This window comes from Pleurodeles waltl, chromosome 1_2 (genome assembly GCF_031143425.1).
Source record: "Pleurodeles waltl isolate 20211129_DDA chromosome 1_2, aPleWal1.hap1.20221129, whole genome shotgun sequence".
NCBI classification, from domain to species: domain Eukaryota; kingdom Metazoa; phylum Chordata; class Amphibia; order Caudata; family Salamandridae; genus Pleurodeles; species Pleurodeles waltl.
In genome coordinates this window covers 105,165,922-105,238,010 of record NC_090437.1, presented here as the reverse complement: position 1 = coordinate 105,238,010, position 72,089 = coordinate 105,165,922, and positions in this window count along the sequence as shown.

The window sequence follows — 72,089 nt, the reverse complement described above, 5'->3', positions numbered from 1 at the left end:
TAGAAGGCAGATAGTCACAAAATTGCTCGTGGATATGATGTGTACAATAGGAAATGTCGTCACCTTACCTTCGCTTCTTCTCCAATTCGGCAGATTCTCTGTATACACTGAAAAAAAAAAAAAAAAGCATTACTTCACCTTACCACATACCCATCATCACAGCCTTCAGCGCTGGTGGCACCCAGTGCGACAGTCATTTTTGGTGCTCTGCCTCCCATTACCTCCTCTTCTAATTCCCTCAGTACCACCCAGCAAAAGTGCCACTCATATCTCCATAGTCCCCCTGGCATAACATTTGTTTTAAAGCGCAGGTAATGCTTGTCTTTACTAATCCACTCAGCTAAATACATATAAATGTATATCCTTTGCAGCAGGACAATAAACCATCTGAGCTACTTTATGGCAACTGCCACTAGAGAAAAGACATACATGCATGCATATATATATATATTTTGTGAACAAGAATCTCACCGCACTCCACGAGGTTCAAATTGACATGTTTTATTGCAAGCAACAGCCACCTACGCGTTTCGACTCGCAAGGAGTCTTGATCACGGTAAACGAGTCCCTCTTTTCTTTCATTTTTTATACTTGCAATAAAACATGACAATTTGAACCTCGTGGAGTGCAGTGAGATTCTTGTTCCCAAAATATTTTTGAGGTTGGTCTCCTCCGTCACCGAGCACCGGCAGTGGAGTGAGCAATGCAACAATCTTTTGACCAATCTGGTGGGCCAATTGTGGCTCCCGGAAAACAACACACAAAAGAAAAAAATAAATATATATATATATATATATATATACATACATATATATATATAGAGAGAGAGAAAGCAAGACACTAAGGGCCAGATGTAGCAAAGGTTTTTACCCATTCTGTGTCTATGGGAAAAAGTGTTTGTACATATGGCCCTAACTGCCTACATAACTTTATTTTTTTATACATGTGTGCTTTCCCTTGGCGAAGCACCCATGTATAAAAAAAAATGGCCCCATAGAGGGTCACCCTAAAGGCTGACCCCCAACATTTTCTATTTAAAAAAATATATAATCTAGTTTTCCCTGGGGGGGCGATCGCCCCCCGAGAAAACTTGATTCTTTTTTTAACTAAGATTAGGGGCGTTGAATCAATAAAATACATATTTATTCTAGCAATATATGTACCACAGTGGTGGTAAGGAGAAAGGCAGAAACATGCATAAGAGTACTTGGTTGGTGTGAAGGTTTTACATTATACATTTTAAAACGTTTTTCATTCAACAAAAAACCTCTTACCCTGATAATTGAAAGCAGTCAATAGGAATACTGCTTGCCATTTTAGAAGTCAATGAGCTCATCACTTTAGATAGAGGATGAAAGGGGCATGATAGATCAAAGTTTAAAATTTGAAAAGAGATATTTAAAGGAAACCTGAAGTTGTTTTGCCCTACCATTTTTTAGTATTGATAAATTTGGTTTATGCAGGGGAGACCTTCATCCATTTAACTGTGCCTCTCATTATGAAGGGTTGGTTATAAGGATCATCCAACAGTGTAATGACTTTCATCACAGAAGTTGATGGGTACACAATTCTCCATAGAAATTAGAGGTGAGATCGTAGGGCTACCACTTATTTTAGCCCAAAGATTTGCTGAACTGGTGATTGAGTATCCTTATTTTTTCTGCAGGTTGTTATAGCCACTTAAACCCCAGGTGTCCGCCCGTGTTCGGAGGGCCAACCCCGCCATTTTGTTTAAATTTTTTTAATTTTTGTTTTATCTGGGGGCGCGATCACCCCCCAAAACAGTTATTTTTCTAAAATAGTGCCCCCACGGGGCGGGCCTTTTACAAGGCGGCGACCCCCTAAAGAAGATCCCTGGTGTCTAGGGGCGTTTCCTGGCCGTGGATAGCAGCCGCGCTGCAATCCATGGCCAGGAAATGGTGCGAGGGAGGCATAGATGGAAAGGGGAGAGTCTCCCCTTTCCATCAATGCCTCCCTGGCATCTGGGGAGGCCGTTTTGGCCTTTTTTCCCAACCGGAGTAGAACGCTTACTTGCTCTGCTTATGATCCGGTGGGGAAAAATGTGACGTTAGCGCACCTCGCGGCACACAGCCGTCACAAAGGGGCAGGAGGGGGGCGGGTAGAGACGCAGTAGTTGTTCCGCGTCTCCAACGGAAAAAAATATATAATAATAATCCTCTGGTGCATTGCACCAGAGGATTTTTAACCCCCTCCCTGGTGTCGGTCACTGGTTGTGACCCACACCAGGGACGTAGTGTGGGTGTCGGCCAGTGGCTGACGCCCGCTCTTATGGTTAAAAAGGTTCTTACAGAGGAGTATCAAAATAAACAACATGCTAATGGAAGCAAAATAATAACAATACAAAAATCATGTCGGCCATTTTGAAGTTCCAAAAAAACATACAATGCATATAAGATACAAACCAAACGTAAATAAATCACATTGTATCTGTAATTCCCCAATTCCATATTTAGAAATCTAAAAATCTGAAATCACCTGTTTATACACTGTTCTATGAAACTTTATTGGTAGATCTTACAATTTTGCATCTGATGTTAAGGTTGCACCCAAAATACCAAGTATAAAGACTTATAATTGCTGCGTAAGAGTTTTAAGTACCATGTAAATTAGCGAAGCGCAAATCTTGCAGTTCCACTAACCCACAGATAGTCCAACAATCTAGCCCAAGTGGGCAAAAATGTAAGAAAACATCAAATACCCAGAATAACCAAACTAATCAAAACACTTGTCATGAAGTAAAATGAAATCTTCTCAGCTCCACAGCCAGAAATAATGGCCTGCTGATTAATGTCCTTGCCCCCTGTCCTGAACCTAAACATTTTAAAATAAAAACATGAATGAAACTAACACCCCATTAAAACCAGAGGTTAATCAAAGTTAAAAACATCTCTGGAATTAGAGACACCAATTATAAACATCATTGGCAAACTTCAAAAAGTCTCACATGTCATAACATTTCACCTTCATGCCAGGATATCCTCCTACTCATGGCCTACCCCCTCACATCTATCAACCCACACCAAACTTGTTCACCCAAAAATATGGAAAGACCTTCTTCCATATTCAACCCATTTGGGCTTTTGGCATCTAGCTCCACAATGTACCTGGATTTCAAATGTCGCAATTTCTGTGTACGATTGCCCACCCCCCAAAAGACATCTGAACTAATCCTCAACAAAGCTGAATTACTTTTATTAAACCTGGCAAGATGGTGTGCCACTGGATACTGTTTATCAAGGTTTTTGATGGCCCTCATATGTTCCAAAACACGTTTCTTCACCCGATGAATTGTGCTACCAAGATATACCTACTCACATGGACAAATAAGGGCATATACACGGTAATCAGACTGATAGTTAAAAAACTTGTCAATAGATCTTTCTATCCCCTAAACAGGGGAAATATATTTTTGACATTCTGACTGTATTTACAAGCCTCACAGTTAGAGCACGTAAAAAATAATTTTCACATCTCTTTCCTGCTGGCATCCATGGTCACTGCCTCATTCCTGCTCAGTCTGTCTCTGGACGTGCCCCCCCCCCAAATGTTATTTTGGGGTGACCACCCTGAATATTTGACAGAGTGCCTTCAATAGACAAAATATCAAAAATGTTCTTAAAATATTCTTGACAGCTCCAGCTTTGTGGTCAAACGTAGTTATAAATCTTAGCTGATTAGCCTTCAAATTAGAAGGGTCACCCCTTACACTCTTATTGCCCAACAGTACGCTATCTCTAAAGATTCCCCGAGCCTCAGTAAGGGCAGACTTTATGGTTTTCCAAGAATATCCTCTCTCTCTGAACCTGTTAGGCATGGATCTACACTCTGACATGAAGGACTCTTCTTTAGAACAGTTTCTATGTGCCCTGAGGAATTCCCCACAGGGTATGCTGGTAATCAAATTACTCAGGTGGTAATGCTGGGCATGTAATAAAGTATTACCTGCTGCAGACTTTCTGAACAGACTGGATACCAGTTTACCATCCTCCACCTCAATTCTCATATCATCAAAATCCACTGCTGCTTTACTTGTAAAACCCTCCAACTTCAAGTTCACTTCATTATCATTCAATTTTGAAATGAACAATGCTGCCTGTTCAGCACTGCCTTTCCAGATCAGGAATAAGTCATCAAAATATTTTGTCCAGAGGATGACCTGTGTATTAAATTCTTCAACAGTAGACAACACCTGTTGCTCCCACCACCCCATGAAGAGATTGGCATAACTGGGGGGAAAAAAGGTACCCATGGCCATACCTTGTACCTGCCTGTACAACTTGTTATTAAACCAAAAATAATTATTCTCCAAGCAAAACAAAATCATGGTCAAAATCTTTTCCGTGTGGTAAAAATATGACATAGACTTGGCTCTTAAAAAAATGTCTGCAGGCTGCTAGGCCATTCTCATGCTTGATGCTGGTGTACAAGCTGTTAACATCTATCGTGGTCAGAACATATTCCTCTTCCCAGGGAATATCATAAATTCTTATGAGAAAATCTTTGTTGTCTTGCACTTAAGAAGGAAGAGTACCTACAAAAGGGTGTAAAAATGATCAATATACCGTGATGTATTCTCTAATAAAGAATCCTTGAACTATACAATAGGTCTCCAGGTAGATTCACTGAGTCGTTATGAGTCTTAGGCAATAAGTACAAGACCAGCATTTTGGGAAATTTGTTATTCAGAAAAAGATATTCTTCCCTATCAATTGAGCCCCTATCTCTCCAATCACTCAACGTATCAAAACATCTGAGGTTGAATTCATTCACCTCATCATGTGATACTTCTACATAGGACTCTTTGTTCTTCAACTGTCTCAACCTTTCTTTGAGGTAGGAAGATGTGGATTGAACCACAACATTGCCACCTTTAACTGACGTATGACAATGCTGTGGTCCTCACTCAAGTCTCTAATGGCTAACCTTTCTTCCTTAGTCAAGTTATCCTGTCTCCAGCATCAACGTTTGGCCAAAACTTTCAAATTATGAGTCACCAGTTCCTCAAAAATTTCTACAGCACTAAGTGGTAAACTGGGGTTAAAAACTCATTTTGGTTTAAACAAGCTAGGTTCGTTCCAATACAGATCAACTCCCAAAGCATCCCACTTATCCATTGCACCCTCATTCTCACAATTACCTAATTCCAACTCCGATAAAACATACAACATGTCCATATCACCAATACTCAAATCACATGGGCTTGTCTTCTCTGTTAGTGTTTCCGGAGGATTATTCCTCTTTAAGGAGACCCACTTATGCAATTTAAGTTTCCTAGTAAACTGAAACTTGTCATTTCTACTTTGCGCATAGTTAAATTTATTGACTGGACAAAAAAAGCCCAATTTCAAAACCTTAATTTCAACAGAGTTAAGAGATCTATCTGAAAGATTTACCACATCATTGGATACTCCCATCATTGTCTCTTCTTCTGTCCCCTTGTCTTCACTCCCATGAGGACTATTCCAGTTTTGCTGCTATCCTCCTTTCCTTGTCCTACTGAACATCTGTATTTCCCTCAGTCTTTGCTCCAACTCTGTAACTTATTTTCTTGTTGAAGCATCCGGAGCGCCTCCCAAAATTTTGCCACCCTTTTAGGATGCATCCCCGGTTGTTCAATCACATTGCTCTATGAAATGTTGTTTTCATTCCTGTCACTATCTGACTCTACCGTCTCCACCTGGTTGTCATTGTCCAGAAAAATTACATTCTGAGTAGCCTGCCTATCCTTCTTAACTTAATGAAATCTGCAGCTAAACGTGAGGATTCCATCCTGATAATCCTGTTGATCCAGTACAAATTTTCTCAGTTTTTTTCATCTGTTCCTCTTCCTGATGTTTGCTCACTTTCTTAATGATTTCTTCTAATTTATCCTCAAACTCCTGTATTGAATCCTTATTAACCAATTCCAGTTTCATAACTGGGTGTGCGAATTAAAGTTACCTTAGAGCACGAGTTATAGTTACTGGTGAATTTCTATGGTTTTGTACGTTTAAAATATGAGCCTAACTAAAATGTTACTGTAACCGTTGCTTTTTTAAGTGAATATATATATACATATATATATATATATATATATATATATATATATATATACACATATCACAGTTCATGGAGTGTTTGGTTGCTAGATTCCTACCTTCCAGAACACCTGAGGTGCAACGCTCCGGGCACCTCCGCTAAATGCACCAAAAATCTTCAAAGGCTCTGAAACAGAGTGTCTGCCTAGATGTGAAACTGCATACATCAGTGTTTTAGCAGGTGCGTCAGTATGTGCGTGGGTCTGTGAGTGGGTGCATCATGGTGTCAGTGGGTGTGTGACGTCTGAGTGGGTGTGTGAGTGGATGCTATTTTTCTGGGGATGGGCACCCCAGGACACAGCAGGAGCCGCCCCTGGGGGGGTGGCGGTCCCCAGAGACATCAGAGGCTCAATGAGGGGAGCTGTGCGGACTTCCTCCAACAAGAATATCCCTGGGGGTGGTGATCCCCGGGGCATGGGGGGGGTCACAGGCCCCCTGCATGTATTTCATTAGAAGCTCCTGGCTGGTGGTCCGTGGGGGGGGGGCCTGGGCCTCTCCACATATACTTTCATTAACCCCTTCTGTGCCGAGGACGTAGTGGTTACGTCCTTCGGCACAGTGCTGCTGTGCCGAGGACGTAACCACTACGTCCTCCGCAACCTGCCCAGAGGGAGCGCTCTCGCTCCCTCTGTGTGCTTCCCCCCACCCCCCCAAGTCAGGGATGGAAGGGGAAGCCCTTCCCCTTCCACCCCCGACCCCCCAACCCCCCTGTGACGTCAGCGCGCGAGCGCGTGCTGATTTGTCACAGGGTCTCCCCCATCTTCCAGCGCGATTGAAAGAGAAATGCTCAGCATTTCTCTTTCAATCACGTGGGGGAGGCCCGGAGAGGCTTCAAAGGGAAGGAAATTTATTTCCTTCCCTTTGAAGTCTCTCCCAGGGTTTCAAAAGCCGGATTGCTTGCAATCCGGCTTTTGAAACCCCACTAGACACCAGGGATTTTTTTTTTCTTTGGAAATTGACATAAAGGAATGACCCCTTGGGCAAGGGTCGCTCCCAGGGGGGGCATTTTTTTGGGAAGGCCTTTTCTGCCCCCCCAGGGATCATTTTTTTGGTTCTTTTTTAGGTGGGGAGCGACCCCTTAGGCAAGGGTCGTTCCCCTAGGGGGCAAATTATATTTAGGCCATTTCTGCCCCCCTTGGGGGCAGATTGGCCTATTTTATGAGGCCAATCTGCCCCCAAGGGGGACAGAAACCACTAGACACCGGGGAGTTTTTTTTTATGTGAATTTCACGCAAGGGGAGCGACCCCTTAGGCAAGGGTCGCTCCCTGGGGGGGGGGATTATTTTAGGCCATTTCTGCCCCCCTGGGGGGGTAGATCAGCCTATTTTGATTAGGCTGATCTGCCCCCAAGAGGGTCAGAAACCACTAGGCACCAGGGATTTTTTATTTTTTTTGTTTTACAGATGGGGAGCGACTCCTTGGACAAGGGTCGCTCCCCTGGAGGGGAAAATTGTATTTAGGACATTTCTGCCCCCTTCAGATCGGATGATTTTTGCTATGGCAATCTGCCCCCAAGGGGGGCAGAAACCACTAGGCACCGGGGATTTTTTTTTGGGCGCCAATGTCACGCTAGGGGAGCGACCCCGTAGGCAACGGTCCCTCCGGGGGGGGTAGGGGGCAAATTTATTTTAGGCCATTTCTGCCTATTGCTATTAGGCCGATCGGCCCCGGGGGGCAGAAACCTCTAGGCGCCAGGGCAATTTTTTTTTTTTTTTTTTTTTTTTTTTGTTTTTTCAGAGATGGGGAGCGACCCATTAGGCAAGGATCGCTCCCCTGGGGGGCAAATTGTATTTAGACCATTTGGCCGATTTTAGGTCAATCTGCCCCCAAGGGGGCAGAAACCACTAGGCACCGGGGATTTTTTTTTGGCTCCAATGTCACGCAGGGGGAGTGACCCCGTAGGCAAGGGTCGCTCCCGGGGGGGCGATTGGGGGGGTGGGGGGGCAAATTTATTTTAGGCCATTTCTGCCCCCCCTGGGGGCAGATCGGCCTATTATTATTAGGCCGATCTGCCACTGGGGGGGCAGAAACATCTAAGCGCCAGGGCAAATTATATATATATTTTTTTTTGTTTGTTTGTTTGTTTTTTCAGAGATGGGGAGCGACTCATTAGGCAAGGGTCGCTCCCCTATGGGGCAAATTGTATTTAGACCATTTCTGCCCCCCTTGGGGGCAGATTGGCTGATTTTATGTCAATCTGCCCCCAAGGTGGCAGAAACCACTAGGCACCGGGGATTTATTTTTTGGCGCCAATGTCACGCAGGGGGAGCGACCCCGTAGGCAAGGGTCGCCCCCGGGGGGGTTGGGGGGTAAATTTTATTTTAGGCCATTTCTGCCCCCAGGGGGGGCAGAAACCTCTAGGCGCCAGGGCAAATTTTTTTTTTTGTGTTTTTTTTTTTGTTTGTTTGTTTTTTCAGAGATGGGGAGCGATCCATTAGGCAAGGGTCGCTCCCCTGGGGGGCAAATTGTATTTAGACCATTTCGGCCGATTTTAGGTCAATCTGCCCCCAAGGGGCTGAAACCACTAGGCACCGGGGATTTTTTTTTTTGCGCCAATGTCACGCAGGGGGAGCGACCCAGTAGGCAAGGGTCGCTCCCGGGGGAGAGGTTGGGGGGGTGGGGGACAAATTTATTTGAGGCCATTTCTGCCCCCCCTGGGGCCGGCTGAGCTAGAGGCCAAAATCCACAGGTAGGCACTGTTTTCTATGAAAAACTGTGATGTGTCCACGTTGTGTTTTGGGCCATTTCCTGTCGCGGGCGCTAGGCCTACCCACACAAGTGAGGTATCATTTTTATCGGGAGACTTGGGGGAACGCTGGGTGGAAGGAAATTTGTGGCTCCTCTCTGATTCCAGAACTTTCTGTCACCGAAATGTGAGGAAAATGTGTTTTTTTAGCCAAAGTTTGAGGTTTGCAAAGGATTCTGGGTAACAGAACCTGGTCAGAGCCCCACAAGTCACCCCATCTTGGATTCTCCTAGGTGTCTAGATTTCACAAATGCACAGGTTAGGTTGGTTTCCCTAGGTGCCGGCTGAGCTAGAGGCCAAAATCTACAGGTAGGCACTTTGAAAAAACACCTCTGTTTTCTTTAAAAAAATGTGATGTGTCCACGTTGCGTTTTGGGGCATTTCCTGTCGCGGGCGGTAGGTCTACCCACACAAGTGAGGTATCATTTTTATCGGGAGACTTGGGGAAACATAGATTAGCAAAACAAGTGTTATTGCCCCTTGTCTTTCTCTATATTTTTTCCTTCCAAATATAAGAGAGTGTGTAAAAAAGACATCTATTTGAGAAATGCCCTGTAATTCACATGCTAGTATGGTCACCCCGGAATTCAGAGATGTGCAAATAACCACTGATCCTCAACACCTTATCTTGTGCCCTTTTTGGAAATACAAAGGTTTTCTTGATAGCTATTTTTCACTCTTTATATTTCAGCAAATGAATTGCTGTATACCCGGTATAGAGTGAAAACGCACTGCAGGGTGTAGCTCATTTATTGGCTCTGGGTACCTAGGGTTCTTGATGAACCTACAAGCCCTATATATCCCCACAACCAGAGGAGTCCAGCAGACGTAACTGTATATTGCTTTCGAAAATCTGACATTGCAGGAAAAAGTTACAGAGTAAAACGTAGAGAAAAAGTTATGTTTTTTTCACCTCAATTTCAATATTTTTCTTTTTCAGTTGTTATTTTCTATAGGAAACCCTTTTAGGATCTACACAAGTGACCCCTTGCTGAATTTAGAATTTTGTCTACTTTTCAGAAATGTTTAGGTTTCTGGGATCCAGAATTGGTTTCATGCCCATTTCTGTCACTGACTGGAAGGAGGCTGAACGCACAAAAAATTGTAAAAATGGGGTATGTCCCAGTAAAATGCCAAATTTGTGTTGCAAAATTGGGTTTTCTGATTCAAGTTTGCCTGTTCCTGAAATCTGAGAAGCTGGTGATTTTAGCACCGCAAACCCTTTGTTGATGCCATTTTCAGGGAAAAACCACAAGCCTTCTTCTGCAGCCACTTTTTCCCATTTAAAAAAAACAACAAACTTTTCACTGTATTTTGGCTAATTTCTTGGCCTCCTTCAAGGGAACCCACAAAGTCTAGGTACCTCTAGAATCCCTAGGATGTTGGAAAAAAAGGACGTAAATTTGGCTTGGCTAGCTTATGTGGACAAAAAGTTATGAGGGCCTAAGAGCAAACTGCCCCAAATAGCCAAAAAAAGGCTCGGCACAGGAGGGGGAAAAGGCCTGGCAGCGAAGGGGTTAATGCCCAGTGGGGTGGTGATCCCTGGGGCATGGGGGGGCCATGGGGCCCTTGCATACATTTAACTAGAAGCCCTGGAGGGGATGGTGGTCCGCAGGGCAGCGGGGGTCTCATAGGGATCCCTTCACTTTTCTAAATCTTTGCCTGGTGGGTAGTCCCCGGGACGCTGGGTGCGGGCCCTCCATATATATTTAAACCAAAGCCCCATGGTCTGTGGTTGTCCCTTCAGTGCGGGGGTCCCGGGGCACCCTGCATACACTTAACTGGAAGCCCTAGGGAGGTGGCAGTCCCCTGGGCAGCAGGGGGGTCACAGGCCCCCCACACATATTTAAAGCAAAGCCCCAGGGGATGGTAGTCCCTAGGGTGCCTGGGGGTCCGCGGTTCCCCCAGCATATATGTGATTGGAAGCCCTAGGGAGATGAAAGACCCATGGGCAGCGGGTGATTCTTGTTGCACATGGGAAGTTTCAGGTTGATCTGTCAAGCAGGGGCTGAGAAAAAGGGGGCTAAAAAAACATTGGGTTTCCCTTTTTAATGCCCATAGGACCTGCCACGTCTGCAGCCCAAATCAGTGGACGGAATTACACTAAATTTGGCATAAAGCTAGCTGCCAGTACGCAGATTGTGCTTTTTGTTTTTTGGTGTAAATCTGTTCAGGGTGAAGGTACCCTGACCCCAGGGGTGTGGCATAGGTGTGTTTTAGGGGCAAATTATAGCTTTAATATAATTTTAGGTCACAGTGAATTATTCACAAAATATTTGCAACTATGGAAAGATTTGAAAGAAAAATCACAGACTCATTTATACACTAATTTATTCACTCATACATGCAGTCAGAGGCTCGGGTGTCCACTCATACACCCACTCAGACATTCATGCACTTACTCGGATCCACTCGTAGACTCACACAGCCAATTTCAGACCCACTCAGACACTCACGCACCCACTCACACTTCCACTGACATAGTGGCCAACAAGTGCTGTGCAAGGCCAAATGCCATGCGTGTTGCAGGGTTAGGTGGTTATAAAGGCTTGGCTGAGGGCTTGGCTGCAAGATAAGGCCTTGCAACTGGCTCTGGCTCTGCGCCACAGGGTTGGAATAAAGTATAGTGATTAAAATTATTTTATGTTAAAAAACCTCCGAACTTCACTTAAAAAACAAAGGTTATAGCGAGGTTATATTTAGGTTCAGAATTTACATGCACAAATCATAGAAATTCAGCTGTTATAGCTAAAGTTATTGGAAGTAACTATATCTTGCACCCTCGCCATGCTAACTACCCCGCATATTACATCATTCATGATATCCTCTATGACATCATTAATATTATCACTGCAACATTTGCAATAAAATTATTGATGAGAAACGTTTGCAATAAAATTATTGTTGAGAAAAATGTGCATGGCAGGGGCCCAAGTTATAGTTATCTTTATGCATGAGTTATATTTACTTGAAAAACCTATAGCTATAACAGCTGACATTCTATGGTTTGTGCATTTTTTGCGCATGTAAGTTCTGAACCCAACTATAATATAATATAATATGATATAATATAATATAATATATACATGTATGTGTATGCCTCTCTCTCTCTCTTGCTCTCTCTCTCTCTCTCTCTCTCTCTATATATATATATATATATATATATGCAGGCTTGCTGCCTGAACGTCAGGGGTGCTGCTTGATTCAGCGCCTCCTCAGTCACAGTACCATATACATATATCTCGCTATACCAGCTGAAATTCTATGGTTTGTGCAGTTTTTTTTGCAAGTAAATTCTGAACCCAACTATAATATAACAGAATAGAATATATGTATGTGTGTGTGTATATATTTATATATATATATATATATATATATATATATATATATATGTATATATCTATATATATATATATATGCTTCCTGGGTAAGGATGTAGACGTGCTGCCTGAACGTCAGGGGTGTCGCTTGATTCAGCGCCTTCGCAGTCGAACTACCATATACACATGTCTCACCTCCCAATGAGAACATGAAAGCGGCACTCCAGGCTGAGATTTCAAGTTTATTTATTTATGTATTCATTTTATTTATAGGCACAAGCCTAATGAACTGATCTCTTGAAAGCTCAGCCTGGAGTGCCGCTTTCGTGTTCATATTGGGAGACGAGACGTGTGTATATATATATATATATATATAAATATATATATTTATATATGTATATATTCTGATCTGGTCTATTTCAGGAATCGCAGCAGCAATTCAAAGATCATGAACTCTGAATTACAGAGAGTAATGCAACAACATGGAAGACACATTTCGGCTACTGCCTTCTGTACGTTTCAACTTCCTCCACCCAACCTATAGAGTGCCCCCTCCCCTTTAAATATATGTCAGCCACTGGGGTTGGGAACTCCCTGGGGCCAGTAGAGGCAGAAGAGACGGCTGCATGCCATCCTCCCCTTTAAATATATATGTCTGCCCTGGGGGATGGGGTCCTGGCCTTTCAATGCTCAGGGAGGAGCGCCGCGCTCCCCCTTTCAGTATGTATGTCAGTCCCAGGGATGGGGTCCCTTGGGCAGAACACGGCTCAGGAAAGGGGGCTGCGCTCTCCCTCCCCTTTCGTATTACAGTGGGCCCTAGTGGATTTGGCTCCTGAGGCAGAAAGTGGCTCAGGGAAGGGGGCCCCAATCATGCCACCCACCGCAAACAAATACATACATTTTTACCTGTGTGCCGAGGCCCACCCCGGTGTCATTTTAATGAAACAATGGTAGATGCAAATGTTTTGGCCCCATGTGGGTCCCTTTCCACACAAGAGCTAGAGAGGCAGGGTTTTCCTACACTTCTCCTTCTATAGTTGCTTTTTAAACTATTTTCAGGATGGAGACTAAGGCCCTCATTATGAGCATGGTGGTAAACACTGCACCACCGGCGGCGGTAAAAACCGCAAACAGAGGAGCGGTCCGGACCGCCAAAGAATGGACTAACTGAAACTCAGGCATCCTGAAAACCACTCACCACCAGCAGAGGAGTGCCGACAATGATGGCAGAGCCAGCCCACAGGCCGACGGAAAGGCCCAACCCGCCCATCAAACAATGAACCACTAGACCGCCATCCGTTCTGGGGTGGGAACCACCACCACGGAAAGCCAGGTGTAAACGAACGAAATATAAGGAATCACTCACTGGAGGCTCACACAACACGCTGAAGCAGACATGGATAGAGAGCTGCAGATCATGCCAGACCTTCTCTTTGCCATATACCTCCACAACAGAGACCGCCGACGAAGTCGACAAAAGTAAGTACCGCAACCTACGAAACAAGGGAAGAAAGGGCACAGTTACATACCCACCCACCCTGCAACGCACCCACAACCCTTCACAGCAGCACAAGCCATACACCCCACAGCAAGAGGTACTTACCGGACACAAGGCAAATCCAACCTGTCCAAAGTACATACATGTGCCCCACACTCACAAAAAATGAAAGGAGAGACCAGGGATCCAGAGTGTGCCGCCAAAACACAGGCCACACATTAACTTTTATTTCAGCTCTCTGAGCAAACGAATTATAAATAAGGCCAATGGCCAGTACATAGTGCTAGAAGTCCCACGGTACTCCACCTCATAGGGGCAACAATGGGGCATCCAGGCACCTCAGGGAACAGGGGCAGGCGGTGGTGGGGGTGGGGATTTACGTCGGGTGGGGCTTGGATTTGCGTTCGGGAGGTGGAGGGGGTTTGGGTTTGGCCTTGGAAGGTGGGGGAGTGTGCTTGGACCGGGTGGAGCCAGATGGAATAGGCTCAGCCCGGGGCTTCTTCCTCTCTGGGGAAGGGGCACGGGAATGTGAAGGGTGGATAGGGGCGGGCTGTGACGTGGAAGGAGTGAAAAGGGCAAGGAGGTGTGCACGTTTAGGGATGAGACGGGGTGGTCAAGTGGGTTGGAATAGGTCAGCACGGAAGAGGAAAAGTTTCTTTGGTGCCTTTGGGTTGGGACTGGAGGAAGGCATGGGAGTGGAGGTAGAGGGTGTGGTCGTAAGTGGTGTAGGTGTGCATGTTGTGGGTGCAGGTGACTGAACAGTATGCTGAGGTGTGGTGGATGTGTGATGGGTGGGTGTTTTGGTGCGTTTGTGTGTTTTTGGAGGGGGTGGTCACAGTGGGACAAGACAGGCTGCCAGAGTGAATGCATGTTGTTTGGGTGTCTGCAAGTCTGGTGAGTGTGCTTCATGTGTCAACTAAAGTAGTTGTGGTGAGTGCAGTTGTGGTGTCTGGGGTGCATGTATGGATGTGTGCTATTGCGGTGACTGCAGGAATAGTGTCAGCAACAGTGCATGAAGGTGCAGTGCCTGGGGGTGTGTATGTAGAGGGGACAGACAGGGAGGCGGAAGAGGTGGGCACACTGGGGGAAGTGGATGTTGCTGTGTGTGCATATGTATGTTGGCTGTGTGAATGCTTGTGGTGGGAGGTGTGGTGCTTGTGTTTGGAAGTGTGCTTCTTGTGTGTTGAGGTGTGTGCCTGCGTGTCAGAATGTGTGTTTTGAGCGGGTCAAGGGAGTGGGGTGCTGGAAGGGGTAGAGGCGGTTGGAGGGGGGAACGGAATGACCAGGGACACTGGCAGCCGTCAAAGAGGAGGCCAGAGCCTGAAAATATCTCTGTAGGCCAGAAACGGCACCGTGAATGGCATTAACAATGGTTGTCTGCCCTACAGAGATGATTCTCAGGAGGTCAATAGTCTCCTCCGTGAGGGCAGCAGAGCTGACTGGGGCAGGGGAAGAGGTGCCTGGGGCGAAGGAGATGCCCACCCTTCTGGGTGAGCGGGCACGGGCAACTTGGTGGGGAGCAAATAAGAGGGCGGTGATAGAATGTGGGGGTGGCGGAAGATGACACAGTAGGGGTGGGCCCACTAGGGTCCCCCACCACCAGGGAGCCCCCATCGGAGGAGGTATCGGAGTCACTACCTCCAGTGGTAGTTGCCTCCCCCGTGGTACTCCCCTCGCCCTCCAACCCACTGGTCCCATTGGCGTCGGATGACTCTGCCTCCGAGGATCCGCGGGCCCCTGCATCCCAACTCGCTGGTGCCTCAGCTCCCTCGCCAGATGATGCTGATGTACACAGACAACACAAGAGAACAGGGATGGGGAGACAAAAAAGCAGAGACATTTGAAAATAGCTGAATGGAGTGAACATAGTGGTTCATACATACACCCACCCAGAAGACCCTCAAACAGGCAGCACCTACCGCTATACCCATGGCGATGCCCCTGACTAGTGCCCAGAACCCTGCTCTAAAGCCATTCCCCAAACAACTTTAGGACCTGATGTGTAGGAGACCTGACCAAAACACCCCTACTCCCCACGGGGGCCCTAATGTAGATGGACATCAGTCAGAGTCCCTGCAATGAAGCAGCATAAACCCAAATGCACACACAGACATCCATCAAGGGTCAAATATATATATGTACTCACCCCATTGTGACTGCTGTGCAGCCTTCAAGCGGCCATCAAGGTCTGGGTACGCCACCGCCAGGATGCATAGCATAACGGGGGGGGTCAGTGCCCAACGGGCACCGCTTCCCCGTTGGGAGAACTTCCACAGCTGGGCCTCACAGATTGTTCGCACCCAGCGCTGCAGGTCCTCCCACCTCTTCCTGCAGTGGGTGCTCCGCCAGTTGTAGACCCCCAGGGTCCGTACCTCCTTGGCGATGGCATGCCAAAGTGCCCTCTTCTGGTGGGCGCTTACCTAAAAGGGACACACATAAATGTAACACAGAGGTCAGGCACTGGCAAAATTATACAGCTGGCTACACATCCACCATGGGACGGACAGTACAAATGGACTAACAGCACATACACACGCAGCATGTCAGGAACCCTGGCCCATCCAGGGTCAGAGGAGCACACATGTATGCTGCCAACACCAACCATTCCACACATCCATGGCCCCCTATCCTCCTACTCACCTGTACCTCTGGCCATCCGTAGAGCTTGGCGTACAGGGGCAGGACCCCGTCCACGAGCCTCTCCAATTCCTGTTGGGTGAACTGGTTGTTTCTAACTCCTCCTAGGTACAGACCCTTGTGGCAAGGAAGGGCCCCATCGGTGTACAGACCACTTGTGAATTTGCGGACCATGGTGGAGCGTAACATCATTATCAATTAGAGACTCACCCGTGCAACTATTCTTGAACTTTGGGCATTAATAGATCGTGCACTGACTCCGGCAAATCGTGATCAGCATGCCATCCCTACTGAAGTGCAAGTGCTTTCTGCACTCCATATCCTGGCTACGGGCTCATTTCAAGTGACAGTGGGCATGGGTGCTGGTTTTTCACAGTCTATGTTTAGCATTATACTGACAAGATTCCTGAATGCATTTGTACGACTCCTGCAGTCCTAAGTGAGGTTTCCCCAAAGTGCTGACCTCTCAGCCATAAAGTCGGACTTCTATTGCTTTGCCAACATAGCCCATGTGATAGATGCCATAGACGGCACCCACATACCTAGAATCACCCCAAGAGTAAGTGAACAGGTGTACAGAAACCAAAAGAACTTTCACTCCATGATCATTCAATTGGTGTGTACTGCAGACCAGTACATCACACGTGAATGCCATGTTCCCTGGTTCAGTCCATGATTCATTTGTGCTGAGGAACAGTAGTGTGTCACAGAACAAATACAAGAGGACAGAGGGTGGATCATAGGCAGGTGTTTCTGTCACTTATTGCTACCTTGCAGACACCCAGTCTGTATGCCTCTGAGGCTTGTCATTTTAAGTTGTTTTGTTAATCTTTTTCTAAGTGATTCTGGGTATTCCAACTTGCGTTGGCTCCTGACACCAGTGAGGAATCCTGGGACAGATGCAGAGAGGAATTACAATGAGGCCCGTGGACGTACTAGGAGGGTGAAAGAGCGAACAATAGATCTCCTGAAGAATAGATTTCATTGTTTACATATCTCTGGCGGGTCCCTGGCCTATGGGCCTGAAAAGGTGTGTAGAATAGTGGTGGCCTGCTGCATGCTGCACAGCGTGGCTGCGAGAAATTCTATCCCCCTCTTGGAGGAGGAGGTTGCTGTATATCCAGACCAGCTTCCTCAGAGAGGGGACGAGAGTGGTGGTGATGATGAGGAAGGGGAAGATGTAAATTCCAGGACACAACCAATACAACTCTACTTCCAGTAACTATGTGGGACAATTGGATGAGATTTGTGTCTGTTTGTTATACTGTCAGTGTGCCTTGTCATGTGGGGGGGGGGTTGGAATATACTAATTACCAGTGTGTCCAGGTCTGCATAGGACAGAATACAATTTAGTGTATTTTTTCTAAACATATTTAGGCACAACAACATGTAAGGCAAGTGGTGCATTTCATGCTACGCAGGTACCAATAAAGGAGTTATCAACCAGTTGCATCCATACTTCACTTCATTCACACATAATGACAGGGGACATTGTAACAGGTGTGATATGTGTTTTATTTGGTGCAGAATAAAATCCTGCCAATTACAGTGATTGTAGTGGGTCAATGGTGGTTATCCAAAATGGCAACAGGGTGGCAGCATTGTTGTCAGTATTGGTAGGTCCATTCATGCTTACATGATTATTGGTAGCACTGTTTGGTGGTTGATTGAGTGCGATCGTTGGTGGACAGTTTTTTTGCAAAGTCACTTCTTAGAGGGGTCCTTGTTCTTGGCAGGTGTTCCTGTACCAAATCTTGGCCTGAAGGTCTGTTTGGGTGCCTGTTGTTGGCCTGTAGGGGATGAGATGGATGTCCCCTGTGTTTCCTCAGAGGGTAGAACATGTGAAGTTGCTGTCAGGTGCTAGCCGGCGCCTACAGGGCCGATCGGGAGATTGTAGTCATTAAGGACTACACTTCCCATGAAGCCCAGCGCGGTAGAGATCGCGTAAAAGTCGGCGCACCCTGGAAAGGGTGTGCGTTATTTGTGCTAATGAGGCAGGTCGGAGCCTCAACGAAGTAGGAGCGGACGGCGTTCCCCAAGGGGGAATTCATCGGCGGCCTGAAAGGAGGAATGAGATTCAGCATGGCCCCCTCCTGGAAACTGACCTTTTACCGGCAGAAAGAGTTCCGAGCTGCTCCTCTTTTCGAATTCCGAGTACTAAGAAGGTGGTAAGCGGCAAGCTTGCTACTTGCCGGAGGCTATCGCCTTTCTTTATTTCTGCATTCCTTACGGCCAGGTTGGGGGTGACTGTCATAAATTGGAGCACTTTACTTTTGAGGTACCATAATAAAGGAACGGCGATCTTATGAGACATAATCTTTTGGCTTTTTGTTGGGGGCGATTCAAAATGAGAATTACTGTTTGCAGGATTCCAAACAGCCGGGACAAATAATTCTTGTCAACATTCACTGAGATATGAACGAAGTACTTCTTCAAATATACGTGACATTAACGAAAGGCTTAGTGGGTTAACTGAATCATAGGAAGAAGTACAAAATAGATTTTCTTCACCTTATTCTTTCTCCTCATGTTCGTTTCGTTATACGTTCTGTAGTATTGTTTAGGAGGAAGGGCGGTGAGACCCTTAGGTGATTATTAGTGGCCGTAGGAGGCTTGGGGCATCCATTGGTGATGCTGATGGAACATAGTCAGGCTTTGGACTAGTTCTGCCCTTATGAGTTATGGGCAGTCCAGGTCGTTTTGGTTTTAGTGAGACCTTATGAGAATAGACAGACAATGTGATAATTAACACTGTGTATTTTTCTTTACAGTTATCCCGTCCCTGCTGATCCTTCCCCTTCCTTCCCTCGCTTGATTACTCCAATGCACTGTGGTTTTTTATCAGTGACTTGGTGGTGTCAGGAGGTGGACCTTGTTTGCATCACACCGAGTCTGAGGAGTACCTACACCGTGACAGAATAACGCACCCACGAATAATACTCCTCCTGCTCGGTGTAATGCAAAGATGGCATCCATGGATGATGTCTTACAGGCGTTAGTGTTAGTGCAGCAAGAGTTGGCAGATTCGAGGGTGGAGGCAGCGGCACTAAGGGACAAGGTAGAAAGGCTTACTAGGAATCCCTTCGATGCCTCAGCATCTACACCGCAGATAACCGTGAACGTCTCCCCTCCAATTCCTTTGGCCAGTCCGGAACGGTTTTCAGGGGACCCCAGGAAAGTTCAGGCTTTTTTAACGCAGTTGTCTCTCCAATTCTCATGTAGACCGGCGTCTTTTCCCTCTAACCTTTCCAGGGTAATGTTCGCTATTTCTTATCTCTCGGGAGATGCAGCCAATTGGGCAGTGCCGTTAGTTAGAAACGATGACCCATTATTATCGGATTGGAATGCCTTTCGGTCGGCCTTTGAGAAGGTGTTTGATCACAGAACAACCACCTTTAGTGCTGATAGAGAACTGCTGGAACTGAGACAGGGGAGGTCTGACCTGGTTACTTATCTTACCTCCTTCAATAGACTGGTAGCGGAATCAGAGTGGCCAGAGGAGAAGAGAATGTCTCTCTATTATCAAGGATTAAGAGACGACATGAAGGATATCCTAGCCCAAATAGATCCACAGCCTTCCACGTGTACTGAACTTGTGAATCTTACCTTGAGATTGAATCATCGGCTAGCAGAGAGAAGGGGAGAGCGTAGAGCGGGTGATAGGCGGCCGGTCATTCCAGAAAGAGAGGGGCGACCAGTTCCTAATTCCCCTGATTTATGCGGGGAACCTATGGAAGTGGGAGCCGTTAGGGCACCTCTGTCAAAGGCCGAAAAAGAGAGTAGGAGGGTACAGGGGTTGTGCATGTATTGCGGCAGGAAGGGTCATTATGTGAGAGAATGTCCCCAAAAACCAAGAAAAAGGTTCTCCTACTCCCCCACTCAAAAGGCCGCGGTGACGTCAGGGAAGATATCAGAGAAAGAGGATTTGCCCTTTATAGAACCCCTATCAGGGTTCCGGTTGACTTCTTTAACCCTCTTGCCACCAGAAGAAAAGGCGTCACACCTGTTGTTATCCGTAGAGCTGGTGTCCCAAGATCGAAACCATCCTGTATGGGCAATGATAGACTCAGGAGCCACGGGAAATTTCATAGATGAAGGGGTGGTTAAGAGACTGGGACTTCTGAGAATTCCAAGAAAGAACCCCGAAATTGTGTTGGCAGTTGACGGTACACCACGGAAGTCTGGACCCCTTACTGAACAAACTGAGGATGTGGGGTTGGTTTTCAGTGGAGTATCTCCGGCACGCAGAGAAATAATCAGGCTAGATATAATAGAGGCTCCTCAGTATGAAATAATTTTGGGAATGCCCTGGCTAAGAAAGAGCAATCCTGTTATCGATTGGCAAGCCAAGACGGTTAGTTTTCAGTCCGTGAGGAGTGAGAAAGTCGGTTCCTTATATGATAACCCCCCCGCGTTAGCGTTGGCTCAAGGGTTACAGTTGGCCACAGTGGTGGAGAAAGCGGTGATATTGCCCTCTGTTTACGCCAAGTTCAAGGATTTGTTCGACGAAGGTCAGGCGGAGACATTGCCACCCCATCGTATATACGATTGCAAGATAGATTTGATTCCGGGAGCACTCCTTCCTTCTTGTAGGGTATATGCTCTATCAGACCCAGAAACCAAACATTTGCGAAGATATCTGGACCGTTTCCTGGAAATCGGGTTCATTAGACCATCTTGTTCTCCGGCAGCTTCTCCACTCTTTTTCATAGCTAAAGCGAATAAAGAGTTGAGAACCTGCATCGATTATAGAATGCTGAACAAGAACACGATAAGGAATAGATACCCTCTTCCCCTCATTCCTGTGTTATTGGAACAGGTGAAAGAGGCAACTATCTATACAAGGTTAGATCTGAAGGGGGCTTACCATCTGGTCAGAATCCGTGAAGGGGATGAATGGAAGACGGCGTTTAAGACCCGTTATGGCCTGTTTGAATACTTGGTAATGCCGTTCGGGTTGTGTAACGCCCCGGCGGCTTTCCAATACTTTCTGAACGATGTTCTCAAAGAATACGTAGACCACTTTGTGATCGTTTATATAGATGACATATTGGTGTATTCTACCTCCTTAGAGCGGCACATGGAACATGTTTCCCTAGTACTCCAAGCATTGCAACAGCACCATCTTTATTGCAAACTGAGCAAATGCGAGTTCCATGTACAGAAGGTTGAGTTCTTGGGGGTGGATTTAAGCCCGGAAGGGTTCTGCATGTCGACAAGAAAAATACAGGCGGTTCAAGAGTGGCCAGTGCCCACTAGTGTGAGAGACGTGCAATGCTTCCTGGGGTTTTCTAATTACTATAGAAGATTCATCTGTCATTTTTCCCACATTGTGTCACCTATAACAAGGTTGCTAAGAAAGGGAGTGTCTTTTGTTTGGTCAGAGGAGGCAGAGGAGGCCTTCTGCTTCTTAAAACAGGCCTTCTGCTCAGCGCCTATACTCCAGCATCCACAGCCAGAAGTACCTTTTATAGTCGAAGCAGATGCCTCGGATATAGCCATTGGGGCTGTGTTATCCCAAAGAAACAAGACCTCAGGACAGCTTCATCTGGTGGCGTTTTTATCTAAGAAGCTATCTGCTGCGGAACTCAATTATACGGTGGCAGAAAAAGAACTACTAGCCATCAAGAAGGCATTTCAGGAATGGAGACACTATCTCTGGGGGGCCCAACACCCGGTCACGGTATATACTGATCACCGAAACCTGCAGTATATGAAGGAGGCTAGACAGCTTACCCAGCGGCAAATGAGGTGGATGCTGTTCTTTTCAGAATATGAGTTTGTAGTAACCTTCCGTCCTGGGGTCGACAATCGCAAGGCAGATTCACTGTCTAGACAAAGGGACGCGAGGAACGTCACTTCAAGACCTGATGAAGCAATCATCCAACCGGAAAAAGTGCTTTGTGCCCTTCATATATCTCACTTCCTAGAAAAGGTCTCTAAGCATAAGTCTGCTGCTCAGTGGAAGGAGTGGGCCGAAGTAAGTCAGGACCGTACCCTTAAGCACGGAATACCGTTGCAAGGTAATCGTTTGTATTTACCAACACCTGAACTTCGAATGCAAGCCTTCAATTGGTGTCATGATGCGGTAACAGCTGGTCATCCGGGGTACACAAAAACTGCGCAAATAGTGCAACGACATTTCGGGTGGAAAGGTTGGGCTAAGGACGTTGCGACATGGGTAGCTCGGTGTGAGATATGTGCTCGATCCAAGGGAGAAAATGCGAAGAGCCAGGGCAAGCTGATGCCTTTGCCCACTCCGGAAAAACCATGGCAAACCATCAGCGTGGATTTTGTGGTAGGATTGCCAATGGATCAGGGGTACAATGCTATCATGGTGGTAATTGATAGTCTTACCAAGATGGGTCACTTTCTCCCTTGTAGAAATCTACCTACAGCAAGTCAGACCGCCCATCTAATTCTGTCTCAAGTGGTGCGGTTACATGGTTTACCAAGAACCATTATTTCGGACAGAGGCCCCCAGTTCGTTGCTAGGTTTTGGCGCATGTGGTGCAAGGTTCTGCGCATTGAATCCGCCCTATCCACCAGTTTTCACCCACAAACCGATGGCCAGACGGAGCGTCTCAACCAAACCCTGAAGAAATATCTGAGGTGCTATGCAAAAGACGCGCAGGAATCGTGGGTGTCATTGCTATGGCTGGCCGAACTATCGTACAACAATGCTTGGCATAGCTCGATAAGGGAGTCTCCTTTTCGTGCTAACACAGGGTACCACGCGGAGATGTTGCCCATAATCATACCTCGGGAAGTCACGGATCAACCTACTGTCCATGCTATGGTTAAGAACCTACAATCCATGCAAAAGAAAATACGATTTAATTTGGATAAAGCCAAGGAACAGTATAAGAAATGGGGTGATGTACATCGGCGTGAGGGGCCGGTGTACCAGCCAGGGGACCGAGTGTGGCTTTCCACCAAGTATATACGTTTTAAGATGCGTAGCATCTTTCATCCTCGTTACATTGGTCCTTATGAGGTGGTACGCAAGATAAACCCTGTGGCTTACCGTCTCAACTTACCTGCTTCCTTAAGAATCCATCCGGTGTTTCATTGCAGCCTTTTGAAGCCAGCTCTGTCCGCGACCCGGCGGGCGGTGCCTCCGGTGGTTAGAGACGGACAGCTGGAGTATGAGGTGCGCAAAGTGTTGGATTCCAAACTACGGGGGGTAAGTTATGGTACTTGGTGTCGTGGAAAGGGTATGAGGCCGAGGAGGATTCATGGGAGCCGGAAGGCAATGTTCATGCCCCTAGGGCGGTGCAACGGTTTCATGCTTGTCATCCCACTAAACCTGGCCCTAGGAGGCGCTTTGGAGGTGGGCGTACTGTCAGGTGCTAGCCGGCGCCTACAGGGCCGATCGGGAGATTGTAGTCATTAAGGACTACACTTCCCATGAAGCCCAGCGCGGTAGAGATCGCGTAAAAGTCGGCGCACCCTGGAAAGGGTGTGCGTTATTTGTGCTAATGAGGCAGGTCGGAGCCTCAACGAAGTAGGAGCGGACGGCGTTCCCCAAGGGGGAATTCATCGGCGGCCCGAAAGGAGGAATGAGATTCAGCATGGCCCCCTCCTGGAAACTGACCTTTTACCGGCAGAAAGAGTTCCGAGCTGCTCCTCTTTTCGAATTCCGAGTACTAAGAAGGTGGTAAGCGGCAAGCTTGCTACTTGCCGGAGGCTATCGCCTTTCTTTATTTCTGCATTCCTTACGGCCAGGTTGGGGGTGACTGTCATAAATTGGAGCACTTTACTTTTGAGGTACCATAATAAAGGAACGGCGATCTTATGAGACATAATCTTTTGGCTTTTTGTTGGCGGCGATTCAGAATGAGATTTACTGTTTGCAGGATTCCAAACAGCCGGGACAAATAATTCTTGTCAACATTCACTGAGATATGAACGAAGTACTTCTTCAAATATACGTGACATTAACGAAAGGCTTAGTGGGTTAACTGAATCATAGGAAGAAGTACAAAATAGATTTTCTTCACCTTATTCTTTCTCCTCATGTTCGTTTCGTTATACGTTCTGTAGTATTGTTTAGGAGGAAGGGCGGTGAGACCCTTAGGTGATTATTAGTGGCCGTAGGAGGCTTGGGGCATCCATTGGTGATGCTGATGGAACATAGTCAGGCTTTGGACTAGTTCTGCCCTTATGAGTTATGGGCAGTCCAGGTCGTTTTGGTTTTAGTGAGACCTTATGAGAATAGACAGACAATGTGATAATTAACACTGTGTATTTTTCTTTACAGTTATCCCGTCCCTGCTGATCCTTCCCCTTCCTTCCCTCGCTTGATTACTCCAATGCACTGTGGTTTTTTATCAGTGACTTGGTGGTGTCAGGAGGTGGACCTTGTTTGCATCACACCGAGTCTGAGGAGTACCTACACCGTGACAGTTGCTGCAGATGCTCTTATTGTCCGGTCTATCTCCTGTGCTATAGTGGGGGCTTCCTGTTCTGTGTGGGCCTCAGGCTGTGTTTGGACAAGCTGCTGCAGCGCACCTGCTATGCTGGCCATCGTGGCATTGTGCAGTTTCCACTGCTCCATGGACTCTTGGTGGTGTGCTTGCTGCATCTTCTGACTCTGCTCCAGGGTGGATACTATCTGGGCCAATCTGTCCTGGGTATGGTGGTAGGCTCCCAGGACCTCAGAGATCAGGTCCTGGGCTGCAGCATCCATCCTGTGGCCTCCCCCTGGGCCAGTGATGCCCTCCCACCCGGCCTAGCCCCCTGTGCCTGTGTCCCCTGCACAGGTCTGGCGGTACCACTTGTACTGGGGCCATCGTCTTCCTGCCTGTTGATAGGGGGTGTCTGTGGCCTCTGTACCTGTGTTCCACCAGTCTGTAGCCTGGATACACAGGACTGGGGACGGTTGCCCTGGCCTGATGTTATTGGCTAGATGGTAGGGGTGTCAGTGGTATCCTGGGTGGGGCTGCTGGATGGTGACAGTCCAGGACTGTGTGAGGGGCCAGCCTGCTCATCAGTGTCCAGGGTTCCATCCCCAGTGTCCTGTGATGTGCCTCTGTCTCCCTGGGGGGCACTGCCACTCCTTGTCCTGTCTGTCAGGGTGGCATGGGTGGTGGTGCCTGTTGGGGGAAATGGACATGTCTGTTACATTTGCATGGTTGGATGGGGGGCAGGCGCACGGGCGGGTTTGTGCAGCTTACACACTTTGTGGCCATGCAGGATGCTTTAGTGGGGTTAGCATTGCTTTTAGCTTAGGATGTGGAGCTGCATTGTGGGTGTTATAGGACATTGTGTTTCCTTGCAAGGGTGGGTGGCTGTGCACCGGGAGGGATGTGGGCCTGTTAGTGGGTTTGTGGGCATGCAGGGGTAGTGGATTCAGTGTCTGTGGGCTGGGTGGGGTAGTGGTCCTGGCAGGTGTTGGAGGGGTGAGGTGGTGCATGCATTACAGGTGTGATGGATATGGGGTAAATGTAGACAACTTACCCGAGTCCATTCCTCCAGTGAGTCCAGTGAGGCCCTCAGGGTGCAGGATGGACAGTACCTTTCCCTCCCAGTCAGTGTATTGGGGTGGTGTTGGTGGAGGTCCTTCCCCAGTCTTCTGGACTGCAATGTGGTGCCTGGATGCCATGGCCCTGACCTTCCCCCGCAGGTCATTCCATCTCTTGCAGATGTCGTCCCTGGTGCGTGGATGGTGTCCCACTGCATTGACCCTGTTGACAATCGTCTGCCATAGCTCCATCTTCCTGGTGCTGGGTGTGTGCTGCACCTGAGCCCCGAATAGTTGTGGCTTGACCTTCAGGATCTCGTCCACCATGGTCCTTAGCTCCCTTTCTGTGAAGCGTGGGTGTTTGGGGGGGGGTGCCATGGTGGGTGTCGTGAATGGTGTCTGGTGTGGATCCCGGTGTGGGTGCTCTTGTGTGGTTGGGTGTAAGTATTGTGGATTTTAGCATTGGGTGTCTGCTTCTGGTGATCTCTGTCTTCGTTGGCCTACTTTTGTTGCAAAGGATTGTGGGGTGTGTCTGTGAGTGTTTTATGGTGTTGTGGATGTGTGGGTTTCTAACTTATCCAATGTGTGCACTTCTTACTGTTGGGTCCATTGCCGCCCGTGGCAGTCTACACCGCCAATGGTCGTTCGGCTTCCACTGACTACCAAGGTGATTTGTGCATCATTATTTGGAGGGCGGTGTGTGGGTGTGTTCGGTGGTGGCGGGGTGGGAGGTCCAGCATTTCCGCCAACAAGGTCCTGGCGGAGACTGGTGGACTGGTGATTTTTGTCGGAATCAGATTTTTGGTTCATTATATGGCGTGTTCACAGCCAATGGCGGTCTTCTGTTCACCGTCGCCACGGCGTTCAGCGGTGTTTACCACTGTGTTCATAACGGCTGCCTAAGTCCCAAGAGTCCTGTAATGGTTGTGGCAACATTTTTGCTTATGTTGCAGATAGCCAATCAAAGTGCTTGCTCCTGAAGGAAGGAATCTCATTGTTGTGGGATAGAAGTGGACTAAGGGAAAAAGAAAATTCCCTCAGTCAATCAGAATACTCTAGTTTTTGAAGTCGTGCTCGCAGGACTCTTTCAGTAGTCCCTCAAACACAACCGTCCAGCTATACAGAAGTTAAAAGTCAGGTCTGGGCTATTATTACCCAGGAGTCATTATGGCAATTAGTTTATTGCATATCCAAAGCCTGGGGTGAAATGAGGAAAAAGATGAGATATACAATGTTTTAGTTTGTGTAGATTTATCTACGTTACTCAGAAATGTTTGGAGACAGTTTTTTTAAAATAGACTGTGGCCCTCATTACAACATTGGCGGTAAAAGCCGCTTACCGCAGGGCAGAAGACCGCCAACACACTGCCGCGGCCGCAGAATTCCACTACAGCTATTACGACCCACTGCTCAGAACCGCCAAAATCTAGACACCCACACAAGTCCGCTACACCAAAGGTCAGTGATAAACTGGCGATAACAAAACCTCCACCGTCACGCCAACAAGAATACGCCCACACTATCATGAACCATGAATTTCCACCGCGGTAAACCATTGGCGGAACACACTGCTGCCCTCAAAATACACACACTCTTACAAAACACAACCACATTGGACAATTCCAAATACACACACCTGATACACATACACACACCACTCCCACACACCCAATACAATATAAATCACCCACCCACCTTACCCACAAACCCTTACTACCCAAAAATCCAAAGAAGGCCAGAGAGACAGCAAAGCAAAGACAACACCAGCATACAGAGGCACATAACACCATAACACATACACATCCAGGCACAAAACACCACACACCCCTAAACATCACCCCACACATCACAACACACACAACCTCACACATCACCCACACCACCCCATGGCACCGGAAAGACACCCCAGGTTTTCTGAGGAGGAGCTCAGGGTCATGGTGGAGGAAATCATCCGGGTAGAGTCACAGCTATTCGGATCACAGGTGCAGGACACCACCATAGATAGGAAGATGGAGCTATGGCATAGAATTGTGGACAGGGTCAACGCAGTGGGACAGCACCCAAGAACACAGGTTGACATCAGGAAGAGGTGGAACGACCTACGGGGGAAGGTGCGTTCCGTGGTCTCAAGACACCACATTGCGGTTCAGCGGACTGGCGGCGGACCCACCCCCCCTCCCCCACAGCTAACAACATGGGAGGAGCAGTTCTTGGCTATACTGCATCCTGAGGGCCTCACAGGAGTAGCTGGAGGAATGGACTCTGGTAAGTTAAATCTTTAACTACTTCATCCCCCACCCTACCTGCATGCTATCACATACCCCCACCCTCACCCTCACCCCATCACTCTAACTCCTCACATATGTTCCACTATCACAAACCACACATCCCAACACCAAGCCCCGCATGCAACAACAAAGCATCAACACTCATCACCATTGCATGTCCACTACACATACCCACACAGACCCCTAAACAATTATCACACAAGGTCCTACACGGTCACCCACCCATTGCACACCATGGCACACACAGATACTAAAACTATGCATTTACACCCCTGCAGGACCCCTACCCAACGTCACCAGACAGGAGGTTCCGGACATGTCCACTCCACCCACAAAAGAGGCCCACAGCGATGACAGCAGCTCTGTCCAACTGGATCTAGATGACCAGCCAGGCCCATCTGGGACCTTGGGACAATCGGTTCCCCTCACACAGTCACAGGCCACCACAGAGCCTCCCCCCTCAGGAAACACCAGCACAGCACCCACCCAGTGGGCCCATACCTCTGTCCCCAGGACACGTCAAGCAGCAGTGTGTCCACCACTACAGGGACCCCAGGCTCACCCACCACCCCAACAACAGCAGGGACCTGGGGGCAGCGGTAGTGGGCACACGGGTCAGGGGACAGAGGCCCAGGAACACAGGGGAACTGGGAGGGCTGCTGTGTGACGGGGAGGACAGGCCCAGGGAACCCACTCTCCACGAGGCCCTCTCCAACATCATGAGAGCCTACCATCATTCCCAGGAGACAATGGCAACGGTACTGGACAAGTTTCAGGAGACCCAGCGGCTGCAGGAGGAACAGTATTTGGGGTTCAGGGATATCAATACCACCCTGGGCACCATTGTAGGAGTGCTGAAGGACCTTGTGAACACCAGAGGGACACTGTGGCACAACAAGGGGCCCCTGACACTAGCCTAGATGATGAACTGTCCACCTCCTCCGCCAGCACTAGTGGACAGGAGGCACTGCCACAGGACCACAACACCAACACCCCACCCCCTGCAGATGGAGAACCACCCCGCAAACAGTCCCTGAGATCCAGGACAAAGACAGAGAACAATGCCAAGACCCCCGCAAGAAATGAGACCACCCTGATTATCATCCTTCTGTCCCACTTTGTCACCCTGTCCATCCTTAAACTGCCCTAACTCCACTTCCTATGCCCCTTTGGACAATGCACCTATGAGACAAATAGACTGGACTCTGCCATGGACATTCCTCCACCATCACCCCTGACCATTTTACAACCCCCTCCACTGTTTTGCACTTAAATAAGCACCCTTGAATCACAAAACAATCTGGAGTCAGTCTGTGCTTTCACAAATGTGTATTAGCTATAACTAAGGAAAATACCAATGTCCATTGTATCGTCAACATACCTATGTCACACAGCTCTAGTCCATGAGGTAACATAGCAGAGGTCACACAGTGGGACCCACATCTGTGAAACTGAAAGGGAAAGTGACAAATCAGGGTCCATACACTGGGTGAAAGTGACAGACAGATGAGAGGTCGAACAATTTCATCAGATGTAGGAGGCAGTGAGGTCTTCTTACCTGTGTCTCACTGGAAGTATTGATGGATCACGGTGTTTCTGTTGTCTATTTCCTCTTCTTCTGCCTCCTCATCTTCACTGTCCACAGGCTCCACAGCTGCCACAAGACCTCCACCTGGACCATCCTCCTGCAGAAAAGGCACCTGTTGTCGTAAAGCCAAGTTGTGCAGCATACAGCAGGCCACGATGATCTGGCACACCTTCTTTGGTGAGTATGATAGGGAACCACCTGTCATATGGAGGCACCTGAACCTGGCCTTCAGGAGGCCGATGGTCCTCTCTATAACCCTCCTAGTTCACCCATGTGCCTCATTGTAGCGTTCCTCTGCCCTTGTCCTGGGATTCCTCACTGGGGTCAGTAGCTATGACAGGTTGGGGTAGCCAGAGTCACCTGCAAATGTCGAGGGACAACTGTTAGACACACACTAACCCTTAGGGACAACCCCAGACAACTATTCACACTTTATAGGGTCCATGTCCTCACCTAATAGCCACACACGGTGCCTCTGGAGTTGTCCCATCACATAAGGGATGCTGCTATTCCTTAGAATGTAAGTGTCATGCACTGAGCCAGGAAACTTGGCATTCACATGGGAGATGTACTGGTCGGCCAAACACACCATCTGCACATTCATTGAATGGTAACTCTTCCGGTTTCTGTATACCTGTTCACTCCTGCGGGTGGACCAAGGCCACATGTGTCCCATCAATGGCACCTATGATGTTGGGGACATGTCCCAGGGCACAGAAGTCACCTTTCACTGTAGGCAAATCTCCACCTGAGGGAAAACGATGTAGCTGCGCATGTGTTTCAGCAGGGCAGACAACACTCTGGACAACCCGTTGGAGAACATAGGCTGGGACATCCCTGATGCAATAGCCACTGTAGTTTGAAAGGAACCACTTGCCAGGAAATGGAGTACTGACAGGACCTGCACTAGAGGGTGGTTTCCTGTGGGATGGCGGATAGCTGACATCAGGTCTGGCTCCAACTGGGCACACAGTTCATGGATTGTGGCACGATCAAGTCTGTAGGTGACTATTACGTGTCGCTCTTTCATTGTCGACAGGTCCACCACCGGTCTGTACACCGGAGGATGCCACCATCTCCTCACCTGCCCCAGCGGACGTGCTCTATGGATAAGAACAGCGATCAGAGGGTCAATCAACACTGAGGTACAAAAAAAAACTTTATTGCACACATTTGTCAATCCGCTATGTGCCTGCCTTAGTGTGTATGCAAGGCCTAGATATTTGTGACGCATTTAAAATTAATGCCATGTGCCCCCCTGAAATGGCGGCTGCCTGACCTGTAATGTGGGACAATGGGATATGAGGTAACTGCACTGGCGTTGTACACCGTGGCGGTAGGCGGTCGAAGACCGAGGCGCAATCCTGCATTGGTTAACATTGGACCCTATGGGTCCCAGGAGCCAATGACGATGTACGCTGGCGTTGACGGTACACACCGCTGCGGACGTGACCGCCATTTTCACTCTGTTCACTCACTTGATACCTGATCTTCGACAGGAGAGGACCTACACTGCAAGTGCTGCTGTGACCTCAGTCTGGAAGCGACAATGGCTCAACTGTCTGGGGAAAGGGCCCCTGTCTTCACATTGGAGGAGTTGGACAAACTAGTGGATGGGGTCCTCCCCCAGTACACGCTACTCTACGGTCCTCCAGAGAAACATGTGAGTACAGTGTGAGCATGCTGTATGGGCAATGCCTGTTTGGAGTGGTGTGGATGGGAGATGGGGGGGGGAATAAGGCGTGCATGAAACGACGGTGAGTGGATGTGCGTCAGGGAAAGTGTGGAAACATGGGCCAATGACTGTGATGGTCCGGACGGTTATAGTTTTTCCTTTTCCCCTGTACTATTTCTCTAGGTCAGCACCCACCAGAAGAAGGATATTTGGCGTGCCATCGCCAAGGAAGTCCGGACCCTGGGGGTCCACCACAGACGGAGCACCAACTGCCGTAAAAGATGGGAGGACATTCGCTGCTGAAGCAAGAAGACGGCGGAGGCCCAGCTGGGGATGGCCTCCCAACGTGGGAGGGGTGCCTGTCGCACCATGACCTCGCTGATGTTCCGGATCCTGGCGGTGGCGTATCCGGAGTTGGATGGGCGCTTGAGGGTATCACAGCAGCCACAAGGGGGTACAGTCATATTCATCTGATTCAGCGTGCATGGGAGGTGTCTGGGTGGGGGGGGTGGGCAGTGGGTTCCCCTAGGCCAAGACGAGTTTTGTTGGCAAGGTCCCTTCGTGAGGCAGGCTATGTGGCACCCCACCCCACCAGTGTTAAGAGCCATCTACCCCTAGTCAGGCTCCTGTGACTTCCGTGTGTGCAGTAATCGGGCATTGGCCTTGTACCCCAAGGCCCTGTGATTAATTAGGGAACTCTAAGTGCATGGCGTAGTGCAGAGGGCTGCTGTGTCTGTAGTGTCCGCCAACGGTAGCGGTATTGCATGCACAAAACATGTCTTTCTACTTTCTTTCTCCCCATTTGTGTGGTCTCCCTGTTCTTGAGTGCATTAGCATCATCAGGCGGAGAAGCAGTGCCACCGGAGCAGGAGGGAGTAGCATCCCACATGGCCCTGGAGGGCGAGACTACGGACTCCGAATTCACCAGTGGGATGGAGGGCGAGGGGAGCTCCACGGCGGGGACAGGAGCTGAGACCAGCGACACCGACTCCTCCTCTGATGGGAGCTCCCTTGTGGTGGCGGGCCCCTCTGTGCCCACCGCATTTTTTCAGGTACAGCCGCCACCCCCACCTACCATCACCGCCCTCCCAGCAGCCCCTCAGCGTGTACCCCGTGGCCGCTCACCCAGGAGGGAGGGCATCTCCTTCGCCCCAGGTACTTCAGTCCCTGCCCCTGTCAGCCCTGCTGTCCTCAGTGAGGAGGCCATTGAACTCCTCAGATCCCTTACTGTTGGGCAGTCTACCATTCTGAATGCGTTCCAGGGTGTAGAAAGGCAGTTGCAACAGACAAATGCATACCTGTAGGGCATTAATTCTGGTCAGGCAGCCCAACAGCGAGCTTTTCAGACTCTGGCCTCAGCACTGATGGCAGCCATTGTTCTTGTGTCCAGCCCCCCCCCTCCAACTTCCTCCACCCAGACCCAATCCCACATCTCCACTCACACCTGCATGCACTACATCTTCAGCCACTGCATCCATCACCAGCACGCCCATCACCACACACCGCTTATGTGCACTCACCACCCCCACTACCATTCACACATCCCCTGTGTCCTCTCCCAGTGTGTCTGTGAGCCCACCTCCCAAACTATGCAAACACAGTCACACACCCACCCAACAGCCATCCACCTCACGACAGCCTCCAGCCCATGCACCTTCACCCAAACTCAGCAAACGAACACCTCCTACAACCACTATCTCTTCCTCCACTCCCAAACCCCCTCCATCTACCCGTCCCAGTGTGTCTAAAAAACTTTTCCTGTCAAACCTTGACTCTTCCCTACACCTCCCCCACCCCTTCCATCCCCTAGGGCCTGCCTTTCCAGGTCCCAACCCAGCAACTCAGCCATCACATCACCGGGAACAGTGGTGCCAGCAGCAACCGGCTTCTGGAGTGCGCCAAGCAGCAGGGCAGCCAGTGTCCCAAGGAGCCAGGCCAAGGACAGTCCCCCACCTCAAAAACAAAAGAAGTTGGCCACAGCCCGGAGGGAGAAGTCCAAAACACCTGCCACCAAGGGCTCTGCCACGAGAACAGTAGGGAGTGGCAAGACAGCTGCGCCACCATCCAAGGTGGGGAAGGGCCAGAGAAAGAAAGGGAAGTCGCCGCCAACCTGCACGGCGGACAAGACTGCCACCGGCACCACCACATGCACCCCCGCCATTGGCACCGCCGCTCAGGACACCGCAGCACACTCAGTGAGCCCCCCACCAGCATTGCCGCCCAATGAGCGCCTCAAGCACCGCCACTACTGAGGCCGCCCTCAGCACCGCCAGCGGCCACGCCACATCCTGTGCCAGTGGCACCACCGCAGACATGGCTGCCATCCCCAGTGGTCAGTCATACGAGGCTGGTGGTCAGTTCCAGGGGCCTGGACAGCTTCCATGTTGGCCCACTGTCAGTGGAGTGTCAGATCCACTACCTCAGTCCTTGTCAGGATGAAGCACTCTGGGCACAAAGCCCCCTCCAAAACCAGTGGAGAATCACATCCACTACCTCAGTCCCTGTCAGGATGAAGCACTCTGGGCACAAAGCCCCCTCCAGAACCAGTGGAGAATCGCATCCACTACCTCAGTCCTTGTCAGGATGAAGCACTCTGGGCACAAAGCCCCCTCCAGAACCAGTGGAGAAAGGCATCCACTACCTCAGTCCTTGGCAGGATGAAGCACTCTGGGCACAAAGCCCCCTCCAGAACCAGTGGAGAATCACATCCACTACCTCAGTCCTTGGCAGGATGAAGCACTCTGGGCACAAAGCCCCCTCCAGAACCAGTGGAGAAAGGCATCCACTACCTCAGTCCTTGGCAGGATGAAGCACTCTGGGCACAAAGCCCCCTCCAGAACCAGTGGAGAATCACATCCACTACCTCTGTCCTTGGCAGGACGAAGCACTATGGGCACAAAGCCACCTCCAGAACCAGTGGAGAAAGGCATCCACTACCTCAGTCCTTGGCAGGACGAAGCACTCTGGGCACAAAGCCCCCTCCAGAACCAGTGGAGACTGTTATCCACTTGAGAGACTGTGGCTTTGCACTCCCCAGGATAAAGCAGTGGGCAACCCACCCACTGAAAAGAATTGAGAGACTGTGGCTTTGCACTCCCGAGGATAAAGCAGTGGGCAAACCACCCACTTGAGAGACTTGAGAGACTGTGGCTTTGCACTCCCCAGGATAAAGAAGAGGGCAAATCACCCACTTGAGAGACTTGAGAGACTGTGGCTTTGCACTCCCCAGGATAAAGCAGTAGGCAAACCACCCACTTGAGAGACTTGAGAGACTGTGGCTTTGCACTCCCCAGGACAAAGCAGTGGGAAAACCACCCACTTGAGAGACTTGAGAGACTGTGGCTTTGCACTCCCCAGGATAAAGCAGTGGGCAAACCACCCACTGAAAAGACTTGAGAGACTGTGGCTTTGCACTCCCTAGGATACATCAATGGGCATGGAGCCCCCTCGTGGAGCTGGCGTCGTGCACTCATCCGGCTGAGGTGCCCTCTCTTCCCTTCCCCCTGAGGTGCCTGTTTTATTTCGATCTGATGCCCCTGCAGTGTTCTCTCCATTTGGATCGGGTATTGAGTGTGGGCCTAGCCCCTGCATTTTGGGCCCAGTGGTCCACGGACTATGTAGATGCAGTACATGGACTTGAATTTTTGGTGTACATATTTGTTAATAGTGTATATATATTTTTGAGTAATGGATTTTTCCAGATTACAATCGTTCAGATCATTTCCTTTTGTCATTGGGTTCTTCCAGGGGGGGTTGGGGGGTGTAAGTGTAATGTTTCAGCAAATACTGGTGTGTGTGTTGTAGTGGGTGAGGGTGGGGGTGGTGGTGTTGCATGTGTGTGTCACTCTCTTTTTCCTCCCCCTCCCCTGTGTTGTAGGTGCAGTACTCACCGTGGTCGTTGCCGCCGTCGGTCGTGCTCCTGGTAGAGGAGCATGAAGACAATGGCAGGTAGAATTTGGAGTTCCGTCTCCATGGCGTCCTGGTTCCTCGTGGGGTGTGTAGGGGTGAGAGTTTTCCCTTCCAAGTCCAGTATCTGTCGTGTTTTTGTTCGCGTTGAATCCGCACCGGAAAAGGTTGCGGATTGGCTCTCATAATGGTGTGGGCGGTACATTGTCTTCCGCCTGTCTGTTGGCGGTGACCGCCATGCTGTTTGTTTGTATTGCCATGGCGGTTGGAGTGTTAAAGTGGCTGTCTATGTTGGCTGTTTCCGCCATGGTCGTGATTCCATTTTTTTTACCGCCGGCCTGTTGGCGGTCTTACCGCCACTTTACCACCGACTGCCAGGGTTGTAATGAGGGCCTGTGATACTATGAAACTGCTGTACAATTTGTCAACCCCTGGCATACCTACTCCATAAACTTATTCTTAATAAATTATTTTAGTTCCTATAAAATTTTAAGTGTTTTTAATCCTATTAAACTATTGAATTGTAAGTGTTGACAATTTACGGCAGTGCTTTTTATGATGAACTCCTAATTTTTTTTTTTTTGTGGCCAACAGTATTCTGTTGATATCAACATTGTTTCTGTTGTAATGAATTTCATAATATCGTAATGATTTTAAAGTAAATCAAATAATAAAATTAACTAGGAACTACACACATAAATAAGAAATTATGCAATTTGTGCACCTAAATTGAATTTAGGTGCTCAAAGACCCTTGTTAATACATTCCGTGAGCAGACTGAAGCATAACACATCACCAGTAATGTTTTTAACAAACATTTATTCGCTCATTCTTTTCCTTTCACTCTTAGAATGGGTGCACTCTGTGCATTTCGAAGTGGCCTCTGCGTTTCCCGCCTAATTCTAATTATTTAGTCGCCATTATTTGATAATGTGCAGCTGCTTCTTTCCTGCCTATGATTGTTATGTGAAGCACGCAAACAAGGCTTGTCAGTGATTGTATTTTACACAGAAATTAATATGTGTATTTTCATTGAGAAAGGTATCTCTCTGCATAGCTTTTCGTACTTCTATAGATGGAAGATAATGGGCATTTCTCAAACGCTCTGTATAACCAAATATCTAAAAATGTTGTGAAAAAGTAGGTATTTTTCCTGTAGTTTGTCAAAACCTCACTTTAAATCATAGAGCTCAGTTTGATTTCGATATCTTGGCAGTTTCATGTCACGATGTGTACAGCTATTGGCAATCCAACTGGGCCCAGTGCACAAAATCCTATTATGCAGGCAAAGACTTGAGAGCGGAAACCAAATTACTTTTAAGTTTACCCAGATGACGACAGAGACAAGACGTGATTGATGTATAAAAATAGATGAAAATGATACATTCAGAGATGAGTAACATGTTACTGCCGGCAAGAAGTAAAGAACACGCTGTAATAGAACCATGCTCTTGTAAAAGGAAAATGCAAATCAAACCTCAAGGGATCTTATTGCAATTTGTATTTTGGAAGCTATACCTATGTTACTGCAGCAGCTACTTAATGATTTTTCACAAAGATTATTATCATGTTCTTATAATTATTAGTGAACAGCAGAATTAACAATAATCACCCAATAGCTTGTTCACGGAACTGTAGCCTGTGAGCATTGTTAAATTTGGAAACCAAAAGTATCACTAATGGATTTTTTCAGCTTCAATGCACTCACCTACAGCATGTCTAAATATTTAATTTACTCATTCATTTTCGTGTTATGTTGCTATCCTAATGCCTCTCGTTATTGTCTTATGTTTTATGATTACTTTATTGTTTTGGCTTTTTTTCTTTTATTATTCCCCAAAAACGCCCATTTCGACACTCAGGCCCTCATTACAACCTTGTACCGCCGAGCGGCCGCCAATGCGGCTGCACTCCCGCCGGCCCCATTCTGACATCCCCGCTGGCCCGGTGGGTGGAAACAGAGCTTCCGCCCGCTGGCCCAGCGGGGATGTCAGCCGCAACATTGGAGCTGGCTCCTAATGGAGCTGGCAGTGTTGTGGCCGTGCGACGGGTGCAGCTGCACCCATCGTGCTTTTCACTGTCTGCTGTGCAGACAGTGAAAAGCAGGGTGGGGCTGTGCCTGGGGGCCCCTGCACTGCCCATGGACTCCCTTTCCCGCCAGTCTTTCCATGGCGGTCTCTACCGCCATGGACAGGCTGGCGGGAAGGGGACTAGTGCTGCCCTGGAGGACTAAAACCGCCGGGACAACCATGGCGGTAAACCGCAGTCATAATTAGCAAGATTGTACCACCAGCCTGTTGGCGGTACAATCACCAAAAGACCGTCAGGGTTGTAATGAGGCCCTCAGTATTTTCTTTTTTTAGTGGTGTTTGCCCATCTCCTTTTATTCTCCTATTTGCGTACAAAACTAATGCGCCCTCAATTCTTTACTAATTATTAATAGCTCTCAGATCCGCAACGTCATTTTTTTTTTGTTTTTTTTGTTTGTTTTTGCATAGTGGTCTTCATGGACTGCTTAATTTGGTTTTGCAGACAAACTACTACAACTTGTGTCTATTTTTCGACTAGGGTGAAGAAAGATGTCACGCAGCACCGTTGCTACAGATTAAAGAAGTAAAACATTTCTGAAGGTAAGAAAATGAACTAAATCGGGAGTGATTTCACAGCAAATGTGCAGCTGCACAGCAGAACATGAAAACATACTGGTCACCCTTTCCAAAAAATCTATATGGAAGCTAGTGTCCGCAGGGTAGTGAACTTTTATATCATGTCATATGACTTTCTCCTTGAGCGTATCTCCCACATGCTAAAAAGGCACACAAGACACTGAAAAAGGACTGATTTGAACAGAAAAGTACCATGAGGCACACGGTCTCTATAAGACATTTTCTGTTCAAATCAGTCTCCTGTTACTGCAGGTTATACAAAATAGCATAAGCAGCCTAGGGTAATTTGAGAAATTGGGTTGTTGGTTGAGGGGGGTGAAACCCTACTCAGGCAACAGCCACAACCCTTGTCATATGTTGTATGCTTAATCCTTTGGTATCTTGGCACAAAAGCAGTCAGGCTTAATTTAGAGGAAACGTGTAAATTATTTATGAAACACTTAAACAGTAATAAAGTGAAAACACACCCCAAAATCCCACACCAATTTAGAAGAAGAGTAAAATTTTATAAATTATTTGATACCAAAGCGACAAAAATCCAATCTGTAAAACCGGAGATATGGAATTTCAATTATAAAAGTTTGAAGCGCCGCTCACAGTTATCTAATCATGGAAAGCGGGCTGGATACAGGCACTACATTAATCTGGTTGAAAAAGTTACCTTCTGCAAAGATTCCAGTTGGCAGTAAAGAGGCCACACGTAGCAGGAAGAGTGTCCCAGATGGTCATCGCTGTAGCACGAAGAGCAGGCTGGGCATCACAGACAGTTGTTGCTGAAGCGCAGAGATCCAGTCACGGCAGGATTTCGATGCTGTAACACAAGTGCAGATCTTGCGTTGCTGGTTGTCTTTGGCAGTCGCTGTAGCACAAACCGTCAGGTTCACTGGAGCTTCACGTTGGCGGTTATTGTGGGCGGCAAGATCTTGGTGCGAACAGGCCCTTTTGCAGTTGTGAAGGGCCCAAAACTTCAGGATGTCTCCTTTCATTCACAGGGGGAGCTCAACAGATGCCAACCAAGGGCCCATGACCTGGGATCAGCACCTCTTGGGGATCAGTAACTCATTCCAGCAGAGGCTAACAGGACACAGGCAGTTCCATTTGTAGGTCCAGGCAGGGCCCATGCTGCAGGTCAGCTTGGCAGTTGCAGAGAGGCCTCTGAAGCATGCTGTGACCCTTTAGCTCAGAAGAGACCAGCTAACTAGCCTTTGGAGTCACACAGGTCGCCTGGGATGAAAGGAGCACGTATAGTCTCCCTTCTCAGATAGCAAGGCAAGCTTTAAGCAGCAGAGCAGCCCTCTAGCAGCAGAGCAGGCCTTTTTCTGTGGTATCTACATGTCCAGTAGTGTACTGAAGAGTGGGTCTGAGGGTCCTAGTTTTATACCTGGTTTCAGATATGAAGTAAGGGAGAATTCTGGAACTTTCCTCCCACAGAAGTTTCTGGAATTTCCTGCCTCCCTGCTCATGTTTCAGGATGTCTGGGGCATAATAGTGTGATTTTTTTTTCTGTACAAGTGGGGCTGGGCAAAGCACTCCACCTCCATCCTGCTTGGATGGCCCATCCAGCCAATACCTAGTCCCTCTATTGCGTGGCTATCTAGTATACATAAAGGCCAAATATCAATTACACCTAGTCATGTGACCCAGGAACAGGTTGCTGGCACCAAAAGGTTAAAACAAGAAAATCCCCACTCTCTAAAAGTGGCATTTTCAGAGCTGTCAGTTAAAATCTGATGGTTTTAAATTACAATTCCCTAGACGTTGAACATGATATTCCTATCTACTCCCAAACAAAAGTTATAACTTATTAAATGTAATAGGGTAACCCAATATTATCCTATGAGAAATGTAGGCCTCACAGTAGTGCAACAAGAATTTGGGAGTTTTTTGTTACTGGGACATCTAAAACTTAAAGGTACATGCCCTGCTTTTTAAATACAATGGACCCTACCCTATGGGCTGTTCAGGGCCTTCCTTAGGGGTAACCTACAGGTAATAAATAAAAATCTTTAGACCTGGCAAGAGCTTTATTTTGTCAAGTCGAATTGGCAGTTTAAAACTGCACACAGGCTGCGATGGCAGACCAGAGATATGCTGAAAAGGCTACTTAAGTGGGTGACACAAGAAGTCCTGCAGGCCACTTGTAGAATCTAATTTACTACTTTACTAAGAAACTTATAAATACATTCAACATGCAAATTAGGTGTAAGCCAATTTTACTATGCTTGAGGGAAAGTGCACCAGCACATTAGCACTGGGTGGCAGTGGTAATATGCCCAGAGTCCTAAAGCCAATAAAAACAAATTCAGCAAAACAGGAGGGATTAAGGCAAAAGATCTGTTGGTGGCCTTGCAGAAAAGAGACAAGTCTAAGAGGGACTGATACACAAAATATGAGTACCATGTAAAACACAAATTATGCAAAATTAGGCCTGCATAATGAAAATTAAATGTTTTTTTTTGCAATTGCAAAACTACTTTTGCTGTTGCCAAAAACTGGTTTGCACTCCTAAAATGTTAACTCTTAAATCTGCAAGCAGGGAATGCAGAGGTGAGTGGTCATTTCTGACCTGACCTGTAAATTTGTGAATTCACACAAACCTATGTATTTCTGGTAGTATTGGAGAGACCTTTCGGGCACTCTGACACTGTCAGATAGGTCAGTTTGAAAGGGCAAGTGTGTGGGTTGTTTTTTCAGTCCTGTCACAGCACAGTGGACAGAAAAATATAATCTCCCTCCCAGGGGCGCTTTCAAGCTGACACATCTGGCAGTGCCAGACATTGGAAAGGGTAGCCCAGCATTGTTGTTTAGACATTCATAATGCCATTTTTTGACCCATCAAGCCCTGTGAAAGATCAGAGTTGTTTGTGCTTGTCCAAGAAAAGAGGCGGGTCTTTCTGTTTGTACATTTGGTAAAAGTGTTTGCGATTTACACACCAACTTTTACCAAATGCATTGTTTTTTTGTGAACCAACATATGTTCAAACATGTTGGTTCCAAAAATTCCGATATGTGGGGGTTTGGGGGGGGGGGTCGGAGGGGTTGCAATTAGACCTAACTAATTTATATGCTTGTCGTAGATAGTATACTGCGACCCATTATGAACTGCTGCAATCACAGGGATGGTGGCCCTCTGGGGTCTTCAGCCAACTTGATTTGTGATTTCTTTTAAATAAAGCAATCTTTCTCAAAAAAGATAAAACAGCCTTGGGATTCATTTGAAAAAAAAGGAAAAGAAAAGTTTCTAAACCTTTTTTTACAAGTCAGCAGTGGTCCCAGATACCATTGCCTACCCCTAAAAAGTGTTTTGTACAACATTGGCAAAGGGAAAGGGGCCCTTAAGGGACCCCTTCCCATTTGCAAGTGGTTTACCGACTTCTCTGAGCTGTTGGTGTCCTATCAATGAATTGCGACTTCAATTGGGGTCGCAAACCATTGGTACATAACATTAGAATTCACAAATTGAAAGGGATGCCCTAAACACACCCAACACTTTCAATTTGCAAATAGGTATGTAGTAACAAACTTGTTTTGTGATTGGAGAACAAGTTACTGAATCACAATGTGGGTTTTGAACATGCCCAAAAGCTATTTTGCGGTCGCAAAAGCCCTGCTTTTGCAAATCACAGCCTTTGTGACCTCAAAATATCTTTGAACATAAGGCCCTAAATCTTTTTCCACAGTGGAAAGGATAAAGAAAGGAACACCCTTCGAAATAGATTTATGCGCATGGAAGAGACATGCCCCATGGAGAAATACATTTTCCATGTACATTAAAATATATTTTCCATGTAGATTAGAAAAAAACAGGCAAATTTGCTCTTGGGCTTCTAATTTTCTCATACAAAAATATAGATGTATATACTCCTGTATGGGAAAGAAGAATTCATAAAGGTTTTCCTTGAGCATGCCTGGAAATACTTAAGCTACAAAAACGTCAATGCATTTGAAAAAGTCAAAACTCATACACATGTGTGGTTAGAAACCTAAAGCTGCAGATTTCAAACTTTTTTTGAGAATTGGGTCCTTAGTGCCTTTAAGATTTATTGTCAGTGCAATTTGAATTATGCAATTACGTGGCCATTTTTTTTATATAAGTGTAGATTTGCTGCATTTGCTATATAATCTGTCATCTGCTGCATAACTAGCAGATTTTAACCAAATAAATGTTGTTTCTAGCTCTAACGGTTGAAACGTTACTAAAAGCACAGCAACACATGTTGCTGTGCAGTGGAAGGCCCTTTGTAAAGGTTGAGTGTTCAACTTTCTGTGGCTTATTACTATATTTGGGTAAACTGGTACTATTGAGGTGCAACCAATGCCCAGATGGTGTTAACAAGAGTAAAATGGCAAAATAAGGAAGTCGTGCTGTCACAATATGTGCTACATTATGCCAAATAAGTTGGCTTTTCTAGCTGCACAATTTACTCAACCCTACTACATAATTTGACCCTTCTTTGCCACATAATTCCAGTGGCCCTGCTTAGTATACATCCTAATTCATCCATTATATAAATGCATCCATTAGTGTTGCACCAAGTACAATTTACTAAGGGCCTGATTCAAAAATTGATGGCCGAGTTACTCCATCACAAATCAAATCAAATCATTAACATTTATAAAGCGCGCTACTCACCCGTGCGGGTCTCAAGGCGCTAGGGGAAAAGGGGGGGTTATCGCTGCTCGAACAGCCAGGTCTTTAGGAGTCTCCGGAAAGCAGAGTGGTCCTTGGTGGTCCTGAGGCTGGTGGGGAGGGAGTTCCAGGTCTTGGCCGCCAGGAAGGAGAAAGATCTCCCACCCGCCGTGGAGCGGCGGATGCGAGGGACAGCAGCGAGTGCGAGGCCAGAGGAGCGGAGGAGGCGGGTGGGGACGTAGAAGCTGAGGCGTCTGTTGAGGTATTCCGGTCCCTTGTTGTGGAGGGCTTTGTGTGCGTGGGTGAGAAGTCGGAAGGTGATCCTTTTGCTGACTGGGAGCCAATGCAGGTGTCTCAGGTGTGCGGAGATGTGGCTGCTGCGGGGTACGTCGAGGATGAGGCGGGCCGAGGCGTTTTGAATGCGTTGCACGCGATTTTGGAGTTTGGCTGTGGTCCCGGCATAGAGGGTGTTGCCGTAGTCCAGGCGGCTCGTGATGAGGGCGTGGGTCATGGTTTTTCTGGTGTCGGCGGGGATCCAGCGGAAGATCTTGCGGAGCATGCGGAGGGTGAGGAAGCAGGCGGAGGACACGGCGTTGACTTGCTTGGTCATGGTGAGAAGAGGGTCCAAGATGAAGCCGAGGTTGCGGGCGTGGTCTGTGGGGGTCGGTGCGGTGCTGAGGGCCGTGGGCCACCAGGAGTCGTCCCAGGCGGACGGGGTGTTGCCGAGGATGAGGACTTCCGTTTTTTCAGAGTTCAGCTTTAGGCGGCTGAGCCTCATCCAATCTGCGACGTCCTTCATACCCTCTTGTAGGTTGGTCTTGGCGCTGGCGGGGTCCTTGGTGAGGGAGAGTATAAGTTGGGTGTCGTCGGCGTAGGAGGTGATGATGATGTCGTGCTTGCGTACGATGTTGGCGAGGGGGCTCATGTAGACATTGAAGAGTGTCGGGCTGAGTGATGAGCCTTGAGGTACGCCGCAGATGATCTCAGTGGGTTCTGGGCGAAACGGAGGGAGGTAAACTCTTTGGGAACGGTTTGCGAGGAAGGAGGCGATCCAGTCCAGGGCCTGGCCTTGGATCCCGGTGGAGCGGAGGCGGGTGATTAGGGTGCGGTGACAGACGGTGTCAAAGGCAGCTGAGAGGTCGAGAAGAATGAGGGCGACTGTTTCACTGTTGTCCATCAGGGTTCTGATGTCGTCTGTGACTGAGATGAGGGTGGTTTCCGTGCTGTGGTTGGTTCGGAATCCGGTTTGTGAGGGGTCGAGCAGGTTGTTGTCTTCCAGGAAGGTGGTCAGCTGTTTGTTGACGGTCTTCTCTATTACTTTGGCTGGGAAAGGCAGAAGAGAGATGGGGCGGAAGTTTTTCAGATCGCTCGGGTCAGCCGTAGGTTTCTTTAGTAGGGCGTTGACTTTGGCGTGTTTCCAGCATTCGGGGAAGGTAGCAGAAGAAAAAGAAGAGTTGATGACGGTCTGGAGGTGCGGGGCGATGATGTAGTCGGCTTTGTTAAAGATGAAGTGCGGGCAGGGGTCCGAAGGGGCGCCGGAGTGGATAGAGTTCATGATGGATTTGGTTTCTTCCGTGTTGATGTGGGTCCAGTTGATGAGGGTGATGGCCGGGGATGCGGGTTCGGTGATGTTTGGTTGGGTCTGGTGTCCGAAGCTGTCGTGGAGGTCGCTGATCTTGCGATGGAAGAAAGTGGCGAGGGATTCGCACAAATCCTGTGAGGGTGTGACGGCGTTGGCGCTGGGGTTGGAGAACTCCTTGACGATGCTGAAGAGTTCTCTGCTGTTGTGGCTGTTTTTGTCCAGTCTGTTGGTGAAAAAGTTCCTTTTGGCAGCGCGGATCAGGTGGTGGTGTTCGCCGGTAGCGTTCTGGAGGGCGGTCATGTTGTCAGCGGTGTGGTCCTTGCGCCAGGCTTTCTCAAGGGCGCGACAAGTTTTTTTTGATTCTTTGAGGGTGTCAGAGAACCAGAGAGGTTTTTTGGTGTTGGTCTGTCGATGCGTGCGTTTGAGGGGAGCAAGGTTGGGGTCGGTGGTGAGGGTGGGTTGGTTGGCGGCGAGTGCGGAGAAGAGTTGTTCTTCAGGGATCTTGTTCCACTGTCGACGAGGGATGGGTTGAGTGCGGAGGTGGTGGGTCTCGCGTCGGAATGTGAAGTGGACGCAGCTGTGGTCGGTCCAGTGTAGGGCGGAGACGTGTTTGCTGGCGGAGAAGATAGGGTCGAGCGTGTGTCCGGCGATGTGGGTGGCGGTGTTCACCAGTTGTTTGAGGCCGAGGTTGGCGAGGTTGTCGAGCAGGGTGGTGGTGTTGCGGTCGTTGTTTTGTTCCAGATGGAAATTGAGGTCGCCTAGGAGGATGTAGTCCGGTGAGGCGAGGGCGTGCGGGGAGATGAAGTCGGCGATGGCGTCGCTGAAAGGGGCGCGTGGTCTGGGAGGACGGTAGACAAGGGATCCTCTGAGGGTGGTCCTCGGGTCGGTGCGAATCTGAAAATGCAGGTGTTCAGCGGCGAGAGGGGTGTCTTCGGTGGAGGTGGTGACGCTGATGGAGTCTTTGAAGACGATGGCGATACCTCCTCCTGCTTGGTTGGTGCGGTCTTTCCTGGAGATCTTGTAGCCTTCGGGGATGGCGGTGGCGATGTCTGGAGCAGAGGAGGCGTTCATCCAGGTCTCCGTGATGAAGGCGACGTCCGGTGCTGTGGAGTCCAGGAGGTCCCAGAGTTCAACGGCGTGTTTGTGGACGGAGCGAGCGTTGACTAGGATGCACTTGAGGTGGTTGATGGCGCGTGGGCTTGTGGTCGTGGTAGTTGCGTGGTGGAAGATGCGTTTGCAGGAGTTGCAGGCGAAGGGTCCATGGGTGCGTTTGGGGTGAGCTTGGAAGCAGGTGTTGGAGCGTCCTGGGTTGAGGGCGTGGAGGGTGGTGGGGTTGTAGCGGATCAGCGGGGCTTGGGAGAGCTGGGGACCAGGGGTCGTGGCGCTGGGCGCGGGCCAGGGTCGGACGGGCGCAGTGGCCGCCATATGAGGTAGGAGGGGGGGGAGGGGTCAGCTGGGAGCGAATGGGAGCTGGGGGGCGTGCAGGAGGTCGCGGCGGGAAAGCGCGAGGGAGGGGGGGGACAGGTAGAGTAAGAAGAGCTGTGGAGGGGGGTTTAAGGGTGGAGGGGGGTGAGTGTTAGGAGGTTTAGGAGATTAGGGAGAAAGATAGGAGTAGGGTTGTGAAGATAGGGGAGGGGGGTTTGTAGAGGCGGGTGAGGGTGAGAGGTAGAGTGAGAGGATAGAAAGATAGGTAATAGAGGGGGTGGCGGGAGGGGGGGAGAGATAGAGAAATAGATAGAGAAAATAGATAGAGAAATCGATAGATAGAGAAATAGATAGAGAGATAGGAAGATAGGAGGAGGTGGAGAGTGAGGGAGTTAGATAGTGGGATAGAGAGATAGAGAGATAGGTAGATAGGAGGAGTGAGGGAGGTAGATAGTGAACGGGTTAGATAGAGGAGATAGAGAGGGGGATGCGAGTGAGGGAGGGGGATGAGGCAGGAGCAGGAGGGCAGGCGCGGGGAGAAGAAGACGGAGGAGGCAGAAGAGCCGAAGGCAGAAGATAGAAGACAGAAGACCAGAAGACCGGAAGAACAGAAGAACAGAAGACCGGAAGAACAGAAGAACGGAAGACCGGAAGAACAGAAGACCGGAAGAACAGAAGAAAGGAAGACCGGAAGAACAGAAGAACACAGAAGAACACAGAAGAACACAGAAGAACACAGAAGAAGATACAGAAAACGAAGAACAGAGGGCAGAAGACCACAGAAGAAGATGAGGAAGAAGAGAGGCGACAGGAGAGGCTGAGAAGCACACAGAAGAAGAGAGAAGACGGGGAAAAGAAGAGTACAGAAGAAGATTACAGACGAGGAGCGAGGAGGAAGAACAGAGAAGAAGAAAAGAAGAACAGAAGCAGGAGAGAGGGTGAGTAGCACGGGGCAGGGCGAGGGGCTGGGAGGTGGGGGGTACTTACTGTGAGGTGGGTCTCAGGAACTCAGGAACCCGGAGGAGCTGGAGGAGCTGCAGCGGCAGGGGGAGCGACCTACCCTTGGGTCAAGGGTCGCTACCACTGTCGCGCAACGGCCGCCATATGAGGTAGGGGGGGAGGGGTCAGCTGGGGGCGAATGGGAGCTGGGGGGCGGGGGCGTGCAGGAGGTCGCGGCGGGAAAGCGCGAGGGAGGGGGGACAGGTAGAGTGAGAAGAGCTGGGGGAGGGGGCTTTAAGGGTGGAGGGGGTGAGTGTTAGGAGGTTTAGGAGATTAGGGAGAAAGATAGGAGTAGGGTTGTGAAGATAGGGGAGGGGGGGTTGTAGAGGCGGGTGAGGGTGAGAGGTAGAGTGAGAGGATAGGAAGATAGGTAATAGAGGGGGTGGGGAGAGGGGGGAGAGATAGAGAAATAGATAGAGAAAATAGAAAGATAGAGAAATCGATAGATAGAGAAATAGATAGAGAGATAGGAAGATAGGAGGAGGTGGAGAGTGAGGGAGTTAGATAGTGGGATAGAGAGATAGAGAGATAGGTAGATAGGAGGAGTGAGGGAGGTAGATAGTGAACGGGTTAGATAGGGGAGATAGAGAGAGGGATGCGAGTGAGGGAGGGGGATGAGGCAGGAGGGCAGGCGCGGGGAGAAGAAGACGGAGGAGGCAGAAGAGCCGAAGGCAGAAGATAGAAGACAGAAGACCAAAAGACCGGAAGAACAGAAGAACAGAAGAACAGAAGAACAGAAGACCGGAAGAACAGAAGACCGGAAGAACAGAAGAAAGGAAGACCGGAAGAACAGAAGAACACAGAAGAACACAGAAGAACACAGAAGAAGATACAGAAAACGAAGAACAGAGGGCAAAAGACCACAGAAGAAGATGAGGAAGAAGAGAGGCGACAGGAGAGGCTGAGAAGCACACAGAAGAAGAGAGAAGACGGGGAAAAGAAGAGTACAGAAGAAGATTACAGACGAGGAGCGAGGAGGAAGAACAGAGAAGAAGAAAAGAAGAAAAGAAGCAGGAGCAGGAGAGAGGGTGAGTAGCGCGGGGCAGGGCGAGGGGCTGGGAGGTGGGGGGTACTTACTCACAAAGAGGACTGATATCCCGTTCGCTGAAGTGTAAATCTAATAGGATATCCGTCACCTTTGTGACAGAGTTACTCGTCTGTGTGTGTGTGAGGGAGCATAAGATCATGCTAGTTTCTTTCCTAAACTCCAAGAATGCTTAAATTACAGAAAGCTTCATTTGGTGTACTTTTTTAGTCCTCATTTAACATGAGATGTATGGAACAAAAGGAAAATAGCAATAAATAAATAAATAAATGAAAGGCTCTTTTCTCGACACCTCCTTAAATTACTTTTCCAACAAGCCACCCATCTGACTGAGTCGTTCAGCTAGTTTAATCATCCGTCATCATGCCAATCCTTGTTATGCTGATCAACCAAGTATGAAACCATTGCCACGACTGTGCCTTCTTGTTCATTATACATTTAGAGCATAGATACATTTTACAGAAATTAACTATTCTGCATGTATTTGTGCTATTGAATGAATAATTTTTTACATATTTCTCTCTTTGCCAAAAATATCACACAGAAAAGAAGTTTTCTTTGGTTTGTTGATAACTGCTTTCAGTCTTCTTCATCTCCTATCTTACCTCTTTTTTCCACGTAAGAATTTCTGTTGCTGCCTTAACCAAATTTTGCCCATCGAATTGCAGCTTTTCCAGTACCATAAAGAGTGCTTAAAGATACCTGACATACATTTTCTGGCTCCCTCATAGGCAAAAATCCTTCCAAACCACAACGTGCTGGCTTCTAGTTCTTGTCTGCCGCAATGAGTAGCTTCCCATACCATGCTGAGACTTTTTTTCCTTAGTAAATGTTCTTTAACTCTCATTCTATTTGGCATGTCTCCTTCCAAACTGAGGGCCCGAGTTAGTTTGGTGGATGGGGTCACAAATGTGACAAATATCCCGTCCACCGTTTTACGATCGCATTATAGCCTATTGAGATTGTAATTCAGCGGACAGGATAACCGTCACGTTTGTGATGGAGTAACCCATCCGCCAATCTCTAAATCAGGCCCTGAGTCTTGTGATTCACTCCACATAATCAAGTGATGAAAATTTTATCTTGATAACCACTTGTTTTCTCCTATAAGCAGTCCCAAAATAGCAATTTGTCACCTTCCATCAGTTGCCGTCACTTATTTTTTTCTGCTTCTCAAAGTGGAAAGCTTCACTGATCGCTCACACATTCTGGTGTTCCTGAAGAGGGTTTAACTGCTGTTTGTAACACTTTTATCTGCAGCTTCCTACAGTATTTTGATGCTCTAAACTTGTACAAAAAACTCCCACTAAGTAAGTCTTTCACCATTTATAGGAAGGTAGCCTCTTTCTAGCCTTGTTACCCCCACTTTTGGCCTGTTTGTGAGTATATGTCAGGGTGTTTTTACTGTCTCACTGGGACCCTGCTAGCCAGGACCCCAGTGCTCATAGTGAAAACCCTATTTGTCAGTGGGTTTTATATGTCTCACTGGGACCCTGCTATCCAGGACCTCAGTGCTCATAGTTGTGGCCTGAATGTGTCTCCCCAGTGTAGTGCCTAACTGTATCACTGAGGCTCTGCTAATCAGAACCTCAGTGCTTATGCTCTCTCTGCCTTTAAAATTGTCACTGCAGGCTAGTGACCATTTTTACCAATTCTAATTGGCACACTGGAACACCCTTATAATTACCTAGTATAAGGTACCTAGGTACCCAGGGTATTGGGGTTCCAGGAGATCCCTATGGGCTGCAGCATTTCTTTTGCCACCCATAGGGAGCTCAGACAATTCTTACACAGGACTGCCACTGCAGCCTGAGTGAAATAACGTCCACGTTATTTCACAGCCATTTTACACTGCACTTAAGTAACCTTATAAGTCACCTATATGTCTAACCCTCACTTAGCGAAGGTTAAGTGCAAAGTTACTAAGTGTGAGGGCACCCTGGCACTAGCCAAGGTGCCCCCACATAGTTCAGGGCAATTTCCCTGGACTTTGTGAGTGCGGGGACACCATTACACGCGTGCACTACATATAGGTCAATACTTGTATATAGCTTCACAATGGTAACTCCGAATATGGCCATGTAACCTGTCTAAGATCATGGAATTGTCTCCTCAGCCAAGTCTGGTATTGGGGTGCCAATCCCATGCATCCCTGGGGCTCCAGCATGAACCCCGGGTACTGCCAAGCCAGCTCTCTGGGGTTTTCACTGCAGCTACCGCTGCTGCCAACCCACAGACAGACTTCTGCCCTCCTGGGATCTGGGTAGCCCAGTCCCAGGAAGTCAGAACAAAGAATTTCCTCTGAGAGAGGGTGTTACACCCTCTCCCTTTGGAAATAGGTGTTAAGGGCTGGGGAGGAGTAGCCTCCCCCAGCCTCTGAAAATGCTTTGAAGGGCACAGATGGTGCCCTCCTTGCATAAGCCAGTCTACACCGGTTCAGGGATCCCCCAGCCCCTGCTCTGGCCCGAAACTGGACAAAGGAAAGGGGAGTGACCACTCCCCTGTCCATCACCACCCCAGGGGTGGTGCCCAGAGCCCCTCCAGTGTGTCCCAGACCTCTGCCATCTTGAATGCAGAGGTGTGAGGGCACAATGGAGGCCTCTGAGTGGCCAGTGCCAACAGGTGACACCAGAGACCCCTCCTGAGAGGTGCTTACCTGACTAGTTGGCCAATCCTCCTCTGAGGGCTATTTAGGGTCTCTCCTTTGGGCTTCTCTTCAGATAACAAATGCAAGAGCTCACCAGAGTTCCTCTGCATCTCCCTCTTCGACTTCTGCCAAGGATCGACCGCTGACTGCTCCAGGACGCCTGCAAAACTTCAACAAGGTAGCAAGAAGACTACCAGCGACATTGTAGCGCCTAACCCAGCCAGCTTTGTTGACTCTTTCCTGGTGTTGCATTCTCTGGGGGCCTTCACACTGCACTGGAAGCCAAGAAGAAATCTCCCGTGGGTCGACTGAATCTTCACCCTGCTAACGCAGGCACCAAACGTCTGCTTCACTGGTCCTCTGGGTCCCCTCTCATCGTGGCGAGCATGGTCCCTGGAACACAGGAGCTGGATCGGAGTGACCCCGACAGTCCAGTGGTCCATCTGTCCAAATTTGGTGGAGATAAGTCCTTGGCTCCCCTCGTCAGACAGTAATACTGTATGCTGCGTGAGCTGCAGCTGTTAGGGCTTCTTTTTCAAGGAATCATTCATGTACAGCACAGCCCAGGTCCCCAGAACTCTGTCCTGCATTGCTCAACTCGCTGAGTTGACCACCGGCTTCATGGGACCCTGTTTTGTAGTGTTGAGACAACTGCCATGCTCAGTTTTCTTGAAGTCGTGTTCAAGTACTTCTGCAGGTGCTGCCTGCTTCTGTGTGGGCTCCCTATGTTGCTGAGCGCCCCCTCTGTCTCCTCCTCCAAGGGGTGACCTCCTGGTCCTTCCTGGGCCCAGGCAGCACCCATTTTCTTTCACCGCAACCATTGCAGCTAGCAAGGCTTGTTTGCGGTCTTTCTGCGTGAAAACAACTCTGCATCCTCCAGCACGCTGTGGAACATCTTCTGTGCAAAGGAGAAGTTCCTGGCATCTTCTGTTGTTGCAGAATCTTCAGCTTTTTCCACCCAGAGGCAGCCATTTTGCACCTTCATCCGGAGTTTAGTGGGTTCCTGCCCCCTCTGGACACTTTCGTGACTCTTGGACTTGATCCCCTTCCTTTGCAGGTTCTCAGATCCAGGAATCCGTCTTCAGTGCTTTGCAGTCAGTTGTGGTCTTTGCAGAATCTCCTATCACAACTTTAGTGTGTTTCTGGGGAAGTAGGGTAACTTTTCAGATATAGTATTCCACTCACTTTATAAAATATGCAAAACAGTGTAAAATGTCGCATGCCTTGAATATCGCAAGGACATTAGCTAAGTTTTTGACCATTTATTTCTGCATGGAAAAGTGGATTGACAATGGTGAGTCTGAAATGAATTAAAATATATCTTTGCTGATCATTCATGATTTTTGATAAATAAGGTTGAATCCCACTATCATATCAGAATATCGAAATAATGCATAGGTCAACTAAGAGAAGCCCAGCACCTAGAAAGGTATTTTTATAATTTTCACTTTCTCTTACTACACATTCTGCCATCACTCACCCACACCAAATAGCTTACACTGGTGTCCACCTCTCAAAACAAAACCAAAGTGTTCCTCTTTATTTTTGGGGAGTAGTAACCTACACCAAAGACCTTCGGTAAGTGGTGTGAAGAGAAACCTGATGATGAGGCATGTCACCTGAGGGTGGGTGAGTGTTTTTATCCTAAAACACAAGGTGTTCTAATCAAGGGACTTGTGACTGGAGAACCATTCTAAGTATTGAGTTTCTCTTAGTAGACCCTATCCATTCATTTGGGTTACTTGAATATGTTGGGAGTGATTCATCATGGGTCTTCAATTACTCCCCTGCAGCACTCTATGTGATGGTGTCAGATCAACATCTACCTTAAAACTTACATTGTTACCAACATTTGACAGTCTCTCTTCCTAAAAAAAAAACTGAAGGCACATATGTTTGAGCTCTGTCTTACTCACAACCGACAAGGATTCTGGCTCATCAAAGAAATATGGTCTGTCTATCCCCAGACATGAAGAGGCATATTTATAGGTCCCTAGCAGCACATTAATGTAATTTATTTTGACGTTAATGTGGCCCAACGAGGCCAAAATCCCTGTGCCGTTATTTACAGGGTGGCGCAATGCATGCATTGCCCCACCCTGTAACCCTTTGCGCTACATTATGCCTGTGCCAGGCATAATGTATGCAAAGAGGGTGTTCCCCCATTAGGGGAGCTGGTAAAATGGTGCAAGGAAATCTATGGGATTTCTTTGCGCTATTTATTACGACACTTTTAACGCCTGCTTAAGAGCAGGATTTCAAAGGGGACTTCAATTCTTTAAAATGGGCCCCTATGTACTCTGCAAGAGTAGCGCCAACAGTTTGGTGCTACTCCTGCAGAGTACATCAATAGACTCTATTGCCCCCTACCCTGCGCCATGGTGCGCCATATTTTAAGTACACCACACACATGGTGGTGGTAGGGAGCTGAGGGGCACAGGGAAAGTGGTGCTGCACTTGGTGCAGCACCACTTTTCCTAAATCTGCCCCTTAGTCTTTATATATTTGATCCAGGATATTTCTAAAGCCCCGTCGAGTTGAGAGACAGGTCGGCTATTACTCTTCTATTTAAGTAAGCCTCTGGTTTAGTCCAAATACTGCGCCATGGGAGTAGGGACTATAATAAGATCATCTGAAGGTGGTGGCCCTTATTCTCTGTGACATATGACAGACATACAACTTTCTGAGGACAGATAAAACTCGCATCAAACAGATGCAAGGACAAACCCCTGCCTCCCAACCTAGCTATGGAAAACTCCTCAGTACACTTTATTACACAATTTACTCTAGCAGCAGTACCTATGTAAATGTCCCAAATGACTTTTGTTATGTGAACATCTATCCCCATATCCTTCATCAAGTGCCACAACTTACTATGGGAGATGCAGTCAAATGTGTTTCCCAGGTTTATAAAGCCTAGCTAGCTGGTTCCGCTTTTTATGATTATGTATTTTGAAATCAAGACAAACTCAGGCATTGTTCTACCATACCTCTGCCTCTCAGAAAACATTATTGGATGTCTGTCAAGATATTGTGTTCATCTGCCTATTCCTCCAACCCAACTAAGAAGATTCCCCCCAACACCTTGACCGGTGAATCCAATAGGGAGATCACACAGTAGTCATTGTGAGTCATTACAATCACCTTTCTTAAAGATGTGGACGATTAGTGACTGTGACCATGTTCTTCTTCTGTGTTCTACAGGTTGCCATTGGAATATTAGCAAGTAAAGGCCCCCAGAAGTATTTTTTGGCCTGAAAGATGTCCGATAATACCCCCACCCAGACCTGTGGCTTTGGAATTAGGACATTTGTTGATTGCACTGACTATTTCTTGCACAGTGGGCTCAAAGGTTCCCTCGCCACAGAAATTAAATTAAATGAGGTAACACAATACCTAACCTCAGAGTTAAGCCTAGAGTTAAGCCTTCCATCTTTCCTGGCATAAATGGTGCTATAATAACTATTCCACTAATATGACGGTATCGCAACGTCATGGGGAAGGGCACCACTATCTCTAAGAAAAAACGGTCATTGATTACTTCCCAGAGGCCCAGTTAAATTTATTTTTACTGACAGCCTCTAGGGCAGCTCAGGTCTCTTCCTTTATGGTTTTCTTTCTGTTTATATGTGCAGTTTATACTTTCTCAACGATCTCAGTTATGGATTGATCTGCTTTGCCAAGTGTGGTCTTTAATACTTTGTAGGCCTTAACGCAGTCATGATCAAACCAACCTTTTGTTTTTTTTGGCCCTGCCACTTGGGGGCCTACTGAGCTCTCTTATGTAGGGTGATTTTTTTTAAAAAGCAGACAAATATTCACCAGAGATTTGTTCTCCTTTATTAATTTAGTCAAAAAACAAACATGAACCCCCTCTCTCACTTTATTTGATGGGCATACTTCCATAAGTCCTCAATGCCTCTCAACCTTCGTTATTTAGGCTGAGTATTCCATAAGTCACTGTCAATTTAAAGCTTTGTGGGCAACGGCTGCTAGAACAGTTATTATGAGTTTTAAAATGATAGATATTATAACTGAGTTTTTTTTTGTTGCTAAAATAAAATTAATGGCACTTCCCTCCCCTCTAGCTGTAAAGATGTTTCCGAAGGGGGCTGCCAGTCTGCTCACTTTATTCGGAAACACCAGACAATCAATGTTTAACAAAGATGTGGTTGATCATGCTTCCATATTCTTTAAGAATGAAGTTTGTTTGAGCGTTACCCTCAGCATCACGAAAAGCACAAATGTCCCTAGGAGGGAGATGGCATAAATGGCCATTGAAATCCCCTCCTCAGAGGGGGCGGAGCTAGCCGCCGAAAATGGCAGCAGCATAGACTAGCAGCTCCGGACCGGCCCTTCACGAATCCTGAAACTCCTGGAGCTGCGCTCAGCGCTGAAACGCAGTGGAAGTGATAACAGACGGCAGAGGCTTGAGCCAACCGGAGGGGGTTGGCGGCGACCCCCCCACTGGGCACACAACAAAATAAACTGTAAACAGCGGTGGCAATGACACACAAGAGTGCAGCTGTGCTGAAAGGCAACCCTTGACCCTGCTTCTGCAGGCAGGTCGCTCCCCGCTCCGCCGCCCAGCGCCACCTCCTCACCGTCCGTTTCCCAGTTTGATAAGTACTACCCTGCCCCTGCGTCCCCTCACGCCTCCCCCTTCCCCCTCACCGTCCGTTTCCTGCTTTCTCAAGTATTCCCCTGCATCCCCTGCGGGACCTCCCACCTCCCCCCTCCTCCTCACCGTCCGTTTCCTGCTTTCTCAAGGATTCCCCTGCTGCTGCGTCCCCTGCGGCCCCTCCCCCCCCTCACCGTCCGTTTCCTGCTTTCTCAAGGATTCCCCTGCCGCTGCGTCCCCTGCAGCCCCACCCCCCCAGCCTTCCCATCCGTCCAGCCCTCCCTCCTCCCAGCTGCCACTTCCTCCCTCCCCCCCATTCATGGCAGCTGCAATGCGGACACGCGCCAAAAATCAAGCCCATCTACGCCCGTCCGTGCCAAGACCGCGCCCTGCGCCAGTCCCCCTGGCCTTCTCAAACAAACCTACTCCCCCATCACCCTCCACTCACTCAACCCAGGCCCTTGCCCCACCTGGACCCTTTCCAGCCCCTCACACACTCATGGCCCATTCAGCTCCCTCACCTGTCATTTCTCATGCTCCTCACCGCTCACAACACACACCAACCATAGCGACCCCCGACAGCAAACACAACACCCCCAACACAATACACACCTACTCTGCCCCCACCCCCACCAACCAGCCCCGCCATACACCACCCCACAACCAGAACACACCCGCAACAATACACTCATGCACCACAGCAACACCACCCACCTCAACTGCCTGCTCCTCAACACCCGCTCCCTTCATAAACATGCCATAGAACTCTGAGACCTCATCACATCACACACACCTGACATCGCCTTCCACAGGGAAACCTGGACCAACCCCTCCTCGGAACCTGACATAGCTATCGCCACCCCCAAGGGATACAAACTCCAACGCAAAGACTGCCTCAACAGGCCAGGCGGTGGAATCGCCATCCTACACAGGGACACCATCAAAGTCACCACCAGCTCCCAAAACACTATTGACAACACAGAACACATGCCCTTCCTAATCCACATTAACAACAACTCCACCCTCAGAGGTACACTAATCTATAGACCCCCAGGACCACGCCCCGCCTTCTGCCACACCATCACCGACACAATCAGCTCGCACGCCCTCACCTCCACAGACTACATCCTCCTCGGTGATTTAAACTTTCATTTGGAGAACCTACAAGACCACAACTCTACATCCCTCATAGACAACCTCACCAACTTCGGACTCAAGCAACTGGTCACCGCACTCACCCACTCAGTAGGACACACGCTAGACGCGATCTTCACCTCAAGCCAACACATAGCCTACACCCACACCACCGAACTCCTCTGGACTGACCACCACTGCGTCCACTTCTCCTTCGCCAAACCCCCACACACCACCACCAACACACCACACCCTACTGCATGTGGGACAAGATCCCCACAGAACGCCCCAACTGGCTCACAACCCCCCCCCACACCAACGACCCCAACACAGGAGCACACAACCTCTCGAAATGGATCACTACCTGCGCAGACACACTAGCCCCCCTCAGAAAACACATTGCCACCCGCAACATCAATAACGCCCCATGGTTCACCCCCGAACTCCAAGACTCTAAGCGCAAATGCCCCCAAGCGGAGAAAATATAGCGACAAGAACCCTCTACAACCAACTTCTCCACCCTCAAAGCCACCATTTGCACCCATCACCAACTCATACGCACCGCCAAAAGAGACCACTACAAGACATGCCTTGACAAAAACTCTTAAAACAGCAAAGAACTCTTCACCATCGTTAATGAACTAGCCAAACCGAAAGCCAGCAACATAGACCCTTCACACTCACAGCCCCTATGTGACGCCCTCTCCAACCACTTCCACCACAAAATCCTGGACATCCACAACAGCTTCATACCACACACACCCACCACACACACCCCTCACTCACCAAACTCAACCCCCACTCATGATCCCCCCACCACACGCACCACCTGGGCCCCCACCACACACGAAGAAACCGAAAAAAACATGAACTCCATCCACTCCGGATCCCCCTTCGACCCCTGTCCACATCGCATCTACAACAAAGCCAGCCCAACCATTGCTCCCATACTCCACAACATAATCAACTCCTCCTTCGACTCCGCCACCTACCCAGACCCCTGGAAGCACGAGGAAATCACCGCTCTCCTAAAAAAAACAAAGGCAACCCAGAGATCCTCTCCAACTATTGCCCCATCTCCCTCCTCCCTTTCCCCGCCAAGGTCCCTGAGAAACTAGTCAACACCCGCCTATCCCACTACCTCGAAGAAAACAACACTCTTGACCCCTCACAATCCGGGTTCCGCAAGAACCACAGCACGGAAACTGCCCTCATTGCATGCACTGACGACATTAGGACCAAAGTCGACAAATGCAAGACCATCGCACTCATCCTCCTAGACCTCTCCGCAGCCTTTGACACTGTCTGCCACCACACACTCCGCACATGCCTCCACAACATAGGAATTCAACACAAATCCTTAGACTGGCTCACCTCCTTCCTCACTGACCGGACCCAGAGTCCGCCTCCCACCTTTCCACTCCACCACCACCAAGATCATCTATGGAGTCCCCCAAGGGTCCTCTCTCAGCCCCACACTCTTCAACATTTACATGATCCCCCTAGCCAACATCCTCCGATCACACGGAATCACTATCCTCTCCTATGCAGATGACACCCAACTCATCCTCTCCCTCAACCGCAACCCCACCACCGCCAAAACCAACCTACACCCAGCTCTCCTCGATATCGCCAACTGGATGACAACTAACCACCTCAAGCTTAACTCCAACAAAACCGAGATCATCATCTTCGGCCCCAACAAAACCGTGTGGGACGACTCCTGGTGGCCCACCGCCCTAGGACCCGCACCCACCCCCGCAAACCACGCACGCAACCTTGACATCATCCTGGACCCCTCCCTCACCATGACACAGCAAATCAATGCTCTAACCTCCTCCTGCTTCCACACACTCCGCACTCTAAAAAAATCCTTCAAATGGATTCCCCCAGAGACCAGGAAGACAGTCACCCGTGCACTCATCAGCAGCAGACTAGACTACAGTAACGTCCTCTACACCAGCACCACACTTAAACTCACACGCAAAATCCAAAGAATCCAGAACACAGCCACACACCTCGTCCTTGGCCTCCCCTGCCACGAACGAATCTCACCACACCTCAAAACCCTTCACTGGCTTCCCATAATCAAGAGAATCACATTCAAGATCCTCATCCACGCACACGAATCCCTCCACAACACCGGCCCAACATACCTCAACGAAAGAGTGAACTTCCACACTCCCACCCGCAACCTCCTATCAGCCAACCTCGCCCTAGCCACAGTCCCCCGCATCCAACGCACCACCACAGGAGGCAGGTCCTTCTCCTACCTCGCCCCCAAAACCTGGAACTCCCTCCCCACCAACCTCCGCAAAACCAAAGACCTCCTGCTCTTCAGAAAGAACCTCAAAACTTGGTTGTTCGAACAGTGACCCTCCTGCCCCCCCCAAGTGCCTTGAGACTCTCACGGGTGAGTAGCCAGCTTTATATATTTTTTTGATTGATTGAAAGTGAACCGTGTGGGGGTGTGACCCCCTCGGTACACAGCTGGTGAGGCCTACCAGGAGCGGTGCACGGCTGGTGAGGCCTAACTGGAGCGGCACTGATGAAAAGTACTGCCAACAGCGGATAACACAGTGCCCCCACCCCAGGGGTGAAAGAAGACACCGGTAGGCGCACCTGCCAGACTTAGGCAGTGAAGCCACGGCAACACCAAGGAGGACGACACTGGGCACAGATGACCTTCTGAGAAGGGAGCTGAAAACTGAGAGGGCCCTAACCCATGGGGCGAAAGAAGACACTGGCAGGCACGCCAACCATATTTAGGCAGTGAAGCCACAGCAACGTAGAGGAGGGCGATGCTGGGCGCGGATGCCCCCATAAGAAGGGAGCTAAAAACTGAGAGGGCCCTAGCCTGCTGAGGCACGGCCTGAGGTTGGACAGAGGTTAAAGGTGAGACAGCACTGAGCGACGTGCTGGCATGAATGGGGGCAGCCCTCCCAACCGGGTCTGCTGAGACTGGAAACGAGGAAAACCACCCAACAAGCAAGGGTTACTGTGGGCCTACGAGTGGCAGCCTCTGACTGCCAGACAGCGGGGGACGGCTGTGAAGACATATGGGCAGAGGGCCCGGAACCTCGGCGGCCTCGTGCTGCGGGGGAGCTGAGTAAGCTGTTGGGACATCGGGAGCCCCCAATGGCAGAGGGGGGACCAACGTTGGTGGCAAGAGGTCCCCACCCGACCTGTGCATGAGTAAACAGACTAGGTACAGTTAAGCACTGGAGAGTGATCCTAATGGGGAAACAGCGCCCTAAACCACAGGGATCGCAGCAGGTTAGCCCAGAAAACGGGCAAAGTGCCAGAGCACCAACGCAGCAGACGGCAACCTAGCAATCCCAAATGCACGACACCTTGCAGAAGATATAGGAGGTGATCGAGGACTCTAAGAACACCCCCCCGGCAGGAGATCGGGAAAGTGTCGGTCAAGCTGGGCCTCCTATGAACTAATCACCGGAATTTGACTGATAGAGTGAAAAACACAGTGAAAGACCTGATCGAACTGGGTACATCGCACCGTACACAACAAACCCAACTCGCCCACCAGTACAGAGACTAGAGCCCCGGTCAGAAGACGAGGAGGGCCGAAGCTGGCGCAACAACATTCGTATCACAGGGCTCCTGGATGGTGTGGAGGGCACAGACATAGGGGGTCATTCCGACCCCGGCGGTCAAGGACCGCTGGGGCCGGGGTGGGCGGGAGCACCGCCAACAGGCTGACGGTGCTCCACAGGGTATTCTGACCGCGGCGGTTCAGCCGCGGCCAGAAAGGGAAAACCGGCGGTCTCCCGCCGGTTTTCCGCTGCCCTGTAGAATCCTCCATGGCGGCGCAGCTTGCTGCGCAGCCATGGGGATTCTGACCCCCATACCGCCATCCTGTTCCTGGCGGCTTCGGCCGCCAGGAACAGGATGGTGGTATGGGGGGTCGTGGGGCCCCTGGGGGCCCCTGCAGTGCCCATGCCAATGGCATGGGCACTGCAGGGGCCCCCGTAAGAGGGCCCCACCCTGAATTTCAGTGTCTGCTTAGCAGACACTGAAATTCGCGACGGGTGCCACTGCACCCGTCGCACATCCTCCACTCCGCCGGCTCCATTCGGAGCCGGCATCCTCATGGAGGGGTGTTTCCCACTGGGCTGGCGGGCGGCCTGTTGGCGGTCGCCCGCCAGCCCAGTGGGAAACCCAGAATACCGGCTGCGGTCTTTTGACCGCGCAGCGGTATTCTGGCGGTTCCCTCCAGGCGGGCGGCTCCCCCCGCCCGCCGGGGTCAGAATGACCCCCATAGTGACTTACCTGGAGCCCTGGATGAAAGCGCTAATGGGCAAGCAACAACTCACACCATTCTTCACACTGGAAAGAGCGCACAGAGTCCCGGCCAGACCTCCTGCACCAGGAAGGCCCTCCAGACCGGTTGTGGCCAAGCTACTGCACAACAAGGACCGGGACCTATTACTACTGAGAGCAGGTGAAGCAGGTGCCTTTGAGGTGGAAAACAGCAGAGTCAACATGTTTCTGGATTACACAGCAGCAGTGCAGGCAAAAAGGGCATCCTACATGGAAGGGAAGAGGTCCTTAAGAACAGAAGGAATCTGTGATGCACTTTTATTTCCCTCGAAATTAAAGATAATAGAGGATGACCGCACCCATTTCTGTCTGAGCCCTGAAGAGGCATGGGATTGGCTTGAAACAAATAAATGTGAGAAACACAGCCTGTGAACAAATCAACCCACCACGCCTAGATGCCGAATAAAGAGACACCGCTCCAGGGATCAGCCTCCCAATGAAAGAGTGGTGAGGCCAAAACAAATGCAAGCAAGCCAGGGAAAACGAGCAGTGATCAGGGTAGTGGCATCTCTGACTGAGTCACTCACATCTGATAAAGACAAAAATTACCCCACCGACGCTCGTGAGATGGAAGACACATCCGATCTTGAGTTGGTCAATAGCGTGTTCGAAGATCTCCCACATGTGACACCCCAAACAGCAGACAACATTCTTCAGTGGATGACATCTCTCAACACTGTAAAGAACTCTTAGACCGGGAGCGGCAGCTCACATATGGGCCTGGGCTGGTCCGGACACCATTGAAAATCGACGGTCTAAAAACGTCATAGGGCAAACTCACCCTCCACTCGCCCTTGAACTGCTTCAGCAGGGTGAAGATGATGGACTGTCACAGACTGACATCACAGGTTTGGGTGGTCAGCTGTTGCTGCACTGCCCCGGGGACGGTGAGTTTGAGTTGGAATTGTCTTGTTATTGTTGATGCCCAAATATGTGATTGGTGTGTGGGTTGGGGTCATGGGGAGGATACGGGAGGGGTGAGTGGGGAGTCAGGACAAGAGACATAATAGATCCATCTTGAATAGCGATACTACTCTTAAATTGATATCCTGGAACACACGGGGGATGGGCACCGCGTCACAGTGCCCTAAAATCCTGACATATATGAAGAGGAGAGGGGTCCACATTGCTGTGTTACAGGAGTCCCACCTCACTAAGGTGGAGGCTGACTACCTCCATAAACGCTAGCGGGGGCAGCTGTTTGCCACCGCTTCCTCCGCATATGCACGAGGACCATTGGTGTGAGTGCAGGCGGGAGTGCCATTCAAACTACTTCAGTAGACACCAACAAGGAGGGCCATTATGTACTGGTGGAGGGTCACCGATACAAACGATTAATAGTGCTGGAGAGTATATACACCCCCAACCAGGACTAGGTCGCCTTCCTACACACACTGTCTGCCCGGTTGGAGCGATACCCGGACGGTTCCCATCTCCTGGGGGAGGGACTTCAATAGCAACTCTGATGAGACTTGGACCGCTAATTAATACTAATAACGCAGACATTGGAGAAACTTCCACTGATCCCGACGTGTCACCTGTATCCTAGAGCTATGGAAAACGAGGTCATCTGGTTGGCTCAACTTCAGTGACCTGCACGATGGCTAAATGGGTTAGACTTATTAGCGACCACCCTGGATGGAGAGGCTGAGCTGGGTAAAGAATTCCTGGTCTGACTGCTCCATGGGAGGCAGGCACCCCCGCAGACCAAACATATTGGTGTCCACGGCCATGGCTGCTTGGCGTAGAGCCCTTAGGAGAACAGTCACGAATAAACCCTACGCCCCGGCCCTACCCCTTGGTGGACTACCGCATGGCGAACCCTGTTCCTACTTCACCCCCTGGACAACTAAAACCCCGGACAGAGGTGGGGATTAAGACAGTGGGAGACTGTTACCAAGGGGGGATGTTGGTACCTTTTGGAGATTTAACGGAACAAACAGGTTTAACTGCTGGCCAATTCTTAACTTACGAAGCTGTTACACGTGCCCTGAAGGATTTCTGGGGCGACAGCAGTGAGGAGCCCCCCACGACTGCATTCATCCAGACTATGCTGGTTGTTGGAGGGGGCTCTCATCTGGTCACCTTACTTTACAGGGCACTGAACGGATGATTGAATGGCCACTGGATGGACTGTAACTCAAATGGGACACAGATATAGGCAGACGTATGATGGACACCAAATGGGCTATAACTCTAGCATATGCACACAAGATTTCACAAAATACACGCCTGAAGTATATACAGTACAATTATGTCTACAGGACCTACCTCATTCCACATAGAACTAATCGAATTCATTTGCCTCCGATGCCAGTTGACTGACGCTGACCTTCGCCATAAGACACTACTGGGGGGAAGTCCTTGCTCGACTCAACAATATCTTAAACAGACAAGTAGACAACAGGCCGACGGTATGCTTACTGGGACTTTTTGATAGGTCTTCATAAAAAAGTGTGGGGAACAGGTTTGTGGACCTGGCATTGGTGTTGGCACACACTAGAGTGGCGATGGCCTTGAAAAATAAACATGGGCCTAGGCTGGACACATGGGTAGTGGATGTCACACACTGGGCGAGGGCAGAGGAAAGGACACTACAGAGAGAGGAAAAGAGGGGACTGAGGTGTTGAACGGTAGCCCCCGTGTGGGCAGAGGTGGCAGACACTTGAGAGACCCTAGATGCGGTCACAGATGATAACTCTGAGGGGGCACTGGTCCAACACGGGCCAGAGGTGGATGAGCACTAACCCTCGGGTTAACCCTGCGGACATGCGCACTTGCCAGAGGCCTCCCCCCCAGCACGGTCTCCCTTGCATTCTCCCCACCCTGGCCCCCCTCCCTCTTGTGAAGGGGTCCCCACCGGACACTGATAGGTGGAGGGGCCCTCAGAAATGCACGCTGCGCGATGATCCGGCAATTGCAACCACAAACCACACAGATGTACTAACCATGTATAGGCATGTTAATAGGTTACCTGGTTATTTAGTTACTTTTCCTTGTATTTCTTTATTGGTTTATGCTCTAGGGGAGGGTGGTTATACAGTCTTGCATCAGTGGGAAATGACTCCCTGTCTCAAAAACATGCCACTGAGAAACTAAGACGACTTAGATGCCTACACTGCAATTTACTACGTTGGGATATACAATTGCAATAAAGGTAAACTTGAGTTAGTGGTATTATAATGCATAAAACAGCCACTTACTGACAGTACAGTAAAGTGAGTAGTATATCTGCGTATATCTGCGTAACATGTTATGGCTATGTGAATAATGATATGTATTATTTGAAATAAAAATAAATAAAACTGTTAAAAAAAAACAAAAAGAAAGAAACCCCCTTCCCAAATTTTGTATGAGTCATTCATAGCCTTTCGTGTTGAGTGCTTTTGGATCTTTGTCTAGCCTTTCAATCACACCAGTTCTCCTTACATTGAAAAGATTATTAGAACAGTTCCTGCATACTATTTGCACACCCCTGAATTCCAATAATCTGATAGGAAGACTCAGCAGTCAAGCATTTATGAACACATTCTGCTAACAAGGTAGAGATGGAAATAGCTAGTACTGCCATAGTCTCCCCCCGAGTTAGTGTGATTTGCATTTAAATTGAATGCTACATAGCCATACATATGGAAGGCTTCCTCATGCTAAGTAGTTTGCAGACAACAAATTCTGTGTTTTATTATGCGACCTTACTACTCAGCTTCATCTAGTGTGATGTGCAGGCCTGCTATCTTCCAAAAGATGAAACTCGACGGAGAATGTACATTATCTGATGACGGGCCCTGTTGTCTCTCCCCAGAATTCTGATGGCAAAAAGTGAGGCAGGGGTGCTAAGGTATTCAGAGGCACCTGAGTTAGTCCCATTGCCTCTATTTCCATAAGCTTTGTGAAATCATCAGCTTCCCCAACCCTAGTAACCTTATATCCAGTCAAGTGGAGATGCAGGAGTCAAACGGAGTCCACACAATCATTTAGGCAACTAAAGTGATTGGTCAGATGAAATGGCAAAATTGGTAAAATTATTATTGTGATCACTGGGCTGGGGACAGAGTACAACGTTAGGCCTTTGGGGTGATTGTGGGAAGAGTTGTGGGGTTTATAAAAATAGCCTAGTGGGCCAGGTAAAATCTGATCATTATCTATTTGGAAAGATCTCATCCTTAATAAAATCCTCACAATCAAATTTGGGGCCCTAAAGTAGATAACCACACAATCCCCTCAAGATGTTTTAGGCCCTCATTCCACCCAACCACGCAATTCACCCTTCTCACAAATATAATATCCTGAGCAATTTCATGTGCAAGTACTAATTTCTGACCTTAGTAGGACCAAGACACATAAAGTTGGCATGGGAGGATGGGCTAAATAGTTCGAGTTGATGGTTTTTGATCCCTTCAACCTTGGAATTAATGGCAATGGATGTGGTTGATTTGTGTCATCATAATCTTTGTGCGGCCTGAGCACTTACACCTCTTGTCCCTGTAGAGACCCTTTCTCTGCACGGTCCCGTCGCTTAGGAACAGGTACAGGCATTAGTCAGATGTTATTTTAAACTCCTTTGTTAACTATTTTTTTTAAATTCCAGATGGCTTCAAAGCAAAGGCCTACTTGGTATTTTATGCTAGTAAGTTGGGTGTTAAGTTTATCAGTGCGGGTTAACAGGTTCAAAGATGGTAAACAGAGATTGCATTTTATCAATTATTCCCAAATACTGAGCCTGTAGCTCTCCCTTGATTGCATTCACTCCTTCCTGTCCATTGATTGTTAGAAAATAATGGGTTGAGTGACTCAATAAATAGATCAAACAGTAAAGGAGAGATTAGGGAGTCTTATCCAGGCCCTCTTCCTATGCTGAACTGCACAGTCATATTCCCATTTATTAACACCCTTGCTTGGAAAAGCAGTATATCTATTATATTGCTCTACAGAACGCTTTTGCTGTGTCTATTGTAAGGATGTTTAGCGGTGAACTATGACTTATGGCTCGGTGTATACCAGGGCTCGAAAAATATACTCGACCACTTGCTATGGCAAGTCATATTTGATCAGGTCGAACTTTTTTTAGGACTTACTCACCCCTTCTAGCGAGTTGACAGGTGTTATGTTCAGTCAGAAAGTGCAGGGCAAAAAAAGATGCCATTAAATTTTGATTTTGTATGTCACATCAGCTCTGTGTTCACAGACAGAGGTCAAAAGTCAGTTTGTCTTCCTTCTGACTGCAGAGTTCCAGGATTTTGTTAGATGAACTGTCTGACCTGCTGTTTGGGGTGTGAAATACAAGGCTACATGGTGTCAGGTTTTTCTTAACGCACAACATTTAAATGACTAAGTCAACTGAATCAAACGTTTCAAAATATATATCAGTAGTTGTGAAAGGCCATTTTTTGTATTTCTGTGTGATGAAAAAAAAATGTAATAGGATAAATCAGAATATGTGTGGATAATGAAAGGTTATACTTTCTGAAGCCCAATTTTCACAGATTGTTAATACACTATAGGGGGCATTATGACCCCGGCGGTCGGTGATAATGTGCAGTAGTACCGCCAACAGTCTGGCGGTACATACTGCCACATTTTGGGCCACATGTACGTACCTTTTTTCTTGTCGCAAATGGTCCGATTCACAGAATCGGGCCGTTTGCGACGAGAAAAATGCTTTTTGGTATGTACAGACCCATTTTTGTGATTCAGAAGTCTATTTACCGAATCGCAAAAAGGGTTTGCGAGTCGCAATTAGGAAGGGGCGTTCCCTTCCTAATTGCGAGTCGCAGTCCGATGCACTATTGTTTTGTGACCGTGAATGCGGTCACAAAACAATTGCAGTTAGCACCAGTTTCCAACTGGTGCTAATCCATTTGCAAATGGGAAGGGTTTGTGAGTGGCAGGGAAAATATTTTTCAGAGCAGGCAGTGGTCCCATGGACCACTGCCTGCTCGGAAAAAATGAAAAGAAAACTTTTCATTTTTTGTTTTTGAAATGCATCTCGTTTTCCTTTAAAGAAAATGGTCTGCATTTAAAAAAAAAAAACTGCTTTATTTAAAGCAGTCACAGACATGATGGTCTGCTGTCTCCAGCAGGCCACCATCCATGTGAAGGTGGCCATTCCCAATGGGGTCGGAAATTGCGATCTACCTCATGAATATTCATGAAGTAGGTCATTTGCGACCCCATTGGGAATCACAAACAGTGTAAAGTGGACTATTGTACATTCGGTTTTGCAAGTCGCAAAACCAAATCTTTGTACATCTGGCCCTATGACATTGGCGGGTTGGCTGAAGCCAACCTGCCAATATACCACACTGACCGCCATGGTGGTAACAGCCGGCGGGCCGGAGTTAGGAATCTCCAGCTGGGCGGCCACTAATATAACACTACGAAAACCATGGCAGTAGGGTCCCTAGTGACAGAGAATTCCTTCTCCACTCCCCAGATGCCCCCTACACCCCCGTTTCCCCCCTTTCAATACCCCACCCCCATACACGCACACTCACAGACACTTACCACGCATGCACACACTCACTCACACAGGCATACACGCATTCATACATGCATGCATCCATTCCTTCATACACACATCCGTACTGCATTCACACTGACACGCATTCACATTTCCATTCATACATGCATTCTCACATATGCATACATGCACGCAAACAACACTACACACATTTGCATTCATGCACAAACTCACACATTCATGCACACACACCCCCACACACACACAACACCCCCCTCCTCTGTCGGAAACCCAACTTACCTGCATCCAGGGGGTCTTCTGGCAGGGGACGGGACGGAGCGCTGCTACAGCCTGCAGTGCCCACCAGCAGAACACCGCCAGGCCGTATTATTTGTCATAATACGCCTGGCGGCGGTCTACTGGTGTGGCGGTGCTGGTGGTGGCAGCGCCACCTGAACACCATCCACCAGTATGGCCACAGCTGGATTTCTGCCCTTCTTGTGGCGGAAATCCGGCTGTGGTCATAATTTGTCAGACGTATGCTAGCCGTGGCGACGGTCTTTTGGCGGCCACCGCCGCGGCGGTAGGCGGCACTTACCGTCTATGTTGAAATGTGCACCTATATAGTTTTATCAGTAAAGCTGCAACTTAGTGGAAAGGTTTTTGGACATTTCTTTCACATTTACTGTGTGTAGATGTCAATATGCTACTCCATCATGGTTTAGTGATATATTTTTTTAAAGCAAGTTTTTCAACAAACTGAGAAACACTCCTTCCCTGATGGCAATGATATTACTAAACTAAAAGCAAGTCATGGGCATGTGTCCCCTATATGTGGGCTAGATTCTTGTGATACATGCAGCAAACCTTAGTCTGCTTAATTAAACAAAAGTTTTTTGTACTGCAGAAATGTTGAGCTCACATATTTGAAGGGGCAATCATATGTGAGAATGAAGAAAAAGGCAACTCTGTAAACTGTTTGCCTAGGATCACACAATTTGAGACCCGTTTACGGGTCAAGTACATTACAATTAGGTCGAGTAGGTTATTCAAATTACTCGTCTTGCAGGTCTAGTAACAGTTTTATGATTTTTCGAGGCCTGTATACAACTCATATGATTATGTGTTAGCTCATGTAAGTAATTTCCCAATTGGTAACCCTTCTGGTCTTCATCTATCAGACTACCCATATCCTTAGTTAATCTGTTCACTAAGATTATAGAAAATACTCACAATTTAGTAGTGTTGGTGTTTCTTTTTTTTTTAGAATTAGACTAATAGTAGGCTCATGCCATGTAGGTGGCAGCTGGACCTCTTCAATAAAGATGGAATTGAATAGCTGGTTCCATATTGAAATAAACTTTTTGCTTCACATACACCTCGTTTGTATTCCGTTTAGGCCTGGGTCTTTGCCCTTAATTTGTTATTGCTTTACACATTTTTCCTCTTAACTCAGCATAATCTGTTATCTAATTTCAGCTGTGTATTTAAATTGACTTCAGCAAATATATTATTGTCTGTCTATAGTCTTTGGTAGAACTGAATAAAATGTTTCTGAAATGTTTTCATTGTTCCTATCTAATAAGCCCGAATCTTTTTTTACATTTTTTTTGTATTACTCTGCTTTGACTTTGCTTTGATTTACCAGTACAGTAGCTTACCAAACATCCCACCATACTCAAAATGCCCCTTTTTGCTTCTCTCCCGTTTTTTAAATGATTTTTTTTAATTCCAGGCTAAGTTTAAGTCACTTTGAAGTTCCTGTCGTGTTTGTGTTAATATATACCTCTGTTTTACTTCAAGACCATGACTTTGTCATTGTTTTTCAATGTTTACCATCTTCTTATCTATTTAAAGATGTTAATGTTGTTGTTACTATTGCAAGGAACTCTAGCAATCCTTCCCCTCAAAAATGCTTTGCAAGATTCCGATACTATGTTAATAGCAGCAGACCATTTTGTCAGTTAAAAAAAAGTATCACTTGTTTCTTCAATTTCTTGTATCATCTGCTGCCGTGGTACGATTTATCTCTCCATTGTCCACCTCTAGTGGCATTTTCTATTAGGTAAACGTGAACCCGCGTATTGCTCAGTAGTCAGATAAATGTGCAGAAAGGTGTCTTACAATCGTCACCCTATCTAGTTCCCTCCTATCGGTTAAGAGGTAATCTAACCTAGAATAATGTTCATATTTGACGCCGAGATGTGTAATCTGTTACTGGGCTTGCTCTCAAATGCCCAACAAAACACAACCCCCCATATCTTTTCTAAAGTATGTGTGTTCTAAGAGAATTCATTTTTGTATATTGTAGTGATCTACCTAATATGTTATCCAAAAAACATTAACCCTCCCCCCCAATTATCTTAGGTGAAGTATACCCCAATAAACTGGAATCTAGTTTTCCTAAAGGTTTCAGGGCAGCTATGTGCAGACTGTGAAAACCCACACATTATCACATTCTGATGGACTCTCATTTTCGCTGCATGAGCTAGTTCATAGTGAAGTATTTCCAACCCTGACTTTAATAAACCAAATCCAAATCCATAAATCTTTATTTCGGCACTATCCAATAAGCCATAAAAGCGCAGGTATCTTAAAATATAATACAATACATCATAAAACAATTATAAAATCATTACAATAGACATTTAGAGCACAAATAAAAGCCAAATACAGTGTCAGAATTCAAAGACATTCTTTTCCTGGCAGTATTGCCTTACAGATAAAAGAAGCAACATTAAAACATATGGCATGGGACTCCAACGTGCACAATAGGCACATAGCAGCCTTTTGGTCCCTGATATCATATTTGATCAAAATAGTTTTTAAAAAGTGCTTCCTTAAATTTAGAAAAAAATTGCAAAAATCCATAAATGCAGAGTGCTGTTTTGAGGTATTGTCACAGGGGAGTGGAACGGCCCTTTTACCCCTCTAATTAATATTGGGAAAGGAAACCAGGTGGTGTACAATATTCAACTGCAATCTAGTCAAGACAAAGTGGTGTTGTTTATTTGTCACCCAGGCCAAATAAGACATATGCAACTTCAGTTTGTTTCGACTCTTCAACGGAAACTCTCTTTCTTGCCCTAGAGGCGAACAAAACAGCCTTTACCACCATTTCCTCAAGTGATAGACAGAAAAAGAAAAACCAAACACTGGCCTTAGAATATCATTAATAAAGGACAGCCCTGGGATATTTAGAGCATAATCTAACATTAAACAATCCGTATGATAGCCTTTGTAAATGTTTGACCCATATTGAAGGCAAACAAAGAAATGGACTTAAACGCCAAGATATCTTCCAGATGGCTCAGGCCTACTTCCCTATGTATAACAGTGGACAATGCCGGGGGGGAAGTGTGGGGGGGGGTGTACACAAGAGGAAGGAGCCTCAAGAAGGTGTTTTCCTCAGCCAGTAAAAGGTTACTAGGCATGTGGTCCCGAACATCCCTGCCATAAATGACTGCAACTAGTGCCCTCGCTTTATAGGTTGTAGTCATCTCCTAAATGTCTTGGTTTTGTGAATCTTTAGTTTTGTTAGAGTCCATAAAACTTGTGAAGGAATCCATTAAACTCTGCAGCCCAACAGCTGTTCTTGGCAAGGACACCGTCATCTGCATAGAGACGAACAGGTAACAGACGACCATCAACCATTGGCGCTTCATTCTGTAAAAATCGAAGAGAATCATCTACCCCATTTCTATATAAAGAGAATAAAAAGGGACCAACATGTACCTCTGCCATACGACCTGTCTAATTTTAAAAGTAGGAGAAAGTACGCCATTCAGTCCATAACATACTTTGGCTGAGAGGTTCTCATAGAGCTGTGCAAGCAGACTGACAATATTCGCAGAGCCACAACACTGAATGGGCCACTACTTCTAAGGGGCTAGTAAGGTCTGCAAAGCACAGGTAAAGTGAACCTTGCTTGGCTCTGGTACATATTTCAATCAAGAGCTGAAGCTTTAGACATTGTTCTACCATCCCAAATCCTATTCTGAATCCGTACTGGGCCTTTGACACAATGGAATTGACGGTTGCCCAGTCCTCTAGACCAGTCTTGGTAAAACCACCCTACCCAGGAACTTTGCAGACAAATCCAGAAGGGAAATGGGACGTAGCACTTTGGGTCTGATCTATCACCCTTCTTTTATATTTGTATAGTAATGGATGTGGCTCATGAAGAAGGTACGGTACCCAATACTGATCTCATCTAATGTAAAGACCAAGAACGGACCACTTACAGCAATCATTCTCATTCCTGGTCCGTTTGTAACCAAAGGGTAGGACTTGATTCACTGTTAGTTAAAGGGTCAAAAGTCCCTTCAAAATGGTCTACACATACTTGTGTAGAAACAAGTGCTGTTAAATCAGGGCACAAATCACTTTTTTTTAAAAAGGGTCATGTACGGTGTGGTTTGTCTCAGCAGCCTCTAACAAGTTCAACCAAGCCTCTTCCCTTAACTCCTTTTTCCTGTCTGCTAAGGCTTCCTTATACTGTTTCCTTAAGCTTTTAACAGTAGCAAAGTCTCTTGCGACATGGTGTAGAGCAGCCCTCAATCTTAGAGAAGCCTGTGTACACATGTGATTGAACCAGCCCTGTCTTATAAAATGCAGTTTTCACCAGGCAACCCAGGAATGTGTTAAGGGCCACCATAATGAGTTCAAAAGCAGAGCCCAAGTCCTCATTATCCACGTTAGGGGTAAACAAGTATCAAACTAATTTGGTATTTGGACCAACAACCACCGCTTCATGCATGTTGGGTCGATTCCTGACCATCTAATACGTACACAGTTTAATCTAACATGAGCAATGTGTGAAATCTTAGTGGTGACTACAGAGTAGGCAGCATATGAAGTCATAGATAACACTAACAGATTATGATCACTGGTTGCTGTTCGTATGGCTGATATTAGAAACCAAGTGAACAATGATAGAGCTTAGCAAAAGATGATCAACTGTACAATGTGCACCCCTTCCCACAAAGGTATGAGTCTGGGAAATACATACTTGAGTATTCTCTTCCAAGAGCATTAAATCTTATTTATAAATTTTAAGGTGCTTAAACCCCCTTCCATACTCACTATGTTGGAAATGTAGGGTGCCCTCTCTGGGCCTATCAATCAAACTGCACACCCATCTTAACAAAAGGCTACACTTTTGGATATACAATAGGACAAGTATGCTTAGACTGCGAAAGGAACGCATCAAGGTCCGCTTCCAGGACTCAGAGGACCTTGCATCGAGTAGAGTCAAATACATTATTATAGTAGTTTATTATAATCACATCAGCCCCCCCTGCCCCTAAAGGTTAAC